This window comes from Equus asinus, unplaced genomic scaffold, assembly GCF_041296235.1.
Source record: "Equus asinus isolate D_3611 breed Donkey unplaced genomic scaffold, EquAss-T2T_v2 contig_196, whole genome shotgun sequence".
NCBI classification, from domain to species: Eukaryota; Metazoa; Chordata; class Mammalia; order Perissodactyla; family Equidae; genus Equus; species Equus asinus.
In genome coordinates this window covers 295206-367294 of record NW_027224845.1, presented here as the reverse complement: position 1 = coordinate 367294, position 72089 = coordinate 295206, and the positions used below count along the sequence as shown (strand labels likewise).

General features: G+C 44.9%; 1 long non-coding RNA gene across 4 annotated transcripts; it reads left to right on the top strand.

The window, feature by feature from the left end:
* Positions 1-42479: 42479 nt before the first annotated feature.
* LOC139043277 (uncharacterized) lies at positions 42480-61452 on the top strand. Of its 4 annotated transcripts, XR_011500335.1 has the most exons (7): positions 42480-42813; positions 43226-43370; positions 45163-45245; positions 50999-51210; positions 51377-51567; positions 59322-59401; positions 61192-61452. It is a non-coding gene; the product is annotated as an uncharacterized lncRNA (long non-coding RNA). The 4 variants fall into 4 exon arrangements; XR_011500333.1 differs by lacking the exon at positions 43226-43370; XR_011500334.1 differs by lacking the exons at positions 43226-43370; positions 45163-45245.
* Positions 61453-72089: the final 10637 nt, after the last annotated feature.

The following is a 72089-nucleotide window of genomic DNA, read 5'->3' as shown; positions in this document are numbered from 1 at the left end:
CATCTTGCTTCCAGCTCTGTGGGAAGCTAAAGCAACTGGCTCTCCTCAGTGCTCTCACAGCCTACCGGGAACATCTCTTACCAAGGCCTGTGAAACGCAGTTTCTTGGCAGGCCTGATCTGGCTGAAGTAGAACTCCTGCTCTGGGCATGCTACTTTGGCCTAGAGCTGCCAGGCCCAAAGGGCCGCCTTGTTTCCAAAGGGGCTGAGAGTCCCCAAAGTATCTTGCTTCCAAATCTTTGGGAAGCTAAGAAACAACTGGCTCTGCACAGTGCTCTCACAGCCTACCGGCAACGTGACAGAGAAAGGCCTGTGAGACGCAGTTTCTTGGAAGGCCTGATCTGGCTGAGGTAGAACTTCTGCTCTGGGTGTACTCCATTGGCCTAGGGCTGCCAGGCCCAAAGGGCTGCCTTTATTTCCAAAGTGTGAGAGAGGCCCCAAAGCATCTTGCTTCCTGCTCTCTGGGAAGCTAAAACAACTGGCTCTGCACAGTGCTCTCAAAGCCAACCGGGAACGTCACATACAAAGGCCTGTGAAACGCAGCTTCTTGACAGGCCTTATCTGGCTGAGGTAGAACTTGTGCTCTGGGTGTGCTACTTTGGCCTAGAGCTGCCAGGCACAAAGGCTGCTTTGTTTCCAAAGGGGGAGAGAGGCCCCAAATCATGTTGCTTCCAGCTGTTTTTGAAGCTAAGAAACAACTCGCTCTGCCAGGTACTCTTACAGCCTTCCGGGAACACCTCTTACGAAGGCCTGTGAAAAGCAGTTTCTTGGCAGGCCTGATCTGGCTGAGGTAGAACTTCTGCTCTGGGTGTGCTCCATTGGCCTAGAGCTGCAGGCCCAACGTGCTGCCTTGTTTCCAAAGGGGCAGAGAGGCCCCAAAGCGTCTTGCTTCCAGCTGTTTGGGAAACAAGGAAACAACTGGCTCTGCACCGTGCTCTCACAGCCTACCGGGAACGTCACATACAAAGGCCTCTGAAACGCAGTTCCTTAGCAGGCCTGATCTGGCTGAAGTAGGACTTCTGCTCTGGGTGTGCTCCATTGGCCTAGAGCTGAAAGGCCCAAAGGGATGCCTTGTTTGCAAAGGGGCAGAGAGGCCCCAAAGCATCTTGCTTCCAGCTCTTTACGAAGCTAAGAAACAACTGTCTCTGCCCAGTGCTCTGACAGAATACCGGGAACATCTCTTACCAAAGCCTTTGAAACGCAGTTTCTTGGCAGGCCTTATCTGGCTGAGGTAGAACTTCTGCTGTGGGTGTGCTACTTTGGCCTACAGCTGAAAGGCCCAAAGGTCGGCCTTGTTGGCAAAGGGGCAGGGAGCCCCCAAAGCATCTTGCTTCCAGCTCTTTGGGAAGCTAAGAAACAACTGGCTCTGCCCAGTGCTCTTACAGCCTAAGAGAAAATCTCTTACCAAGGCCTGTGAAACGCACTTTGTTGGTGGCCTGATCTAGCTGAAGTAGAACTTCTGCTCTGGGTGTGCTCCATTGGCCTAGAGCTGCCTGGCCCAAAGGGCCGCCTTGTTTGCAAAGGGGCAGAGAGGCCCCAAAGCATCTTGCTTCCAGCTCTTCGGGAAGCTAAGAAACATCTGGCGTTGCCCAGTGCTCTTACAGCCTACCAGGAACATCTCTTACCAAGGCCTGTGAAACGCAGTTTGTTGGTGGCCTGAACTGGCCGAAGTAGAACTTCTGCTCTGGGTGTGCTCCACTGGCCTAGAGCTACCTGGCGCAAAGGGCTGCCTTGATTCCAAAGTGAGAGAGTGGCACCAAAGCATCTTGCTTCCAGCTCTTCGGGAAGCTAAGAAACATCTGGCGTGGCCCAGTGCTCTTACAGCCTAACGGGAACATCTCTTACCAAGGCCTGTGAAACGCCGTTTCCTGGCAGGCCTGATTTGGCTGAAGTAGAACTTCTGCACTGGGTGTGCTCCATTGCCCTAGAGCTGCCAGGCCCAAGGTGCTGCCTTGTTTCCAAAGGGGCAGAGGGGCCCCAAAGCATCTTGCTTCCAGCTCTCTGGGAAGCTAAGAACCAACTCGCTCTGCCCCGTGCTCTTACAGCCTACCGGGAACATGTCTTTGAAAGGCCTGTGAAACGCAGTTTCTTGGCAGGCCTCATCTGGCTGAAGTAGAACTCCGGCTCTGGGTGTGCTCCATTGCCCTAGAGCTGCCAGGCCCCAAGTGCTGCCCTGTTTCAAAGGGGCAGAGAGGCCCAAAACATCTTGCTTCCCGGTCTTTGCGAAGCTAAGAAACAACAGGCTCTGCCCAGTGCTCTTACACCTACCGGGAACATCTCTTACCAAGGCCTGTCAAACGCTGTTTCTTTGCAGGCCTGATCAGGCTGAAGTAGAACTCCTGCTCTGCGTGTGCTCCATTGGCCTAGAGCTTCCCGACCCAAAAGGCTGCCTTGTTCCCAAACGGGCAGAGGGGTCCCAAGCATCTTGCTTCCAGCTTTTCAGGAGTGTAAGAAACAACTGGCTCTGCCCAGTGCTCTTACAGCCTAACGGGAACATCTCTTACCAAGGCCCCTGAAACGCAGTTTCCTGGCAGGCCTGATCTGGCTGAAGTAGAACTTCTGCTCTGGGTGTGCTCCATTGCCCTAGAGCTGCCAGACCCAACGTGCTGCCTTGTTTCCAAAGGGGCAGAGAGGCCCCAAAGCATCTTGCTTCCAGCTCTCTGGGAAGCTAAGAACCAACTCGCTCTGCCCCGTGCTCTTACAGCCTACCGGGAACATGTCTTTGTAAGGACTGTGAAACGCAGTTCCTTGGCAGGCCTGACCTGGCTGAAATAGAACTTCTGCTCTGGGTGCGCTCCATTGCCCTAGAGCTGCCAGGCCCAAAGGGCTGCCTTGTTTCCAAATACGGAGAGTGGACCCAAAGCATCTTACTCCCAGCTCTTCGGGAAGCTAGGAAACAGCTGGCTCTGCCCAGTGCTCTTACAGCCTAAGAGAACATCTCTTTGAAAGGCCTGTGAAACGCAGTTTGTTGGCAGGCCTGACCTGGCTGAAGTAGAACTTCTGTTCTGGTTGTGCTACATAGGCCTAGAGCTACCAGGACCTAAGGGCTGCCTTGTTTCCAAAGGGGGAGAGAGGCCCCAAAGCATCTTTCCTCCAGAATTTTGGGAAGCTTAAAAACAACTGGCTCTGCCCAGTGCTCTCACAGCCTACCGTGAACATCTCTTACCAAGGGCTATGAAACGCAGTCTCTGGGCAGGACTGGTCTGCCTGAAGTAGAACTTCTGCTGTGGGTGTGCTCCATTGGCTTAGAGCTGCCAGGCCCAAACGGCTGCCTTGTGTCCAAAGGGAGAGAGAGGCCCCAAAGCATCTTGCTTCCAGCTCTGTGTGAAGCTAAAGCAACTGGCTCTCCTCAGTGCTCTCACAGCCTACCGGGAACATCTCTTACCAAGGCCTGTGAAACGCAGTTTCTTGGCAGGCCTGATCTGGCTGAAGTAGAACTCCTGCTCTGGGCATACTACTTTGGCCTAGAGCTGCCAGGCCCAAAGGGCCGCCTTGTTTCCAAAGGGGCTGAGAGTCCCCAAAGTATCTTGCTTCCAAATCTTTGGGAAGCTAAGAAACAACTGGCTCTGCACAGTGCTCTCACAGCCTACCGGCAACGTGACAGAGAAAGGCCTGTGAGACGCAGTTTCTTGGAAGGCCTGATCTGGCTGAGATAGAACTTCTGCTCTGGGTGTACTCCATTGGCCTAGGGCTGCCAGGCCCAAAGGGCTGCCTTTATTTCCAAAGTGTGAGAGAGGCACCAAAGCATCTTGCTTCCTGCTCTCTGGGAAGCTAAAACAACTGGCTCTGCACAGTGCTCTCAAAGCCAACCGGGAACGTCACATACAAAGGCCTGTGAAACGCAGCTTCTTGACAGGCCTTATCTGGCTGAGGTAGAACTTGTGCTCTGGGTGTGCTACTTTGGCCTAGAGCTGCCAGGCACAAAGGCTGCTTTGTTTCCAAAGGGGGAGAGAGGCCCCAAATCATGTTGCTTCCAGCTGTTTTTGAAGCTAAGAAACAACTCGCTCTGCCAGGTACTCTTACAGCCTTCCGGGAACACCTCTTACGAAGGCCTGTGAAAAGCAGTTTCTTGGCAGGCCTGATCTGGCTGAGGTAGAACTTCTGCTCTGGGTGTGCTCCATTGGCCTAGAGCTGCAGGCCCAACGTGCTGCCTTGTTTCCAAAGGGGCAGAGAGGCCCCAAAGCGTCTTGCTTCCAGCTGTTTGGGAAACAAGGAAACAACTGGCTCTGCACCGTGCTCTCACAGCCTACCGGGAACGTCACATACAAAGGCCTCTGAAACACAGTTCCTTGGCAGGCCTGATCTGGCTGAAGTAGAATTTCTGCTCTGGGTGTGCTCCATTGCCCTAGAGCTGCCAGGCCCAAGGTGCAGCCATGTTTCCCAAGAGCAGAGAGGGCCCAAAGTATCTTGCTTCCAGCTCTCTGGGAAGCTAAGAACCAACTCGCTCTGCCCCGTGCTCTTACAGCCTACCAGGAACGTGTCTTTAAAAGGCCTGTGAAACGCAGTTTCTTAGCAGGCCTGATCAGGGTGAAGTAGAACTTCTGCTCTGCGTGTGCTCCATTGGCCTAGAGCTTCCCGACCCAAAAGGCTGCCTTGTTCCCAAACGGGCAGAGGGGTCCCAAGCATCTTGCTTCCAGCTTTTCAGGAATGTAAGAAACAACTGGCTCTGCCCAGTGCTCTTACAGCCTACCGGGAACATCTTTTACAAAGGCCTGTGAAACGCAGTTTCTTGGCAGGCCTGATCTGGCTGAAGTAGAACTTCTGCTCTGGGTGTGCTCCATCGTCCTTGAGCTGCCAGGCCCAAAAGGCCACCTTGTTTGCAAAGGGGCAGAGAGGTCCCAAAGCATCCTGCTTCCAGCTGTTCGGGAAGCTAAGAAACAACTGGCTGTGCCCAGAGCTCTTACAGCCTACCGGGAACATCTCTTACCAAGGCCCGTGATACGCAGTTTCCTAGCAGGCCTGATGGGCTGAAGTAGAAATTCTGCTCTGGGTGTGCTCCATTGGCCTAGATCTGCCGGGCCCAAAGTGCTGCCTTGTTTGGAAAGGGGCAGATAAGCCCCAAAGCATCTTGCTTCCAGCTGTTTGGAAACCTAAGAAACAACAGGCTCTGCCAGGTGCTCTTACAGCCTACCGGGAACATCTCTTTCCAAGGCCTGTGAAACTCAGTTCCTTGGCATGCCTGATCTGGATGAAGTAGAACTTCTGCTCTGGGTATGCTACATTGGCCTAGAGCTACCAGGACCTAAGGGCTGCCTTGTTTCCGAAGGGGGAGAGAGGCCGCAAATCATGTTGCTTCCAGCTATTTTTAAAGCTAAGAAACAACTGTTTCTGATAGGTGCACTTACAGCCTTCCGGGAACACCTCTTACCAAGGCCTGTGAAACGCAGTTTCTGGGCAGGCCTGATCTGGCTGAAGTAGAACTTCTGCTGTGGGTGTGCTTCATGGGCCTAGAGCTGCCAGGCCCAAACGCCTGCCTTGTGTCCAAAGGGCGAGAGAGGCCCCAAAGCATCTTGCTTCCAGCTCTGTGGTAATCTAAAACAACTGGCTCTGCACAGTGCTCTCACAGCCTACCGGCAACGTGACAGAGAAAGGCCTGTGAGACGCAGTTTCTTGGAAGGCCTGATCTGGCTGAGGTAGAACTTCTGCTCTGGGTGTACTCCATTGGCCTAGGGCTGCCAGGCCCAAAGGGCTGCCTTTATTTCCAAAGTGTGAGAGAGGCCCCAAAGCATCTTGCTTCCTGCTCTCTGGGAAGCTAAAACAACTGGCTCTGCACAGTGCTCTCAAAGCCAACCGGGAACGTCACATACAAAGGCCTGTGAAACGCAGCTTCTTGACAGGCCTTATCTGGCTGAGGTAGAACTTGTGCTCTGGGTGTGCTACTTTGGCCTAGAGCTGCCAGGCACAAAGGCTGCTTTGTTTCCAAAGGGGGAGAGAGGCCCCAAATCATGTTGCTTCCAGCTGTTTTTGAAGCTAAGAAACAACTCGCTCTGCCAGGTACTCTTACAGCCTTCCGGGAACACCTCTTACGAAGGCCTGTGAAAAGCAGTTTCTTGGCAGGCCTGATCTGGCTGAGGTAGAACTTCTGCTCTGGGTGTGCTCCATTGGCCTAGAGCTGCAGGCCCAACGTGCTGCCTTGTTTCCAAAGGGGCAGAGAGGCCCCAAAGCGTCTTGCTTCCAGCTGTTTGGGAAACAAGGAAACAACTGGCTCTGCACCGTGCTCTCACAGCCTACCGGGAACGTCACATACAAAGGCCTCTGAAACACAGTTCCTTGGCAGGCCTGATCTGGCTGAAGTAGAATTTCTGCTCTGGGTGTGCTCCATTGCCCTAGAGCTGCCAGGCCCAAGGTGCAGCCATGTTTCCCAAGAGCAGAGAGGGCCCAAAGTATCTTGCTTCCAGCTCTCTGGGAAGCTAAGAACCAACTCGCTCTGCCCCGTGCTCTTACAGCCTACCAGGAACATGTCTTTAAAAGGCCTGTGAAACGCAGTTTCTTAGCAGGCCTGATCAGGGTGAAGTAGAACTTCTGCTCTGCGTGTGCTCCATTGGCCTAGAGCTTCCCGACCCAAAAGGCTGCCTTGTTCCCAAACGGGCAGAGGGGTCCCAAGCATCTTGCTTCCAGCTTTTCAGGAATGTAAGAAACAACTGGCTCTGCCCAGTGCTCTTACAGCCTACCGGGAACATCTTTTACAAAGGCCTGTGAAACGCAGTTTCTTGGCAGGCCTGATCTGGCTGAAGTAGAACTTCTGCTCTGGGTGTGCTCCATCGTCCTTGAGCTGCCAGGCCCAAAAGGCCACCTTGTTTGCAAAGGGGCAGAGAGGTCCCAAAGCATCCTGCTTCCAGCTGTTCGGGAAGCTAAGAAACAACTGGCTGTGCCCAGAGCTCTTACAGCCTACCGGGAACATCTCTTACCAAGGCCCGTGATACGCAGTTTCCTAGCAGGCCTGATGGGCTGAAGTAGAAATTCTGCTCTGGGTGTGCTCCATTGGCCTAGATCTGCCGGGCCCAAAGTGCTGCCTTGTTTGGAAAGGGGCAGATAAGCCCCAAAGCATCTTGCTTCCAGCTGTTTGGAAACCTAAGAAACAACAGGCTCTGCCAGGTGCTCTTACAGCCTACCGGGAACATCTCTTTCCAAGGCCTGTGAAACTCAGTTCCTTGGCATGCCTGATCTGGATGAAGTAGAACTTCTGCTCTGGGTATGCTACATTGGCCTAGAGCTACCAGGACCTAAGGGCTGCCTTGTTTCCGAAGGGGGAGAGAGGCCGCAAATCATGTTGCTTCCAGCTATTTTTAAAGCTAAGAAACAACTGTTTCTGATAGGAGCACTTACAGCCTTCCGGGAACACCTCTTACCAAGGCCTGTGAAACGCAGTTTCTGGGCAGGCCTGATCTGGCTGAAGTAGAACTTCTGCTGTGGGTGTGCTTCATGGGCCTAGAGCTGCCAGGCCCAAACGCCTGCCTTGTGTCCAAAGGGCGAGAGAGGCCCCAAAGCATCTTGCTTCCAGCTCTGTGGTAATCTAAAACAACTGGCTCGGCACAGTGCTCTCACAGCCTACCGGGAACGTCACATACAAAGGCCTGGGAAACGCAGTTCCTTGGCAGGCCTGACCTGGCTGAAGTAGAATTTCTGCTCTGTGTGTGCTCCATTGCCCTAGAGCTGCCAGGCCCAACGTGCTGCCTTGTTTCCAAAGGGGAGGGAGGCCCCAAAGCATCTTGATTCCATCTCTTTGGGAAGCTAAGAAACAACGCGCTCTCCAAGTGCTCTTACAGCCTTTAGAGAAGATCTCTTACCAAGGCCTGTGAAATGCAGTTTCTTGGCAGGCCTGATGTGGCTGAAGTAGAACTTCTGCTCTGGGTGTGCTCCATTGGCCTAGATTTGCCAGGACCAAAGTGCTGCCTTGTTTTGAAAGGGGGAGAGAGGCCCCAAAGCATCTTGCTTCCAGCTCTCTGGGAAGCAAAGAAACAGCAGGCTCTGCCCAGTGCTCTTACTGCCTACCATGAACATCCCTTACCAAGTCCTGTGATACGCAGTTTCCTAGCAAGCCTGATTTGGCTGAAGTAGAAATTCTGCTCTCTGTGTGCTGCATAGGCCTAGAGCTGCAAGGCCACAAGGGCGGCCTTGTTTCCAAAAGGGGAGAGGGTCCCCAAAGAATCTTGCTCCCAGCTCTTCGGGAAACTAAGAAACAGCTGGCTCTGCCCAGTGCTCTTACAGCCTAAGAGAACATCTCTTTGAAAGGCCTGTGAAACGCAGTTTCTTGGCAGGCCTGACCTGGCTGAAGTAGAACTTCTGCTCTGGTTGTGCTACATAGGCCTAGAGCTGCCAGGCCAAAGGACTGCATTGTTTCCAAAGGGGGACAGAGGCCCCAAAGCATGTTGCTTCCAGCTGTTTGGGAACCTAAGAAACAACAGGCTCTGCCAGGTGCTCTTACAGCCTACCGGGAACATCTCTTTCCAAGGCCTGTGAAATGCAGTTCCTTGGCAGGCCTGATCTGGCTGAAGTAGAACTTTTTCTCTGGGTGTGCTACATGGGCCTAGAGCAGCAAGGACCTGAGGGCTTGTTTGTTTGCAAAGGGGCAGAGAGGCCCCAAAGCATCTTGCTTCCAGCTCTCTGGAAAGCTAAGAAACAGCTGGCTCTGCCCAGTGCTGTTACAGCCTACCGGGAACATGTCTTTGAAAGGCCTGTGAAACGCAGTTTCTTGGCAGGCATCATCTGGCTGAAGTAGAACTTCTGCTCTGGGTGTGCTCCATTGCCCTAGAGCTGCCAGGCAAAAGTGCTGCCCTGTTTCCAAGGGGCAGAGAGGCCCAAAGCATCTTGATTCCCGGTCTTTGCGAAGCTAAGAAACAACTGGCTCTGCCCAGTGCTCTTACACCTACCGGGAACATCTCTTACCAAGGCCTGTCCAACGCTGTTTCTTTGCAGGCCTGATCAGGGTGAAGTAGAACTTCTGCTCTGCGTGTGCTCCCTTGGCCTAGAGCTTCCCGACCCAAAAGGCTGCCTTGTTCCCAAACGGGCAGAGGGGTCCCAAGCATCTTGCTTCCAGCTTTTCAGGAATGTAAGAAACAACTGGCTCTGCCCAGTGATCTTACAGCCTACCGGGAACATCTCTTACCAAGGCCCGTGATACGCAGTTTCCTAGCAGGCCTGATGGGCTGAAGTAGAAATTCTGCTCTGGGTGTGCTCCATTGGCCTAGATCTGCCGGGCCCAAAGGGCTGCCTTGTTTGGAAAGGGGCAGAGAGGCCCCAAAGCATCTTCCTTCCAGCTCTTCGGGAAGCTAAGAAACAGCTGGCTCTGCCCAGTGCTCTTACAGCCTACTGCGAACATCTCTTACCAAGGCCTGTGAAACGCAGTTTATGGTCAGGCCTGATCTGGCTCTAGTAGAACTTCTGCCCTGGGTGTGCTACATGGGCCTAGAGCTGCCAGGCCCAAGGGCTGCCTTGTTTCCAAAGGGACAGAGAGACCCCAAAGCATCTTGATTCCAGGTCTTTGGGAACCAAAAATCAACTGGCTCTGCCCAGTGCTCTTAGAGCCTACTGGGAACACCTCTTACCGGGGTCTGTGAAACGCAGTATCTTGGCAGGCCTGATCTGGCTTAAGTACAACTTCTGCTCTGGGTGTGCTACATTTGCCTAGAGCTGTCAGGCCCAGAGTGCTGCCTTGTTTCCAAAGCTGGAGAGAGGTCCCAAAGCATCTTGCTTCCAGCTCTTTCGGAAGGTAAGAAACAAGTGGCTCTGTCCAGTGCTCTCACAGCCTACCGGGAACGTCACAAAGGCCTGTGAAACGCCGTTTCTTGGCAGGCCTGATCTGGCTGAAGTAGAACTACTTCTCTGGGTGTGCTACATTGGCCTAGAGCTGCCAGGCCCAAAGGGCTGCGTTGTTTCCAAAGGGACAGAGAGGCCCCAAAGCATCTTGCTTCCAGCTCTTTGGGAAGAAAAGAAACAACTGGCTCTGCACAGTGCTCTTAGAGCCTACCGGGAACACCTCTTACCTAGGCCTGTGCAACGCAGTTTCTTTCCAGGCCAGATCTGGCTGAGGTAGAACTCCTGCTCTGGGTGTGCTCCATTGGCCTAGAGCTGCCAGGCCAAAGGACTACCTTGTTTCCAAAGGAGCAGAGAGGCCCCAAAGCATCTTGCTTCCAGCTCTGTGGGAAGCTAAGAAACAAGTGGCTCTGCCCTGTGCTCTCACAGCCTACCGGGAACGTCACATACAAAGGCCTGTGAATCGCAGTTCCTTGGCAGGCCTGATCTGCCTGAAGTAGAAATTCTGCTCTGGGTGTGCTCCATTGGCCTAGATTTGCCGGGACCAATGAGCTGCCTTGTTTCAAAAGTGGGAGAGAGGCCACAAAGCATGTTGCTTCCAGCTCTTTGGGAAGTTAAGAAACAACTGGCTCTGCCAGGTGCTCTTACAGCCTACCAGGAACATCTCTAACCAAGGCCTGTGAAATGCAGTTTCTTGGCAGGCCTGATCTGGCGGAAGTAGAACTTCACCTCTGGGTGTGCTACATTGCCCTAGAGCTGCCAGCGCCAAAGGGCTGCCTTGTTTTCTAAGGTTCAGAGAGGCCCCAAGCATCTTACTTGCAGCTCTTTGGGAAGCTAAGAAACAACAGAATCTGCCCAGTGCTCTTACAGCCTACCAGTAACATCTCTTTGACAGGCCTGTGAAACACAGTTTCTTGGCAGGCCTGATCTGGATGATGTGGAACTGCTGCTCTGGGTGTGCTCCATTGGCCTAGAGCTGCCAGGCCCAAAGGGCTGCCCTGTCTCCAAAGGGGCAGAGAGGCCCCAAAGCATCTTGCTTCCAGCTCTTTGGGAAGCTGAGAGACAACTGGCTCTGCCCAGTGCTCTTACAGCCTACCGGGAACATCTCTTACCAAGGCCTGAAAAACGCAGTTTCTTTGCAGGCCTGATCTGGCTAAAGTTGAACTCCTGCTGTGGGTGTGCTTCCTTGCCCTAGAGCTGCCAGGCCCAAAGTGCTGCCTAGTTTCCAACGGGCAGAGAGGCCCCAAAGCATCTTGCTTCCAGCTCTTTGGGAAGCTACAAACAAGTGGCTCTGCCCAGTGCTCATACAGCCTACTGGGAACATCAGTTACCAAGTCTGTGAAATGCAGCTTCTTGGCAGGCATGATCTGGCTGAACTACAACTTCTGCTCTGTGTGTGCTACAGTGGCCTAGAACTGCCAGGCCCAAATTGCTGCCTCGTTTCCAGAGGGGCAGAGAGGCCAGAAAGCATCTTGCTTCTGTCTCTTAGGTAAGCTAAGAAACAAGAGGCTCTGCCCAGTTTTCTTACAGCCTACCAGGAACATCTCTTACCATGGCCTGTGAAACGCAGTTTCTTGGCAGGCCTGGTCTGGCTGAAGTAGAACTTCTGCTCTGTGTGTGCTTCATTGGCGTAAAGCTGCGAGGCCCAGTGGGCTGCCTTGTTTCCAATGGGGCAGACAGACCCCAAAGCATCTTGCTTCCAGGTCTTTGGGAAGCTAAGAAACAACTGGCTCTGCCCAGTGTTCTTACGGCCCACAGGGAACCTCTCGTACTAAGGCCTGTGAAATGCATTTTCTGGAATGCCTGATCTTGGGAAGTAGAACTTCTGCTCTGTGTGTGCCACATTGGCCTAGAGCTGCCAGTCCCAAAGGGCTTCCTTGTTTCCAAAGGGGGAGAGGAACCCCAAAGCGTCTTGCTTCCAGCCCTTTGGGACTCTAAGAAACAACTGGCTCTGCACAGTGCTCTTACAGCCTACCGGGAACATCTCCTACAAAGGCCTGTGAAACGCAGTTTCTTTCCAGCCCTCATCTCGCTGTGTTAGAACTTTTGCTCTGAGCCACGTCTTGGCATATATTCGAAGAGTCTTATTTACTCTCCGTATGGCTGTGGAATAGTCAGCTGTTCTATTAAATGCTAGGGAACAAGCATATTATGAATATGACCCAGTATCAGCCATTTGCAGGCTTAGTGAATAGCCTGTGCCAGAGACCAATGCTGTGTGGAATCACAGTGATCCTAATGATCATGAAGAGGAAGACAACAAGATGAAAAAGCAAGCCACCCTGTTTGGTGTGTCCCTTCAAGTCTGTTCAAGGTAACCTGAGGAAGAGAAGGAGTGAGTGACCTCAGCCTCCAACCAGTGACCAGAATGCCACCAGCAAATTTGGGTGTGTGTACTGCAATCTGGAAGGGCATTGGCAGCAGGACTGTCCCAACCATCACCAGAGAGGGAAGAGATTGAACAGGGTCAAGCCACGGTATCTTCTCTTGACCACAGATGAGATGTCACAGGGCCATGTGGCTCCCCAGTTGGCTCTAGGGGTGACCTTGGCAGTAGGAGGAGAACATGTTAAAATTTTTGGTCAATACTGGAGCCACATTCTCAGTGCTGAATACCTAAAAGAGAAACCTTTCAAATAGTTAAAGATGTAGCCTCAAAGGTGTATCAGGCAAAGGGGAGACCAAAAGTTTTCTGGAGCCCCTTGACCTATGAAACAGGATAAAAAGTACTTAAGCGTTTCTTTCTGTATGTACCAGAATGCCTTGCTCCCCCTCTAGGGAGTGACAGGCTATCTAAGCTAGGGGCCTCAATAAGCTGGGAAAAAGATAAAGTAGAGATCCAAGATCCCAAAAGTTTGGGAATTGGGCTTATGGCCCTATTACAGGATACACCAGCACCTGAGAAGGAAGAGATTCCACTAAATATTTTAAGTTAAGCTAACTCAGAATTATACGCACAAGGACAGGTGGAGTGAGCAGCCAGTGTCAGGTCAGTAAAGGTAAAACTGAAGCAGGTAGTTTGCTGGCCCCGGGTAAGACAATACCCCCCTGAAGCCAGAAGCCATAAAGATGAATCTTTCTTGTAATCAATACGTTTTTAGAACTGGGGAATGTAGGTTTGTTCAAGACCGTAGTGCTGTCAATGCTGTACAGTACTGGATTTATAATAGTAAATATCTTCATTTTGTTTCTGGCACAGAGATCCAAAAACTCTTGTAATTTCCCATATAAGAGCCATAGAGGCATATATTGTTATAATAATTACTTTAGTCCTCAGTTCCTGAAATTACTCCAGAGCAATAAAGGGGAAAGAGGTGTCTTTTGTTATTCCTAACAAGACCCTTTCAACCACATTGAATTTATGTTAATAAGGTGACATTTGGAAAGCCCCTAAGGGTGGAGGCTGGTATGTGGGAAAATAGGGAAAGCTATCTTGTGATTCAGGGTTGGAATTTTCAGCCCCATCCCCCTCTCCATAGGTCCAGGATGAGGAGGGGGCTGAAGATTGAGTTCGATTGTCAAAGGCCAATGACGTAATCAACTGTGCTTGTGTAGGGGGGTCTCCATTAAAATCCAAACGGATGGGCTTCAGAGAGCTTCTGGGTTGGTAAACACCCAGGGAGATTTGGGGAGAGTGGCATGCCCAGAGAGGGTCTGGGAGCTCCACGTCCTTGCCCCACGTATTTTACTCTATGCATCTCTTCCATCTGGCTGCTAAGTAAAAGGTTTTCCTGAGTTCTGTGAGCCGCTGTATCAAAATAATCAAACACAATGAGGGTTGTGGGAACATCTACTCTGTGGCTGGTTGCTCAGAAGCACAGGTGACAACCTGAACTTACAATTGGCATCTAAAATGGGAGGCAAAGGGTAATTTTGTGGGACTGAACTCTTAACCTGTGGTATCTGATTCTATGCCCAGGTAGTGTCAAAACTGAGTTAAAATGTTAAACTTCTTAGCCAGTAAGGGATATAAAGTGTCTAAAGGGAAGGCACAAATATCTAAAGAGACTGTAAAGTACTCGGGGTTCATCATTTCAAGGGGACAACACAGCCTTCCCCTAGAGAGGAAAATGGTAATATGTCAACTTGCTTCACCAAAAACTTACAGGCAGCTCTGAGGATTCTTGGGGATGGCTGGCTTTTGCTGCATTTAGATCCCTAACTTTGGATTAATTGCTAAGCCTCTCTAGATAAGCTGCAGGGGCCAGAAATAGACCCCTTTGAATGGGATAAGCTATGTCACCAAACTTTCAATAAGCTTAAAACTTGCTAATGGAAGCACCTACACTGGCCTTACCAGACCTGAGCAAAACATTTGACCTATTTGCCTGTGACAGACAGGGAGTAGCTACAGGAGTGCTAACCCAAATGCTGAGACCCCCTAAAAGCGTGGTAGCCTATTATTGTGGCAAAAATGATGACTCCCATGCTTGAGAACTGTAGCTGCCACCTTCCTATTAATCAAGAATGCAGAAAAAGTGATGATGGGCCAAACTTTGACTGATGTGGAGCCCCCAGCAAGTCTCTAGCTTACTAGAGACTAAAGGACATCTCCGGCTATCCAAGAATAGAACACTACAATATCAAGCTATGCTGTTAGGGTCCCCTCAGATTTCTTTAAAACCTTGTCATACCTTAAACCAAGTTACCCTGCTCCTTGATTCCAAGGAGCCTATTACCCATGCTTGACCAGAAGTGATTGATCAGGTTTACTCTACCCACAGAGATCTCCAGGGTGAACTATTGCCTAATGCAGAGGAGGTACGATTTGTAGATGGGAGCACCTTTGTGAGTAACAGACAAGGAAGAGCAGATTATGCAGTAGTGTCTCTGCATGAAACTATAGAAGCCAAGGGGCTGACACCAGTCACCTTGACCCAAAAGGCAGAAATAATTGCATCAATCAGAACTTTGGAATTGGGACTAGAAAAAATACTAACAATATACACAGACCTTAAATATGCTTTCTCTGTAATTCATGCTCATGGAGACATTTGCAAAGAAAGAGGACTTTGTAATGGCAGCAGTAAGAGAAATCAAACTTGAGCCAGAGATCCTCTGGTGCACGGCCCCAAGGAACTAGCTGTGGCCATTGTAAAGGCCATCGAAGTGGGGAATCAGAGCATATAAAGGGGAATGATTTGGGACATGCAGCTGCAAAAAGGGCTGCTATATCAGGAGAGCTTCTCCAATTATCATTAATTCCTATTCTACCCGTCTATGTATTAATTCCCCTGATGAAGTCATGGAAACCACTACACAGGGTTATCAGTGGTCTCCAGTAGTCAAGGGCTGGATGATAAACCCATGAGGGAAGATTTGGGTCCCCAAACAGCTTGGGGGCTCCTTAAGAGTGCTCATGATTCTACCCATCATGGAAAAGAAACCTTATATACCTATGGCTGACAAAGGTCATAAGCACCCCAGGTATAAAAGAACTTATTGAAAACAATATCTGGACAGTGAATTTATCACCAGAAGAATAATGCATAAACCAGGCCTCCTGTACCGACCCTGGCCAAAGGAATGCAAATTTGGGAAACTTTAGTGGGGGAAGACTGGCAAGCTGTTTTTACTGTTATGTCCATGGTCTCTGGAGGGTACAAATTCCTCTTGGTGTTTGTGGATAAATTTACTGGATGCATTGAAGCCCTTCCTTGTAGGTCAGAAAGGGCGAATGTGGTAACAAAGTGTTAAAAGAAATAATTGCCCATTTGGGGTTGCCAAGATCAATTCAGAGGGACAACAGGCCAACTTTTATATGAAAAATAACCTCCAAAGTAGCCAGAGTTTTAAAAATTAAACGGAGGGCTACATGCTGCAAAGAGACCACAACTTCTGGAAAAACTGAGTGGGCCAATCAAACTTTAAAGAAAACATTAGCAAAATTGTGCCAAGAGATGCAGGAAAACTGGCTAAATTACTGCTAATAGCCCTCACTCAGATAAGGGTAGTTTCAAAAGGCAAATGAAGCATAGCCCCTTGGAAATCACCCATGGGAGGCTGCTCCCTAAGGACTCAGATTCGCTACAAACCCAGACAAAGAGGTTTCCATGGCAAACACATAATCAATCTGAAGCAGGTGGTAGAAGAACTCAATAAATATGGAAACTTCTGACTTCCCTTGTCCATGTAGGTTAAACTCCACCCATATGAGCCAGGAGATTGGGTCTTCCTTAAAACTTGGAAAAGCGGTTTGTCCCAAGATCTACTATGTCCTATTTGGGTAGGGCCTTGCTTGGTGTTACTAATCACACACTCTTCCCTAAACTAAGGAGTCGCCCCTTCGATCCACCACACAGGAGTTAAAAAGACACCCACGCCTGAACATCAAGAGAGGTCATCACAGACGCTTGATGACTCGGAGTTTTCCTGCAAACCACTCTGTCTTGAAACTCTTGCTTTGGTGACACTATACAGATTACTAATGACTCCCTACTCACCCCAGGCTCTTCCCTGGATCCTAGCCAACCCCACACCAATTAGGGATGGTATGCTTCTAAGGGGGTGGCATGTTCCTGGGCAGCAAGACTAGGTCCATCAGAGAATGATAGACAACTCAGTTTCTAGATTATAAAGAGCTGGTGGAATTGGGGGCAAGTACGCCCAGATCCGAAACATATACTAAACACATTGAGAGTATAAAATTACAGGTGGTTGTTACGAACAACTTGGGGCTATGCCTGTGGTGAGCCACAAACCTATTTGAGAGTAGCTGGAAATTCAGCTCCTCTTCTGGTCCCTATGACAATGCCCAAGCTCAGCAGTCACAGAACATGGACCTTCGACCTGTGCCCCTCAAGAACAAGGCACAGGATAAAACCAGAGGAGGGATTTGTGTCACCAACTAGTTACCCCTAGAAACTCAAGGGTGGGTATGGATATTTTAACTGTTTTTCCAAGTTGTTACTGTTCCTTATGTTAAGGAGATGCAATCACCAAGCTCTCTGGGTCAGACAAAGCCTCATCACAAGATCAATGCCTATGACCTTTGCCTTATTTTTAAGGCTAAGATCTCTCCAGGAGGAGCTTAGGCCTTATTACCATAACCTACAGTGTATGTGGAAGCATGTTTTCAAACTGAGCCTGTGCAAGGAAATACCCACCTTACCCTTTTGAATATTCATTTCTTATCTGAAATAAACGTCCCTTTTTCCCTTTGTTCAGGGAGGCCATGACTTGGGAGATGATTACTCATAGTCTCCTATTTGCTGCAAATATGCCTTACTTTGTGAGATAGCTACTTCTGATGGAGAGCCTGATTTAACTCACCAGGAGCAAACTCACATTGGCTTGGTAAAAAAGGGAATCCTGAGAATAAAATAACAAAGATGGAGGGACCACACTCCCTGATTTCAAAATATACTACAAGGCTATAGTAATCAAAACAGCACTGTAGTGGCACAAAAACACACACACAGATCAATGGAACAGAATTGAGAGCAAGGTAAATAAACCCATATATATATGGACAGCTAATTTTTGACTAGGGAGCAAAGAAAATACACTGGACAAAGTAAAGTCTCTTCAATAAATGGTATGGGGAAAACTGGACAGCTACCTGCAAAAGGATGGAAGACCATTATCTTACATCATACACAAAAATTAACTCAAAGCGGATTAGAGGACTTGAATGTAAGACCTGAAACCATAACACTTCTAGAGGAAAACATAGGCACTATCCTCTTCAACATCGATCATAGCAGTGTATTTTCAAGTACCATGTCTGGCCAGGAAAGGGAAAAAATAAACAAATGAGAGTACATCAAATGAAAAAGCTTCTGTACAGCAAAGGAAACCATCAACAAAACGAAAAGTCAACCTGAAAATTGGGAGAAGATATTTTCAAACTTGTGCTCATCACATGTATGGTATGAGCTGTTAATATCCAAATTACATAAAGAACTCATACATCTCAACAACAAATAAACGAAAAACCCAACTCAAAAATGGGCAAAAGACGTTTCTCCAATGAAGATATACCGATGGCCAGCAAGCACAAGAAAAGATGTTCAACATCACTAATTATCAGGGAAATGCAAATGAACACTATCATGAGATACAAACTTACACCCATCAGAATGGCTATAATTAACAAAAAAAGAAATAAGAAGTATGATTAAGTATAGTAGTTCAGTATGATCCAGCCAGTCCACTGCTGGGTATTTTTGCAAAGAACATGAAAACATGAGTATGTAAAGACATATTCACCCTTATGTTCATGGCAGCTTCATTCAGAGTAGCCAAAACTTGGAAGCATTTAGGTGCCCATTAAGAGATGAATGGGAGCCAGCAGTTAAGTTCACATGTTCTGCTTTGGTGGCCTGCGGTTCACCAGTTAGGATCCCAGGTGGGGACATGGCACTGCTTGGCAAGCCATGCTGTGGTAGGCATCCCACATATAAAGTAGAAGAAGATGGGCATTGACGTTAGCTTAGGGCCAGTCTTCCTCAGCAAAAAGAGGAAGATTGGTGGTAGATGTTAGCTCAGGGCTAATCTCCATCAAACAAAAAAAGAGATGAATGGACAAAGAAGATGTGGTATGTATACACAATGTAATACTACTCCACAATGGAATACTACTCAGCCATGAAAGAGAATGAAATCTGACCATTTGTGACAACATGGATGGAACTTGAGGGTATTATGCTAAGTGAGATAAGTCACAGTGAGAAAGTCAAATACCATATGACCTCATTCCTATATAGAAGATAAAAATGAGAACAAAGACATAGAGACAGAGATTGGATTGGTCGTTACCAGAGGTTAGGAGGGAGGCAGGAGGGTAAACGGGGTAATTACACACTTGGGTATGGTGATTCATTGTAATTAGCCTTTGGGTGGTGAATATGATGTAACACACCAAAATCGAAGGATAATCATGTACACTTGAAATTTATATAATGTTATAAACCAATGTTACTGCAACAAATAAATAAAAAAGGAATGAATATGGTAAAGTTGCAGGATGCAAATCAACATGAAGACATATGTTGGGTTTCTATACAATAACAAGGAATTTGCTGAAAGAGAAATTGCAAATGCAATCCCATTTACAATTGCAGCAAAAGGAATAAGCCACCTGGGAAGAAACTTCTCCAATGAGGTGAAAGAACTTTGCACTCAAAAAGTTAAAACATTGTTGAAAGAAATGGAAGATGCAAAGAAATAGAATGATATTCCACGCTCTTGGATTGGAAGAATTAACATAGTTAAAATGTCCATACATCTTAAAGCAATCTTCAGGCTCAATGCAATCCCTACCAAAGTTCCAATGACATTTGTCACAGAAATAGAACAAAGAATCCTAAAATTTATATGGCACAACAAGAGACCAAAAAGACCCAAAAGAATCTTGAGAAAAAAGAACAAAGTTGGAGATATCACACTCCCTGATTACAAAATATGGTACAGAGCTATAGTAATCAAAACAGTACTGTACGGGCACAAAAACAGACACACAGATCAATGGAGCAGACTCACGAGGGCAGAACTAAACCCACACATCTATGGATATCTAGTTTTTGACAAGGGAGCAAACAACATACAATGGACAAAGGAAAGCCTCTTCAATAAATGGTGTTGGGAAAACTGGAGAGCCACTTGCAAAAGAATGAAAGTAGACCATTGTCTCACACCGTACACAAAAATTAACTCAAAATGGACTATAGATTTGAATGTAAGACCTGAAACCATGAAAATTCTAGAAGAAGATAAAAGTAGTACCATCTTTGACATTGGTCTTAACAGTATATTTTCGAGTACTATGTCTGACCGGGCAAGGGAAACAATAGAAAAAATAAACAGATGGGACTACATCAAACTAAAAAGCTTCTGCAAAGCAAAGGAAACCACCAACAAAACAGAAAGACAACCTAACAATCGCTAGAATATGTTGGCAAACCATATATCTGATAAGAGGTTAATATCCAAAATCTATAAAGAACTCATACATATCAGCTAGAAAAAATGGAAAAGCCCAATCAAAAAATGGGTAAAAGGCATTTCTCCAAAGAAGATATACACATGGCCGACAGGCACATGAAAAGATGTTCAACGTGACTAATTATCAGGGAAATGCAAATGAAAACTATGATGATATATCACCTCATGCCCGTCAAAATGCCTATAATTAGCAAGACAGGAAATAAGTGTTGGAGAAGATGTGGAGAAAAGAGAATTCTCATACACAGCGGGTGGGAGTGCAAACTGGTGCAGCCACGATGGAAAACAGTTTGGAGATTCCTCAAAATAATTGTGAGTAGAACTACCATATGATCCAGCTATTCCAATGAAGGGTATTTACCCAAAGAAGATGAAAACATGAACATGTAAATATGTATGCGCCCCTATGTTCATGGCAGCATCATTCACAGTAGCCAAGACTTTGAAGCAAACAAGGTTTCCATCAAGGGCCAATTGGTAAAGAAGATGTGGTATACAACTAGACGGACACACAACTGAAAATGCACAACTATGTACCTGGGGGCTTTGGGGAGAAAAAGGAAAAATAAAATATTTAAAATAAAAAAAAGGAGATGTGGTAAATATACACAATGGAATATTGTTCACCATAAAAAAGGATGAAATCTGGTCATTTGTGACAACATGGATGGAACTTGAGGGTCCACTGTGCTAAGTGGAATAAGTCATAGTATGGAAGTCAAATGTTGCATGATCTCATTCATAAATAAAAACAATAAACAAGGGGCTGGCCCCGTGGCCGAGTGGTTAAGTTCACGCGCTCTGCTGCAGGCGGCCCAGTGTTTCGTTGGTTCGAATCCTGGGCGCGGACATGGCACTGCTCATCAAACGACGCTGAGGCAGCGTCCCACATGCCACAACTAGAAGGACCTACAATGAAGAATATACAACTATGTACCAGTGGGCTTTGGGGAGAAAAACGAAAAATAAGATCTTTAAAAAAAACAACAAAGAAACACATAGAGACAGAGATTGGATTTGTGGTCACTAGAGGGTAAGGAGGGAGGGAGGATGGTGAAAGGAGTGATGAGGCACATGTGTATGGTGATGGATTGTGATTGGGCTTTGGGTGGTGAGCATGATACACTCTACACACAAATCGAAATGTACTGATTTACACCTCAAATTTACGTAATGGTGTAAACCAACGTTACCACAATAATGAATGAATGAATGAATGAAATAAGAAATGAATATGGTAAAGTTGTAGAATACAAAATTAACATGCAGAAATCAGTTGCTTTTTTATACACTAAAAAGGAAGTAGCAGAAAGAGAAATTAAGAAATAAATCCCATTTACAATTGAAGCAGAAAGAATAAAATACCTTGGAAGAAAGTGAACCAAAGAGGTAAAAGGCTTTTATACTGAAAATGATAAAACATTGTTCAGAGAAATAGAAGGAGACACAAAGAAATGGAATGGTATTCCATGCTCTTGGATTGGGATAATTAACACAGCTAGAATGTCCATACTCCCTAAAGCAATCTACAGATTCAATGCCGTCTCCATCATAGTTCCAATGACACTTGTCACAGAAATAGAACAAACAATCCTAAAATTTATATGGCACAACAAGATTCCAAACAGCCAAGGGAATCCTGAGAACAAAGAGCAAAGCTGGAAGTATCACACTCCCTGACTTGATGTAAGTTGAAGAGATTGGAAACTTTGGCTGAGCCAGTGGCTGGTGTCTCTGATGAGCTCCTGTGGCTCATCCTTGATCTGGAAGTCACTGACATGCTTCCCATTCTCCCCTACATCCCTAATCCTGCCGTCTCCTTCCATAGGTCTCAGGGGTGGGAAAAGCATTAAGCCCCAACATCCACCTCCTTCAACTCTTCCTGGAACTTTTGGCAAATATCAGCCCAATAACGACATTGACCATGGCCAAGCTCCCTGCTGAGCACTTTCATTCATGATCACCTCATTTAAATCCCGTAGAAGCCTCCATGAGGTGGATAAAATGAACATTCCTGTTGTTCAGATGGGGCCACTGAGCCTCAGAGAAGTGAAGCAAACGGGCCAAGAAGTGCACATGGGTTTGAATCCAGGTCTCTCAGGGATGGGTGGAGAAACTAGGACATCCACACAGGGGAAGAGGGGGATCATGGGACACAGTGCTATCTTTGAATCTTTCTAAACTTCAGTTCCTTTGTCTTTAACATGGGGATAATTATAATAATACTTTCCACCACAGTAATGGTGAGGGAATGTGTAAGTCACGTCTCAGAAGTGCTCAGTAGGTGTTCATTATTGTCACTGTTACTGCTTCTATTCCCAACTCCAGGAAGCCTTTTCTTTCTGGTCAGGGTCTCTTTCCCAGCCTGGGAGAAGAGACAGCCAGATAACCCCGCACTGCTTGTCCCTAGGTCTCTGACTGTGTAAAGCAGGACCTCAGGAGTTCCCTTGGTCTCTGTCTCTAGTTTGGACTACATGTTGGCCACCATCCAGGCACTGTTCTCCTCCAATCTGGACCACTTCATGGTGAAGCAAGTGCTTTTAGACAACATCCTGAATGTCTCATCCCACTGCCTGGGTGCATCTTAATTGGTGGTTGATGTGCATGTGACAGGTGCAAGATGGAGTCTGGTTTCGTGGCTTGAAGAGATGGGGCTGTGAGGAAGGATGGGTTTTCTCAGTAGCAATGTAATGGATGGAGGCTCTGGAGGTGAAAGGGGGTCTATCTAGATACCCATGGAAGTGTCCCATCCAACAGGAGGCAGGGAGACGACATCAAGCAACTGCACCCAAGGGAATGGTTATTATTACACATCAATTTTTCCAACTCAAAACGTGAAGGATCCTGAGTTGACTTCTTAGGCCCCTTAGTTATGAGTCATGCATTGTTTCATTCGCATTCATTTATTCAACAAATACTTAAAGGGAGTAAATAGGCACTGATGGTACATTTTGATGGTTGCTATAATCAGAGAATTTCAAGAGCCTGTGGGAACCTCAAGGAGGGACACACAGCCATGTCTTGAAAAGTTTTCTGAGGAAGTGATGAGGAAACAGAGATGTGACGGGGAACAGGACCTAGAAAGGGGGAAGAGATGGGGAGTGGTGCTGCATGTGTCTATCACCTAGAGAGAAAGATCAGGGCATATTTGGGGAAGCTGTTAGAAGTTTAGTGAGGCTGAACCATACAGTTTGACACAGGAGAGGTGACTGTTGAGGCTAAAGATGTGGGCAGGGTCTTTGGGCACTGGAATGGTTCATGGGGGGACACTACACATTCAGAGTCCTGCTTTAGAAAACTCATCTTCTAGGTGATGTTTGGAGAATGGATTGGGACGGGGAAGACGACCAGCGGCAGAAAGCCCCATTAGGAACCTAGGTCAGAAAAGGTATGTGACAGATGCCCACTGGGGTGACAAGCACCTTCACTTGCTGACTATGCCCCCCAAGAGGCCCAATCTCCTCTTCCCCCATCCTAGTGAACTCTCATAATTCTTGGTTGGGTGTTGGACAGGTAGACATATGAATGGATTCGATGTGGACAGGGAGGTGAAGGGCCTTCTGCAGCCCACCTTTAAAAACCCAGCTCAGGGGCCAGCCCGGTGGCCGAGTGGTTGGGTTCGCATGCTCTGATTTGGGGGCCAGGGATTTCACCAGTTCAGGTCGTGGGCGCAGGCATGGCACTGCTCGTCAGGCCATGCTGGGGAGGCATCCCACCTGCCACAGCTAGAAGAACCCACAACTAAAAATACACAACTATGTACTGGGGGGCTTTGGGAGAAAGAGGAAAAATAAAATCTTCTTTAAAAAAAAATAAACCCAGCTCAGGTCATGTTGCCAGAAATAAGTGGACCTGGCTGGAATGACGTCTTTGTTAAAATCTTCTCCTGATCCAGGAATTTTATACTTTCTGTTTATTCTAGGAGTGGAGGCACCATTTCATCTGCTGACAGACAAGCCAAGAAGCGATCCCAGTCCCCAGCGTTTCCAGCAGAATTTCACTGTCACCAACCTACTCTATTCCCAGGACATAACCCAGCCAAGCACCAGCAAACACCAATAGAACAAGAGAAGTATGGAGGGTGCGGTGAGAATGGAGATGCTTGTCCACTCTGTTCTCATGTAAGGACTGACCTATGGACACTGGGTGGTCAGAGTTTGACTTTTCTTAACAATTCATGGAGACAGGTTCTTATTCCTGTTTTACAAATTAAGAAATAGGCACTGAGAGTTTCCATAGCTGGCCCAGGGTCACATAGCTAAGTCATAGCCTGGGACAAGACATCCTTTGGTACACATACCTGGTCTAGTGCTCATTGAGACAAGAAAAAATAAATGGGGAAGTTCATTCAGTAGCTGAAAACTCTCAGAGGCCACAGAGCCTGGGATTCTGACCTCGGAAATATTGCCGTGTCTTTCAGCTCAACCAGCTCTTCTGAAATAGCAGTGGCAGGAGTTATTTTCCTGACTGTCAAGTTTTAGCATTCAGTCGAGTTTCAACTCAGGACCTAATGACTCTGGAAAGTTCTCCTTCTGTAAAAGAATTCCCATTTCATAGTCTCTCAGTTCCAGCTGTTATGGAAGAGAATCCTTGGAATATAGAATTGTTACCTAAAATCCAGCTTCTTCCTAAACCAGTGAGCCCAACAGGTTTAGAACCCCAAGGAAGCCTGTGTAAACTCAGAAGTCATGGAGGTACCTAGTGCTTGGAGCCATGGAATATAGTGTGTAGGAATCATGCCTTAGTCAAGATTCATGGAAGATGGGGGCCTAGAACCAGTTGACTTAGGATCCAGCAGTCTAACTGTGCTGTTCAGGAGTGTATCCACTAACCACATGAGGCAATTTAAGTTTTTAATACACCTGTTGGGATAGGGTTCACATACCGTGTGTTCATCTGCTTATCTCTTAGGATTTTATATATATGATATGTCATCTGCAAAAGGAAATAGTTTTACACCTTCCTTTCCAACCTGGATGCCTTTTATTTCTTTTTCTTACCTAACTGCCCTCATTAGAACCTCTAGTACAATGTGGTTGCCACATGAGATGAGGGCAGACATTGCTCTCTTGTCCCTGGTCTTAGGGGGAAATTTTCAGTCTTTCACCATTGAGTATGTTGTTAGCTGTGGGTTTTTCAAGGATGATATTTATCAGGTTGACAAAATTTCTTTCTATTCCTAATGTGTTGAGCGATTTCTTTTTTAATCCTGAAGGATTTGTATTTTGTGAAACCTATATTCCATGTGTGTATTGAGATTATGTGGTATTTGTCCTTTACTCTGTTAATACAGCATATTATGTTAATCAGCTTTTCAGATAAACCAAACCTTCAGCTAAAGGTGAGAGATTAAGACCTTCTCAAGTCTTTCCTGGTTATGCACAGAGCCCTGCACACTTACAGCCTTCTAGATAACCACAAATCCACTGGAGCTTTCCAAAGCTCCCTATGGACATTTCATTCCCACAAGTTTTCTTTTATGCTTCTGCTCACCTCTTGCCTGCCTCAACTGGCATAGCTCACTCAGGCCTCTGAAATGTAAAACACTTACCACTGATGTTTTTTCTTCAAGTGCTCTGGGGAAAAGCTTTCCTCACTAAGCAAGCTCTGAGTCAACTACAGAGAAGCCCTGAGAGTGAGGCTTTTTCAAGGAGCTGCCACACAGGCCAAATAGTGACAGTTCAGTGGGGATGGGTCTTTTGGGAGCTCCAAATCCATTATGGCTGCTAAGATCTTGGTTTTCAGAGCTATCATGGTTCTGAGACTGATGGTTTTCAAAGTTATTGAGAATATTGTGAGGGCAGGATGGGAATAGTGCACGTTATAATGCCACAGAGCTTACTCACTTCACCAAGAATCAAGTTTTTCTTAACCAAACAGTCCTCAGATTGCTCTAAGACTTTGGTTCATTTCTAGACTTCTGAAAATATTGATTTTGACCATTTTGACCAGTCTTCTCATTTGTTTTGTATTTTCAGAAATCCTTTCTCCAACATTTCCCTGTGACTAATCATTTATAAATCAATTACATTAAATTAAAATATATGAGAAATTTAGCTCCTTGTCCATGCCCAGTAGGCACATTTTAACTGCTCAGTAACAACATAGGACTAATGATGACTGTATTGGGTAGGGCAGACAGATGTTCACATCCTTACAGAAAGTTCTCTTGAACAGGACCTAGAATCAGGGTAGAATTCCAGACACCCTTGTGCATCCCTTGTGCCCTTCTAGCTCTGTCCCCACAGTAACCACACTGGGGGACCATCTGTGTAACTTCTCACCATTGATGTGGAGACTGGACAGAGTTGCCATCTGTGAGGAATTCCTGTGACTGACGCAGAATGGTACCCAGCTACAGAGCCTTACCCTGGACAAGATCAGTGTCTTTGTGGATGGGAAGGCTCCCTGGTCACTGGGACAGGAGTAGGTTTCCAACTTCTACACCTGGGGTTGTTCCTGGGAATCGGGAGGACTGGAGCTGAGAGAGCATGGAAACTTCTCAGGCTAGTGGGAGGTGGCATAGTTCCCCAGGCTTTACCCACCATTGCGGGAGAGAAAAGGAGACCCAGTGGAATATAAGAGGCCTTCTCCTAGACAGCTCTGTGAGCTCAGGCTGGTCACTTCCCCTCTCTGGACTCTGTTTCCTTATCTCTGCACTGAAAGCCACTTGGCCAGATGGTCAGTGAGGGCCTCTAGCTGTGTGTGAACCAGCATTGACAAGTGTGGCAAGGTGGACCTGTTTCCACATCCATAGGCTGTATAAAAATAGGAACGAGCCTGACTTGGCCCACAGGCTGTAGTTTGCCAAGTCCTTCTCTAGATCAGCACCATGCACTAGAGCTTTCTGCAAAGATGGAAGTGTTCTAGATCTGTGCTGTCCAGTGCATAACTACCTGTGGCTATCGAGTACTTGAAGTTACATTATTGTGACTAGGATTTATGGTTACCGATTTCTAACGGTACTGAAGTACCAGATTTTTAATTTTACTTAATTAAAATTAATTTTAATTTAAAAAGGCACTTGTTGCAACTCCACATTGGACAACACATCTATAAGAATTTGGCTGGAGAGAGGTTGCACAAGTACAGGGACCTGAAACCCTACCCACATGCACAACAGGTGCTGTGTGTCCAAACTCTCCTGGAGTTTATCTTGTAGTTGGTAACAACAATGATAGATGATTGAAAATTATAAATTATGTGACGTGAACCAATCCATGATTGGGAGTGGTAATCTGAGATGGCTACTTGGAGGAAATTACGTTATAAGAGAATCCTTAAAAATGAGTATAAAACAACTCAGTAAAGGAGAAGCGGATGAATACTTTTCTAGGCAGAGAAGAAAGCGTTTGAGTGAGAATTTACAAATTTAGAGAGATCCCATGGGCTTGCCAGGTATGATGATCCATTCTGCCCTCGACCATCATAAGATGACTCAGCCCAATTTCAGTTCTCCGTGCCCAGAGGTATAAGTTCGATTTAATTTGTTACTCTCTTGTCGTGCGATAATGACCTTGAATATGTAGCAAAATTCCCTGATTTTCAGAGGTGCAAAATGGGGGTGAAACATCACGATGACTTTAATATTTTAATTTTAATTTTAATATTAATATCCATTTTCAAAGAAGCAAGGGTGGCAAGTGTTAATAATTTACACATTGGAAGAAATATTGTTTTACTTGGCTAAAATATACATTGTAAAATCTAGGTGATGGATGTTTCTGATATTGTTCTACTTTTCTGTGTTTGAAATGTTTTATTTAAAAAAGTAAAACACACATGCATTCTCCATTCCATTCACTTCCAGGGTATTCTCCCAACAGAAATGGTGCCTTGACTGAGAATTCTGGTCAACCTCAAGGAAACCTCAGCCCAGGGTGGGGAGGGAATATCTTGATGCTCTGACCCATAAAAGATAACCATGAAAACAGGGTCTTGGGTGATGATGAAAGTTGGCCAACCCATGTCAAGGAGTGTTGCAACACAGTGAGGGGACAGCAGCAGCCCTGGGAGAATTACCAGAGGTGGCTCACAGGAACAATTGTCTGCCCATATCTCCCCTTCTAGACCATCATTCTCATTTGCTTGGCAGGATTCATGGTGCTCATCACTCGCTGGATCTGCTGTCTCCTGGCAAGCAGGGAAGTGTTGCTTGTCTTCTTACTATTGGGTTGTAAGAGCTCTTTGTATATTATAAATACATGTGCTTTGCTAGGGATATGTTTTGCAAATGTTTTCTCCCAATGACCGCTTGGTATGCAGAGCTCCTTTAGAGCTTAAATTAATAGTGAAATTATCTACATGACTCTTAGTGACTCACTCCCACATCCCAGATATTTCCGTCAACCCAAATGGTCTTGTGCAATAATAAATAACTCAGAAAACATATCCACCCACAACCAATTCCTGATTTCCAGTTTTTACTCAAATGCTCATACAATAGATACTCGTTCCTCAAGATTGGAAATAATGCCAGATCACCACATCCTCACCTTCATTTCTCTTCTCCTCTTCATTCTCTTCTCCTATCATCCCAGGATTCCATGGGCTATGATCTCAATAATTCCCTTGGAATGATCCAAACTTTCTTACTGCTGATATCTGTCTTGTAAAACTTCAAACCCAGAAGATCCTGGTTATCTGCCATGCCTTACCTGCTGCTGGTTTTATGTTAACTGCTAAGAAAAGCACATAACATATGTTGGTACCACTGTACATCCAACATTATCTACCTCAACTGGGAAACATCCATAAAGCCTGGAAATTTTACTTGCTTTTTATGTGTCAGTAATTTTGAGCCTGTTTTTAATATTCTCCACTTTCCTTATTCCTTCCAACATATTCAAAGTCACTTAACTTTCCTCACATTTCACAGAGAAATTGCTGTCTATAACTCCTTTTCTGTAGTGGTGAACCATTGCGAAAAGATCATCTATATTATGTGTCTCTGTCCCACCACCTCCTCAGATCCTCCACACTCCATCTGCCCTCAGTATTCTATGAGTGATTCCCTTGGTAAGGCCGCACTGACTCCTTTCTTACTAGACCCAAGGGAAACTTTTCATTATTCATCCTAAGTGATCCTTAAATGGAAATCTTTTAAGCATGTTTGCAACAACTTAGAGATGTGAATCTTATGTTACAACTGTCAACGTTATAATATAATGTATATACGAAAAAATTCAAGTTACGAATGCAGATTATGCTACAGCTGAAAGGCACAAACTGGATTTGTGGAACCAATAAAAAAAAAACCCAGAATGTAAACTCTCTCATTATTAATTTTTATATAGATTGCATGCATGAATGATAATATCATGGTTATAATGGGTTAAAATATACTATTAAAATTAGGTTCAGAGTTTGTTTTTACTTTCTTAAAGGTGGCCACTAGAAAGTTTTGATTTCATGTTATAGAGTGTTAATGCTACTATTGGACAGCACCAGTCAAGGCAGGAGTGAAAATAAAGCACAGAGAAAGTGGTTAGGGGGGCCCGCTGGGTGGTGCAGCGGTTAAGTTTGCCCATTCTGCTTCTTGGCAGCCTGGGGTTCACCGGTTCGGAACCCGGGTGTGGACATGGCACCGATCTGCAAAAGCCATGCTGCGGTAGTCATCCAACCTATAAAGTAGAGGAAGATGGGCATGGATGTTAGCTCAGGGCCACTCTTCCTCAGTGAAAAGAGAAGGATTGGCAGTAGTTAGCTCAGGGCTAATCTTCCTCAAAAAAAAAAAAGTGGTTAGGGAACATTTTTCCCAAGAAAAGGAGTGTACTCTGCCCCACACTGCAAGAGGCAGTAAACACTCTCATTCACACACACAGACACACAAAATGAAACAAATGTCATCCTAGGGTCCCACCGCTACTTCTCAACTGGCATGAAGTTGCACTCCTACATAGTGCTAAATGGACTAATCTCAAGAAAGTAATCAGAAATCAAGATAATTTACCATTAGGAAGATCTAAAACCAGAGACTAAGGGTCAAAATTTTTCTTGTGAATTTTCCATCAATGGCTTCTGTTATTAATTCAATATGGGAGGGAGACTCTTTGAAGGAGAGTTCTTTTAAAACTCACTTTTTCTTTACTATGTAAATGTATACAAGATATGTAAAGAATAATTGAATTATACCAGCCAATCAATGAAAAGGAGATGATAGAATACAAATATCACTACTATAAATCACTATTGGATTAGCGAGTTGGTCAGGGAACAGATGACATTGGATTAATTTGGACCTCATTAGGATGATTCTGACTTCATGAACCATTATATTGCAGGTATTATGCTAGGACCTATGAAATAGCCATCCCCTCCCCACACACAGTTTAACTATCAAGGCCCACCAGCAGAACAGGTCCTTGCTGACAACTCCCCTGACTCCACCCCTCTGACAACACCTGGAGAGTTTTACACAAATCCCACCCTGTCACTGCATGCTTCTACCTGCCACAGACCAGGAAACGTTTCTACAAGGCTCATGTTCTGTGCATGCCCAGATCTGGGGATGACACTTCTCCTTAGTGTGAAGAAAAGGATCAGAGTGCAGACCCTGTGAGCTGAAGCAATTAGGACAAGGACTGGGGTTTGTGACAGAGAGAAGAGAACCTTTAGAGGGAATCTTCACTAGGGTCCAAGAAGCCCCAGTGATTCCTGGATAGAATCAAAGAAGACGCTTAAGGACAGAACACATAGGTTTGGGTGTGATTCTGCTTGGGAATGCCTGTAGGATGACATATGTGACAGTGGTAAAGCATTCAACAGTGTTGTTCATTCTTTTATTCATTGTATGTCATGGAGTGCTTTCTACACACATCCGGGCACTAGCCTCACCCTCTGGAGCTTATGAACAGGGTCAGAAGATTTTTTAAATTTTATTTATAATGCATAGATACAGTGCTTATGATATGCTAGGTGTTCCAAGCATTTTACAGACATTAACTCCTTTAATACTGTCCATGACTTTACAAAGTGGCTATGCTTATCATTATTGCATGATGACATTATTGACAGATGAAGAAACTGAGGCACCAATGACATAGTAATTTGCCCAATACACATATCTAGTAAGTGACTGTGCTAGAATTTGAGCATGAGATGTTTGCTCCATTTTCTATGCTCCTAATAGTGATATTTGCTCTCTAAAGACTTCACACATTGAAAAAAATTGATCAACTTATCCCTTTTCTTGGTGTATTCAATAGCCTATCTTATCTGTTTGAAAAATATAATACCTGCATAGAAACTATTGCACATACACACCCAAAAACATTTACTATGTATCAGGGGACTTTTGGAGAATAAGCAAAAAAAAAAAAAAAAAGAAAAAGATGGGCAACAGATGTTAGCTCAGGTGCCAATCTTAAAAAAACATAAAACTTAGACATGATCCCATCGCCTTGGCTGTATTAAGTTGTTCAGAAGCCAGTAACTAACCACATCGTGGTTACATGAGGATATGCACACCAGGAGGCAGGGAGTATTGGGAGCCATTGTGAAGAACCCATAGGCCAACATGAGGCACTTGGGTCCATAAAACAGGAGACCCTGGAAGGTTTAATGCCAGTGGATGACATTAGATGAATATCTGAATTTCATTTAATTTCAACCCTTTAAAGATGCAGGCCTGACTATGAGGCCTGGTGGGGCAGTGAATTTCCCAAGATCACAAAGCTGAAACCCAGGCCAGCTTTGAGAGATAGTCCATGGTATATCCCACGCTTTCCTGTAATTATTTCATCTGTAAGTTTGTGCATCAGAGACATGTGACACTAGCCCACAGGTGTTATAGATGTCATCTCATATACACCTGACCATGTGCCTAGGTAGTAGTTTTGAGCATCATCACCATTGTGCAGGTTGGGAGAGTGGGGAAGCCCTGAGAGGCACAACGGCTTTTCCAGGACACAGGACTGGTAGAAAAAAAGAGGTCTGAATTCAGTTCTGCCTCCTCAAAGCTGGAGCCCTGGCTTCATCCCCAAGGATCTCTGGGCAGGGTTGTGATGGATATTTGTGTACAGTTATGGAGATGACATGAGCAAGGAGGATGAGCAGTCAAGAGCCCTGAAGGCTCAATGCCTCAGCACAATGCCTTGGGAGCACAACACAATGTCTGCCTGTTTAGCACTCAGCAGAGTGCTGTCCATTTGAGCATTCAGCACAGTGGTTGGTGAGCACTCAGCATAATGCCTGCATGTTGAGTACTCAGCACTGTGCCTTCCTGTGACAAATAGAAACGACAAGCAATAGGATATATTGGAGAATATGAGGAAGCCACTTGGTGTAAACCTAATTTGGCCTGACTTTGTTTTTTTCCAAAAGGGTCTGAGCACAGCCATTGAGCACGCATTGTATATCTGCTTTAAAACATTTACTATGGCAAGAACAAATGGCCTTAATTAAGATAAAGGTGCAACTTCCCCCCACATTGGCATTTCCTTAGGGATAAGCATCTTTCCTTAGGCTAGGAACTGATTGCTGTGCTCACCTTTGACCACCCGGCTCACCTGTGACCACCCAGCTCGAGACAGCAGACCTGCCACCCTGCTGTGTTCACTGAGACAGCAGACCTACCTGCTGTTTCCATCAATCACCGTGCCGACAGAGCAGTCTCATGACTGTTGTAAAAGGACATTTCAATCCTGTGTGAAACATCCTGTTTGGGGGTATATAACCACTCTGCGCACCCCACTTCTTTGGTGCCCTTTCTTCCTTTGGGAAGAAAGGGCCCAGGCCATGGTCCTCACATTTTAGCTCAGAATAAGCTCACCCAAATTTTCACTTATAGATTGGTTATGGATTATTTTCATTGACACCTGTGAGAACTCAGCACTGTGCATGGTGCTCACTCAGCTGAGTGCCTTCCTGGTGAGCTCTCAGCACAGTGCCTGGTGAACATTCACAAAGCTCATGCCAGGTGAGTGATAAGCACAGTGTCTGCCTGGTGAGCATTCAGCACAGTGACAGCCAGGTGAGTACTCAGCATAGTACCTACACTGTGAGCATTGTGCAAAGAGGCTGGTGAGCAGTCAGTACAGTTCCTATCTGGTGAGGACTCAGGATATTGCCTGTCAGGTGAGCACTCAGCAAAGTACCTGGTCAGCATTCAGCAGACTACCTGGCTGTGGAGCACTCAGCAAAGTGCTAGGGGAGCACTAAACACAGTGCTTCATGAACATGCAGCACTTCCCATATTTGCATTCTTAGCCCTGGCACCTCCATTCCCAGGTCTCTTTCTCTGAGGCCACCAACAGGATTCTTCCTCAGGCACCTCTGCTACACATTTCCTATGAAGGGAAGAGGAAAAACCTGAAGACACTTTTTCCCTCTCTGACTCAGTAACCCACTCTTCTCCACTCCTACCTCATCCCTCCTAGCCCCCAGCATCCAGAGAAAAAAATGAAATCTTTTGTCTGGGGCTCTCCAAACAGTGAGATGACCCCCATATCTGTGCTGATCCACATGACCCTCAACCAGTGAGCCATCCCATGGGAGATAATTAAATAGGGGGAGACTAAAATTCCAGTTCTAGTTTCTTGCTTATACCATCACAGTAAGTGATTAAAGGCTTAACTCCTTCATTTTGGGTTTGTTTTTTTAATCAGTCACTCTGACACCTGGCAGTTCAGCTGTCTCTCTCTCAGCCCAGCTGATCTCCTGACACTATCTTTATATAATTGTGTTACAAGATTCAGGAGGATAAAAGACAAGTTTAAATATTCTGTTGGAGGGGCTGGCCCCGTGGCCGAGTGGTTAAGTTCACATGCTCTGCTGCAGGTGGCCCAGTGTTTCGTTGGTGTGAATCCTGGGCTCGGACATGGCACTGGTCATCAAACCATGCTGAGGCAGCATCCCACATGTCACAACCAGAAGGCCTCACAACAAATAATATACAACTATGTACCGGGGGGCTTTGGGGAGAAAAAGGAAAAAAATAAAATCTTAAAACAAAAATTCTGGTGGAGAAGTGGAACATAAACTTTAAAAAAGACAAAGTAAATTTGGAGAAAGGAAAATAAAAATTCTAAAACTGACAAGTAAAATAATATTAAGAACTCAACTGGTGTGTTTGAAAGTGCACATCTTAGAAACAGCTAAGGAAAAATTAAGAAGCAGGATAGATTGTTGGAAAGAAATCCAGAATAAAGTCCAAAGAGGCAAAATTTTGAAGAAGAGAGAGAGAGACCATGAGAATGAAATAGAAATAATACTAAAATGCATTCAGCTATTACCACAGGTTAAAGGGACACATGGGCAGCAGCAATATTGAACTGAAAATGACTAAGCATTTTTAAACTGGTGAATGACTACTCCATAGAAAAAATAAGCTCAGTGGATCACAAGCACAACACAAAACAAATTCCACATCTACAGTGAGTATAATAAAATCACAAAAAGAGTGGAATGAAAAGACAAAGAGAAAACCTGAAAGCAGTCAGGAGGGGGCAAAAACAGGAAGGAGAGGAGGAAATAAGGAAAGAGAGAAAGAATAAATTCAACCAATATCTCATTTTTCAACAGCAAAAATGGAAGCTGGATCACAGTGGGAAAAAAATATCTTTAATGTGCTGAAACAATACAATGGCAAACACAAGAACTGTAAAGAAAACAAAAATATCTTTTGGAAAATAGCAGAAAATGAAAACATTTCTAGAAAAACAAAAACTGAAATTTATCATGAATGTGTTGGGAAGCAGAATTTGCTACCTCAAAATGTGTATTTTTGGCTTGATTATTTTTTAAACGTTTTTTAATTTTTTTCCTTTTTCTCCCCAAAGCCCCTGGTACATAGTGGTATATTCTTCATTGTGGGTCCTTCTAGTTGTGGCATGTGGGATGCTGCCTCAGCGTGGTTTGATGACCAGTGTCATGTCCATGGCCAGGATTCAAACCAATGAAACACTGAGCCGCCTGCAGTGGAGCATGTGAACTTAACCACTTGACCACGGGGCCAGCCCCTTGGCTTGATTATTTTTAAGAACAAAAGACCAAGAAGATCCTTTGACTTTCCTCCTAACCTCCTAAAGGAATTTAAGATAGAAGGCCTGTTCCAGGAAGGAGCTCTCACCATAGATAACTATAGTGTAATATGTATTATGTGTGGCAGACAGGGAGGAGCCTAGCAAGGCCCATTTCATCAAAACCCTCCTCATGTCCCACACTCTCTGCCAAACATGGCAAACATTTGTTGACCAAACACTTACTTTTCCTTCTCTTAGTGAATTGCCTCCCTCCTCTTTGAAGTCTCAAGCCACTACCCTCAAAACCCTCTTTTGTCTTCAGCTGAAGTATTTAAGGTATTTCAGGTGGTGGCTCCAGCCATTTTGGGGAATTACTCAGTTTTCCTGGGCTTCTCCCATGTATACACGTTCTTACCTTTCTTTGATTTTCTCCTGTTATTCTTTCTCATGTCAATTTAATTCTTAGACCAGCCAGAAGAACCAAGGGGAATGAGGAAAATTTCTTGCTCCCCTAAAATATCAAACTGAAGGATAATAGTGAAGGATATTTTTTGAGAGAAAGGGAGGAAATCTCATGATGGAGAAGTAGGAACAACTTAAGAACAGCAAAATTAATAAATATGTGGGTAGCTCCAAATAAATAATCTATAAAACAAAGATAATATGTGATAGGCTTCAAATATATATTTTCATAGATTACATTTATAGTTTTATAGTTATATGATAATTGAAGAACACAATAATAATCTAGAAGTCAGAAAGGGGTAAATGGGATTCTTGCACTCTCTTGGAAGAAGGTATACATACTAATTAATGTTAGACCTTGATAAAGTAGGGTAGCCACTAAGATAATAGGAAAAATATTTACTCCTCTGAGAAGAGAGAGCACACAGGAATGAGAAGGGAGTATTACTAGACATGTGGTGGAGGAGAAGGAGCAGGAGGAGGGAGAGATAGGGGGAGGGAATTCAGGAGAAAAGGGGTGTCTGTAAATCCAGAGGAAAGTGTTTCAAGAAGGAGGAGTGTTCAATTGTATAATATGTGTCAAATGCAGCTGAAAGGTTGAGTGAGATGAGAGCAAAAACTTAACCTTGAATTTAGCAAAATGGAAATCATTGGTGACCTGGAAAAAGCCATTTCGGTGAAGTGATGTGGAGAAAACTCCTGAATTGGTTCAGGAGAGAACCTGAGGGGAGGCAGCTTGAATGGAGCAGAGAAACAGAATGGGAAATGGAGAGGAATCTGGGGTCAAAGGAGGTCTGCCTGTTTAACACATATTAGGGCATGTTTGTACATGGATGTTGGCAAGGAATCATCCCAGATACAGGACTACAGTACTCTGAGATGCAGCCTGAAAGGACTTCCAAGCCCAATTTTACTCAAAGTTACCACTTTAGGTCAAGATGGTGGCATAGGCAGACTCTGAACTCACCTCCTCCCGTGGACACAACAAATCTACAACTACCCTTGGAAAAATTAACCCTAAGAGAGAACTGAAAACTGGATTAAAAGAACCCCCACGAAAAGGGACAGGGCTGACTGAAGTGGAAGAGGCAGAAACTCCTTTCTGGAGAGAAAAAGACCACCTTCTAGCAGAGATGCTTCACGGCCAGCAGGGAGTAACCTTAAGCCTAGCCTCCCCAGGCACCTGCAGCAAGAGCAACATGAACAGAAGGGCACATATAGTGCACACAGGGGACACTCCTGGAACATTTGGAACTGGTGATGAGAGGGAAGCAAACTGCTGGACCTCATAAGGCATCTCTTATATATGCCCACCTCTCCAAGATCAGGAGATGTAGCTGGCATACATGATACATAGATATAAGCACAGAGAAAGAGGCAAAATGAGGAGATAAAGGAATACATTCCAAGTAAGGAAAGAGGATAAAACCCCAGAAAAAGTACTAAATGAAACAGAAATAAACTACCTATGTGACAAAGAGTTCGAACAAAGAGTCATAAGGATGCTTGTTGATCTTGGGAGAAGAACTCAGTGAGAACATCAACAAAGAATTGGAAAATATGAAAAATAACCAGTCGGGGGCTGGCCCCGTGGCCGAGTGGTTGAGTTAGCATGCTCCACTTCAGGCGGCCCAGTGTTTCATTGGTTCAAATCCTGGGTGTGGACATGGCACTGCTCATCAAACCACGCTGAGGCAGCGTCCCCCATGCCACAACTAGAAGGACCCACATTGAAGGATATACAACTATGTACCAGGGGGCTTTGGGGAGAAAAAGCAAAAAAAAATCTTTAAAAAAAGTAATTTAATTTAAAAAAGAATCAATCTGAAATGAAGAATACAATACTAGAAATGAAACCTTCACTAGAGGGACTCAATAGCAGAGTAGATACAGAAGAATGGATCAGCAAGATGGATGAAAGACTAGAGGAAATCAAACAAGCTGAACAGATAAAAGAAAAAAAATTTAAAAGAGTGAGGGCAGTCTAAGGGACCTCTGGGACAACATCTAGCATACTAATATCTGTGTTATAGGTGTCCCAGGAGGAGAAGAGAGAGACAAAGGTGCAGAGAATCTATTTGAAGAAATCATAGCTGAAAACTTTCCTAACCTAAGGAAGGAAACAGACATCCAAGTACAGGAAGCATAGAGAGCACCAAATAGGAGAAACCCAAGGAGGCCCACACCAAGACACATTATCATTGAAAGGTCAAGAATTAAAGATGAGCGAGAATCCTAAAAGGCACAAGAGAAGGGCAACAAGTTATATACAGAGGAAACCCCATAATGCTATCTGCTGACTTAGCAGAAACTTTACAGGCTAGAAGGGAGTGGCACGATATATTTAAAGTGCTGAAAGGAAAAACCTACAGCCAAGAATACTCTACCCAGCAAGTTTATCACTCAGAATGGAAGGAAAGATAGTTTCCCAGACAAGCAAAAACTAAAGGAGTTTATCACCAAGAAACTAGCTTTACAAGAAATGCTAAAGGGACTTGCTTGAGTGGAAAAGATAAGACCACAAATAAGAATAAGAAAATTACTTTTTAAAAACCAATAAAATCACTGGTAAAGGCAAATATACAATAAATGTAGCAGCTGATATGAAGGTCAAAAGACAAAAGTATTAAAATTATCTCTTTCCATGATAAGAGGGTAATGGATACACATGCAGAAAAAAGAGGTTAGATATGATATCAAAAACAGAAAATGTGGGATGAGGGGAGTAAAAGAGTAGAGCTTTTAGGGCCAGCCCAGTGGTGCAGTGGTTAAGTTCACATGTTCTGCTTCAGCGGCCCGGGGTTTGCCAGTTCAGATCCCAAGTGTGGACCAATGCACCACTTGTCAAGCCATGTTGTGGCAGGCGTCCCACATATAAAGTAGAGGAAGATGGGCATGGATGTTAGCTCAGGGCCAGACTTCCTCAGAAAAAGAGAGGAGGATTGACGGCAGATGTTAGCTCAGGGCTAATCTTCCTCACAACCACACACAAAAGAGTAGAGCTTTCAGTAAGAGGTCAAACTAAAGAGACCAGCAACTCAATATTGACCATGATACATGTAGACTATAATATACGAACCTCGTGCTAATGTCAAACCAGAAACCTATAATACACGAATAATTAATAGAAAGGAACCCAAACATAATACTAAAGAAAGCCATCAAACTATAAGGGAAGAGAGCAAGAGAAGAAAGGAACTGAGAAGAATTACTAAAACACCCAGAAAAAAAAGCAACGAAATGGCAATAAGTACATTCTTATCAATAGCTACTTTAAATGTCAATGGACTAAATGCTCCAATCGAAAGGCATAGGGTGGCTGATTGGATAAAAAAAGTCAGTGGATACAGAGGAAATTATTAATAAATGCTATTTTGTATCAAGAAAGAAAAAGTACCAGCTCTAAAAGAGAACACGAACACCTTCCCCATTAGCTCTTTCAAGAACGCACTTAAGGTTAAAGCAGTGCCCATGCCCACAAGTCCCTTTAGCTCATTATCAGAACACTGCACACTATTTGTTGACCTTCACTGGAAGAATGGCTGCAGTGGACTTGCCGGGATGAGTTCTCTTACATATGAAGGGGGATCAGAATAAATAGTCTTAGTTGCAAAATGATATATTCTCCTGGTAAGAAAATAGATTCTTCATCATAGTAAGTGTGGTGGCCACAAGATCATACCAGCTACAGGGAGCAGAACTGACCAATGGCCCCAGCTGCTGCTCTGAAATCCATCACTTCTTTGTGCTGAGGCCACGCCTCCCACAAGCTCTTCCCAGCCCATTACTGAGCTCAGCAGGGATAGCTTGGCTGCCCTCTCCCTGAAAGTGAGCTGCAGGATTCCTCTATTGGTTGACTTTGGTTCAAGGTTGTCCCCTCTTGAAAAACTTTCCTTTCCTCAAGTCAGACCTCCATCAGAGTCTGACAGCCCTGCCAGCTTCTCTAACTTCCACCACAATTTCTCACTGAAATATTTCCCCGCCAAATGCTTGTCATCTCTTGGAGGATACAGATTAACGTTGTAAGCAAAACAAGAAAATACTCAGTTTCCAAAAAATTTTTGCATCTATAATAACATCTATTCCTTATAAATATCCAATACATTACACAAAAGGGAAATTGTAACCCCCACACTTTGGATGAGGAAACGAATTAAGTGATTTAGCCAAGGTCAATTACCTTATTTTTGTTCAGTAGCTTCTCCATTTCCTAGTCTTCCATGATCAGTGTTCAGAAAAGAACTTTGAGTCTGCTTTCCCTTTTGATTATTACTTCCCTACTATGGACAACAATAACACCTATAGTTTACTAAGCAGGCACTGTGTAAGCACTTTGCATATATTCAATTTTTCATTTAATCCTCACAACTCAGGGAGGTAGATACATCCTCCTTTATATATATGTGAGGAAATAGCTCCCAGGAATCAAGTGACCTGCTCAGGTCACTCACCTACTAAGCAGAAGGCCTAGGACCAGCCCCTGACTCTAAATCTAGTGCCATTAGCACTTATCATAACACATCAAATCTGTCAGCATTTTACTAAGCACACCTACATTCATTAGGAAGTGGGATGGGCACCCACCAGCAACTCCCCCTGCAGAGGTCTGGAGATGACAAGAGCCAGGGAAAGGAGGAGGTGGTGATAGGAGGTGACAAGGTACAGGCAAAGGTGAAGATGAGTAACCTTCTCCCAACTGCTCCATCTCAGGTTGCAGAAGAGTTCCTCATGGTCACCTGTACTCCAAGGGGTCTTATTTCAAAGAAAGTATGGGGGGAAGTAAGCTTTTATTTAAGAGGTTGCAGCAATTATTTTCGCAAATAATTCTCATAAAAATGTTAGGAGATGGGACCCAGCTTCCTCCCACCTGCCAGCCATGGAATAGGGAAGAAAGTATTAGACACTCAAGCTTCTCCATGGTCCAATCTTTAGCCTCCTCTCCAGCTTCATCTACCCTCATACTCTGTTTTACTTGATGCTTCAATACAGCAGCATCCTTACCGTGCTGTCACATATCACTGTACATTCAGTCATGTAGCTCACTGTCTAGTTCAACCTTCCTTCCCTTCCCTTGGCGAACTCTCACTCATTTCTCCACATTTCAGCTCAGCCACCATATACTTCAGGAAGTCTTGCTCAACAACCGAATTGAGAACTCCCAGAGGACACCTCCTCTGTGTTCCCCTATCCTACCCTCAGTGCTTACCTCGCCTCAACATTTCCCTTATTACGTGAGATTATCTCACACCAGAGATACAAGCAATATTATCTCCTTAAAACCTCACTCATACCACATCACTCTGGCCCATAAAGTGCTTCAAGAGGAATCCTATGGAAGGTAAGAGAACATATAGGCCCCATGCTCTGGCCTTTAAGGCCCTAAATGGCCTGGTCCCTGACCTTCTCTCCAAACTCCTCCTTTGTCCTTGCTTACTGTCATGCCACTGTCTGTTTTCAGATCCATCACCCTGCCAAACCCTCTCATGCCTTAAGACTTATTTCCTCAGCTCTTAGCACAGTTGTTCCTTTTTATTCTCCAGGGCTTTGTTTGAAAGTTGCCTTCTTACAGGCACCTTCCATCTCCACCTCTAGAACTGTCATCCTTTCCCATTGTTCCCTATTTCTTTTCTTCACTGCAACCACGGAATTTTATAATTAAGATATTTATTGACTTATTCATTTATTGTTTTCTTGTTATTTAATTCTCTAATTTAGTGGAAAACACACCCTCAACTCTTCATGCTCCTGGAAAGCGCAATCCAGACTTTTTAATCTGTATCCTTCCAGAGTGTTTGGTGCACTGTTACATCCTCAAATGTGCCAAGTAAATGAATGAGCAAGCAAAGTTCAGGAATGACACGAAGAGAGGGAATTACAAAATAGCAGAGATGTAAAGAAATTAAATATTAGTGTTAGTTTCCATAATAACTTGCATTGAGGGAACTCTGAGTGCTTTAAAAATATTAATTTACACTCTGTTCACAGGAAGAACTCATTATCTCTAACTTACGAGCAAAGAAAGTCAGCCAAATGAAGCGACTTTTCCAAAAGGAATATAATGCATTAAATAGGGAGCTTGGTCTAAACTCTGAATAGCTTTATTTTATACCCTGTCTTGTTCCCAAAGGATTTTCGATGGCTTTGAAAGACACAGACAGTTACACAATTTAGAGTGTTCACAAAAACAAAACAAGCCAGTTGCTCAGGAGAAGCACGATTATTCCTGGTACAAGGTCTGAAAGAAACTTCTTTCTTGGGTCCACACAAAGGGCATCAAACCACATCCTCAATCACATCCTCCAGGCAAGGAAGCAGTGGGGCTCACGGGGTTGTTTGCGGCACTCCTCAGTGTGGGCCGATGGCGCGGGGCCAAGGCTCAGATCCACAGAGCAATTCTCCAAGGAACCAGATCAAGACAGCCCAGGTGTGCAATTCTCTGATGGCCTGTCTTAATCCAAAAAGAACATCTGGAGATTCTGGAGGAATCATTTAACAGCACACTCTTCATACGCTGGGCTCCGTGAATTTTAATTTTCACCCAAAAACTTCTAATAAGTACTACCTAACAGTGAAATTGAAAGTGACAAGCATCTGGAACACGGTCAATGTTGTGTAACAATGAAGATTTCCATCTGATTTATCAGTCAGATGACCTGGGGAAGGGTATATTAGCTAAGGTGTAGGTTAAGCTGTTCTAACAAAGAGACCCCAAAATACAGTGAACTAGATAAAACCAAACTAACATTTTGGGCAAAAGCACTGGGAACTTCTGGTCCTGTTGCCTGTGTTAACTAGGCCAAGAGGCCCATGGTGGGTAAGGAGGTCCTGTGGACCCACTGAGTGGGGCCTCAGAGAAGGGGCTTAGGGGGTCACTTACCGGGCTTCTGCATTTCCTGTCTATAGTGTAGGAATTAGCTGTCTGCTGTGATGTTTCCTCCTTTTAATACTATGGCTGGGGCTGTTCTTCTATGAGGCATGACCAAAGTGTAGACTCCTCAGCCGGGAGTTCTCCACTGTGAGGGTTCCAGCAGCCCGACCAGATGGAGGGGATGGAGGAAAGGTGGCTTTGAAAATGCAAGTTCCACCTACCCGGGTCCCAGTATTTCCATTTTAGCCACTGAGATTTTATCAACCAGGGAGATTTTGCTGGGTTTCAAGCTGCCTCAGGAGCCCTCAGGAGCCGGCCTCAGGCGCCATTAATTAAACCCGCTTTAGCCCGGCAGCATGGCTGCAGGGTCAGAGTGTGGAGGACGCCGGGAGGAAGGGGAGGGTCATGAAGGAGGAAGGGGAGGGCCGTGAAGGAGCGCAGAGCGTGGTGGGCGTGGGGAGGGGCGGGGGAGGGGCGTGAGGGGAGGGGCTTGAAGGAGCGCAGAGCGTGATGTGATATGCGTGGCGACTGGCATGATGGAGGAAACGGTGGATACACCGGTGCTTTCCTAAGCGCTATAAGCAGCAGTGACTGTGACTCCTTTCAGCCCTCAGGCCATGGAGCATCCGGTCTGCTGCTGCAATTTGCGCTTGCCCTGAATCTTTGGGGTGGGGCTTTCAGCCTGGGTGAGGCGTGAAGGGGGCGTTCCTGACGCCACAGGCGTCCAAGTCTTATGGCAGGCACCACTGTCACGCTCAGACTTCTCAGGCTTCGTCTCAGGTTCGCCTGCTGTCTCTATGGGGCGGCTGTGGACTCTTCAGGTGGGTCGGACTCACTTTGGGGGGGTCAGAGCTGGGGTGGGGTGAGCACAGCTCAGCAGGCAGGGGATGAGGGGCAGGGTGGGGGATGGGGTAGAGGGTTCTGTGGCCATTTGGGGTCTCCTGGAGTGACCATATACAATTGAGAGGCTTCTGTTACCTGTTATCAGATGCATAGGACTAAACTAAATGATAACAGATGCTTGGAGGTCCCAGAGAAAATTGACAATGGAAGCCTCACTGTAGGTGGGGCAGGCTAGGGCCATCCTTCTGTATAAAAGTATCAGGGAACGTTGGGTTGTGTTTCTGGACCATCTGTCCTTCTACCTTGTAGTGAACACAGGGAATGTGTACAGATAAGAGACAGAGGCTGCACCTGCCGATCCGTGTTCTCTAAATCTGTTCCATTCTGCAGAATGGTCAGCATGGCTTCATTCAACTAACATACTTCTTACTTATGTGTATTGAGTGTTTGATGCAAAAGAAGTGCTTTGCAAATTAGCTCATTGGATCCGTCAACATTTGTAAGAGGTTGTTAAACCATTTCACAAAGGAGAAAGGTAAGGTTCCTATAGGGGAAATGTTTACACATAATCACAGTTATATGTCACAGGCAATTGATATTGCCTGCTATGTGATGAGTCTGTGATTCACTTTAAATTGGTGAGGAGAATCTAGTTATGTGTTCTTAAGTTGACAACCAATAAACTGTAGTAAACGCGCCAGTCTGTAAATGAGATTTACCATATTTTGGGGAAATGTCCAGTTTATTTCACATTGCACATCATGTGATATTCCTTTATAATGAAGCTAGTATGTATTAAGGCTGTGTACAGACTGTATATACGTTTGCGGTTATGCAAGAATAACACATGCCAGATCAGCACAGGGAAGCATTTGGCTAGAACCCCAAAGGACTTGAGCTTTCTATACCTACAGCCTCATTTCCCCAACTCTATCATGTCAACTTTCTGCCCCTGGACTCTGGTAGAGATGTCCCTGTCTGAACCAGAATGTCCACAATGTTTTAGGAATCAGCGACCTTCATGGATATGGTTCTGGGTTTCACCCAGGAAGAATAGGCCTTGGTGGGCGCATCCTGGCAAAAGCTACACAGAGATGTGATGCTGGAGAACATCATTCATCTTCTCTCTGTTGTTGAGTCTGTCAATAAGGATTTATTTACTCAACAAGTATCCAGAGAAGTTTCCACATATCATGCTCCCCTCAGCTCTCATTTTTATTCTTTCATAACACAACTACGAGTGGGTAATTCTGTTTATTGATTTAATGACATGTAGTTTGCCCCTTCACTAGAATATAGTCTTCTTGACCACAATTTTATGTCTTTGTTGCTGCTCTATTGCCAGCACCCAGAACAGTGCTGAAAACTCAATGGGGTTTTTTTTAATAACTAAAAAATAAGATTAAACAATTCCTAAGTAATTTTTCTGTTCTAAGCAGTAAGCCCAAAGTTTGAGGCCACAGTAGAAAAAAACACCAGGCAACATAAATTTAGGTTATTCTGGATTAACTAGAAACATTTAATTCCTCGTTTGTTGAAAACACTGGGAATCTTTACTCTGTGAGCTTGCTCGTGCACATCCACGAGTTCCTCAGTGCTTTTGGCTTGGTGTCACGGTGTTCCTCCTGCTCTGCTCAAGGACTTCCAAGGTTTTCTTCAATGCTCACTTAGTTGTTCATGCGATCCTGTCCTTGACTTGAGGAATATGTATGGTTCTTAAAACACAGTTCAAAATTCAAGTGGCTTTTTCCCATGAACAGGGTGGCAGCTCTGCAAATAAGACACAATTTCCCATTGGAGCAAGGAGAGGAGTTGTGGAGGGAAGAAAGGGGATTCCCACAAGGCCTGAGGCTGGCTAAGCTCTAGGCATGTGTGTTCACTATGAGGAGAAGCCTAGTCAGTGAGGGATCAGGACCTTGGTAATGCCGACTACAGATTTCCTTAAGTCCATGGTCTTTTCAGGAAAGTATGGGAATCCAGTGGGGGAAAAATCCTCAATGTTGTCAATATTCCTAGCATTTATCAATGTCTTTTATTCATAGTTTATGTCCTCATTGGATTGAAAGTTTCATATTGTGAACTTTGCCCTCATCCCTTCCCCTTGATGATTTCTTCTCTCATAACCTTACCAAAATCTGTCTTAGTTTTCTCTTCAATCTTGAAAACATTTTGTAATTGACAGTGCCCTAAAACATGTTTCTAGACATTAGTGCATTGCTCCATTTCACATTCTTGCCCTGTGTAAGGGTCAATATTTGCCTTGCATGCCGTACAACACTTTGGTTCCCTAATGCCTCTTGAGAAATTTATTTTTTAATTGACTTTAGGCAGGAGAAGTAACCTTTAAAACCAAGAAATGGTACCTATACCAAATATCTGCAGGAAGGAGCCATCTAACTGCACAGTGATGGTAAGTTTCTTGGGTTGAACCCTGGTCCCCTACATTAGAGGCCTGGGAATTGGATGATTACTAGTAAAGCACAATAACGGGACTATAATTTGAGATGGGAGTAAGTGCCATCCCAGCGGAAAGTTTTGCATAATTTTAATTTAGGAAGGATATTGACCTGAGCTCAGAGCTATAACCTGAGTTCTTATAAAAGGACAATTGTATAAACATGGCTCAAATATCTAGTCTATGAAACACAATGAAGTTACAAAATTAACCAACTGTACAGTTGAGGTGTTACAAAGAAGAAATCTCTGGGCTGGTCCAGTGGCACAACAGTTAAGTTCACACGTTCCACTTCAGTGGCCCAGGCTTCACGAGTTTGGATCCCCAGTGCAGACATGGGACCACTTGGCAGGCCATTCTATGGCAGACGTCCCACATACAAAATAGAGGAAGACGGACACAGATATTAGCTCAAGGCCAGTCTTCCTTAGCAAAAAGAGGATTGGCAGCAGATGTTAGCTCAGGGCTAATCTTCCTTAAAAAAAAAAAAAAAGAAGAAATCTCAATGCATGCAAGAGAGTAACACACCGTGCATATGTAACTTACATGAGGAAGGTTTTTAACCAGGAACTATGACTGACTGATTAGCCTAGAATTCATACATAGAGAAAAGAACAAATGAACGTCTGTGGGCAGTCTTTTAAGTGCCTCTTAGCTCCTCCAATAAGCAGAAATCTCACATTGGGGAAGAACCCATTGAACAGAACTAGTGTGAGATGTTTTCACTCACAGGTTCACAGTGACTTAACATATGTGAAGTCACGTGGGCCCAGGAGGCCCACCTCTGTAAGCTGTTGGACCAACTGAGGCAGCAAAGCCATGAGGAAGCACTGAAGTTTCACCTGGAAAATACCCAAGATATTCTCCAGAACATGAAATACTGGTAGGCAGGCCAGATTCAAAAAGACAGAAGGGGATGGCCTGAAATCCATAATTAAGATCAGATGAAGCCTGCTTAGGAGCCCAGGGGTGTGCCCAGGAAGTTCAAGATGAAAATCTTGCCTCTAACTTTGGAGAATGTTGTGGACTTTGCTGTTCTGTTCTCAGCCAACTCAGAAGGTTCCAGGGAGGATTTTGATCAGAATAGCTTATGGAGGGAGGTTTCAAGGTCATGTAATTTAAACAAGTGCAGTCAAAGAGATGGCTGTAAGTGAGGAAAGCAGGGCTCCTGGAGTGGTGAGAGTCACTAGGACAGATGGGAGAGATGGGGGGCTGGGGAGGGTGTGGGTGCACCAATGATGCACTCCTCGGGTCCCCAAGATGCCAGATGTCTGGGAAGCAGCTGCCACCATGGCCTTTACCACTGCCGCCACCGCCAGTGCCGTTTCCCCAACCACCAAGAACACCACCACAGTAGGCTGGACAGGGAAGTAAGAAGTAGGTTCCAAATTCACCACTGTGGTCTCAAATCTGGACCTGGGAATGTTGTGATTGGGTCTGATAGGAGTCGTTGGGCAAGAGGAATTACCCTGAGGCAGGGGCATGAAGATCCCTGAACTCCTCTCCAAGTGTCATTTGTTGTATTTGAATCTGTTGAGCTGAGGTGGATTCCTGCCCCAGAGGTGACCAGAGTCAGCCCAATCCACATGCCACACCACAGGGGGCGCCAACCGACCCAATGCATTCCAGGAGGCTGTGGGACACCACCCCCGCTGCTGGTGCCCTTGCACTGGCTGCTGCCACGTTCATCATCCTCCCTCGGGAGCCCGGCCTGGGCTGGGGGGGGCCCAAATGTGGAAGGGCTGAGACACAGTTTGGGCACACTAGCTTCCTGGAAGCCTCCTGCTCCAACCAGGCTGATGACAACTGCCAGGGTACTTTCAGGTCTCAGGGCCCTTTTCCCCATGCTAGACCCCAGACAGAGACTCATCCCAGGAAGCTGGAATGGCTGGCCTCCTTCAGACAAAGCAGGCTCCTCCAGAGGATACACCTCTCCCTGTGCCCTGCCACAGTGCACCCAGAGAGATGGCCAGGGCAAGGCCTGTCTTGGACCTTAGTCATGGATTTCTCTCAAGAGTAGAGCTCTGGGCAGCAGGAGGGCATGGCTTTAGTGACTCCAGAGTGAAGGGAGGTGCCTGCCCCTGGAAGGGCAGGCCTGCCAATTTCCCCACTATTTCCGCAGGGGGCGTGGCATGCCTAATGTGGCCAAACTCCTTTGGCTAGCATTCCTGAGCCCTGTTGACTTGTCAAACATTTACTGCTCCCTGTGTTGAAAAGCTCCTTCCTGATGGGAGGCCTTGTTCTGTCAAACAATAAAGGAGGCACCGGATGACCAGCATGCAGGAGGGATAGCCTTGCCCTGCCCCCTGGCTCCTGATGGGCAAAGAGGGGCAGAAAGCTATTTTCAAAGGATGGGAGTGGGACCTGAGCAGAAGGGGAGACGGGGATGTGAGACACAGTTGTAGAAGTTGGGAATCCCAGTTCACCAGCAGCTGCACCCGGCCACCACCAGTGGGCTCCCCCACACTTTCAGTGCCACAAGGACCTGTCCCTCAGCAAGCCCAAGGGCCTTTCTGAGGCCAGTCACCTTTGCTGTGCATGCGTAGATAGAAAGAAGGGTTTTCCCTCCATGGAGTGGGGCTTCCAGAGTGCTAACAGTCAATAAGACCCATGGGATTTGTCAGTCAGTTGGGGAGGGGCGGGTGCACCCACCATCCTCTCTTCATTTCCCTGAGATCCTAGATCTGGTGAGAGTCGCTTGAGATTTCCATGAAATTAGTGGAGTTCTCACTGTGTTGTAGGCGATCTTGTTGAGGTAATGGCTGGCCTCTGTGATATCAGGTCTCGGTGAGGTCAGAGGGGGGTCTCTATAATGTCACTAGAGGTCTCTTGGAGGTCATGGGAGTTCTTTGTGTGTTCAGGGAGTTCTCTGTGAAATCAGGAGACCTCAGTTTGAGGGAAGAGGGGTTCACTATGAGGTCAGTGGAGGTCTCTGGGTGGTCAGACAAGTCTCTGTGTGGGCATGGGATGTCTCTGTGTGGTCAAGGGGAGTGTCTAAAGTGTCAGGGGATGTCTCTGTTAGGTCAGCTGAGATCTCTGTCTGTCAGTGAGGACAGAAGGGGCCTCTATGACGTCAGAGGTGGTCTCTGTGAGGTCACGGTGTTACCAAAATCAAAGTGGTTTGAATGCTTGCGAGTTAAGTTGGCATGAGCACACTAAAGCTATTTGGGAACATAAACCTTCCCTCATTTGTTTGTCTTCCACCCCTTGACTATTGGGGACCACTGAGAACGCTGTGTAGTAGCTTCCCTCACTTCATCTGTAGTAAGTTCACAGAAGGTGTCAGTTCACACGAGAGCAGTGTGGAAATTAATGGTAACTAGAGAAGCTCTCCTGATGGAGTGGCCATTTTTGCAGCTGCAGCTGCCACGTTATGTCCTTTGAAGGGCTTTACCATGGATCCCAGCTACTTTCTTGGAGACCTGTACCACTTCTAACAGTTTAAGCATCTCTGGCCCATGTTTAACGTCCATGATTCACTCTGGAGACCTCTGTGGCTGGAGGTCACTTCTGGGCAAGCATGGCTTAAAGACCCATTGGAATCAAGGAGAAGGGCAGCAGAGTTTAAGATATGACAGGATATTAAAGAAATCTGAAGGGAATCTGGCATCATATCTTGATAATGAAGTATTCTATTTCGGGATAGCCAGAGGCCTCATCAGTCACTGGTAGACTAGAGAATTGATGTAGGAGTCCAAACCCTCATAGGTAGGTCCATAGCCAATTTTTTTGCTTTCTTGAATAACAAGCAGATGGCAGCTACTGCTCTGAAGCTTGGGGGCTAAACTTTAACCAGTGTGTCCATCTTGCCCCATTCAAAAGCGTCTGTTTATGATCGCAAGTTTATCAGAGAGGCTGATAGCCATGCATCCAATGTAAAGAATCCAAAGAAGAAAGAACAGAGCCATTCCTTTAGACACATCGTATTCCTTCCTGGTCAAGAAGCTGAACATACTTAACTCACGTCTGACTCTATCCTCCTGGGGATAGAATCACACCCCGCAGGATTACCCTTCTCCCCGCCCCCATTTTCCATGCCAATTGCAAGTTCGGGTCGTGACCTGTGCTCCTGACAAAGTGGCCGCGAGACCGCAGGTTCCCACCACCCCCTCCTTGGGTTTGAGGGCTCTGATAGAGCGGCTCACACAACTCGGGAGAACCTCTCCCTTCTGAACAGCCACAGGGAAGAGGGGCATAGAGCAAAACATGTGTGGCAGGGAGGAGGAGCTCCCGGGGCCTCTCTGGGTGTGCCACTCTCCCCGAACCTCCACGTGTTCGCCAACGCAGCAGCTGTCTGAGCACCGTTCTTTCGCAGTCTGACGGAGACTCCATCGCCTGGGCATAGTCGATTGCGGTCATTGGCCGTTGGCTACTCAGCGCAACCTTCAACCCCTCTTGCCCCCCCCCCCGTCCCCAGGGGTGGGGACGGGGACAGGGACGGGGACGGGCCTGAAACTTCCAAGGCAAGAATCGAATCACACAGTTGGTTTCCCTGGCACCCAGCCCCCACGCTTAGGGCTTCTCCAACACTCACCTCGTTAACACCAGTTCAGGTGGCGTTGAAAGGGGCTTGTTAGGCATAACACCAGACAAACCACTTCGCCTTTCTGGCTCTGGACTCGTTTCAGGAACTGAGCCCTAAAGTAATTCTCCTAACCAAAGATGCGCCATGTGGCTCTCGTATGGGCAATCCCAGGACTTTTAGGCGCTCGCTGCCAGAAACCAAGGGAAGACATTTACTGTTATAGCCCCAGGAGCGCACAGCATTGAGAGCACTAAGGTCTCGAGCAAAGCTAGATTCCCCTGTTCTGAAAACTTCCTGATTCCGGGAAAGCTTCCTCTTTCTGGCTTCTGGCTTCAAGGGGCATATGTTTCACCCGGGGCCAGCCACCTACCTGCTTCCGTTTTACCTTTCCTGGCGTGGCACCGGCTGCTCACTCCACCTGTCCTTGGGCCCATAGTTCCGAGTTAGCCCTGCTTGAATCATGTAGGGGAATCTCTCGCTTCTCAGGGGCTGCTGTATCCTGCAAGAGGGCCATCAGCTCACCTCCCCCACTTTTTGGTGCTTGGAGCTTGGTTTTCTCCTGTTCCCAGCCTGTGGAGGCCCCTAACTCACAGAGCTCGTCCCTCCCTAGAAGGGGGTGGGGAACGGGGCATTCTGGTACACACAGTGAGGAATCCTTCAGCAGTTTGGACCCTGTTTCACAGGTCCAGGGCTCCAGAAATCTTCTGGTCTCTCCCTTTCCTGAGACCTCCTTCAGTTCACACTTTCCTTCAGAAAGCTTTCCCTTGTGGGCATTCCACACCAAGAACACGGCTCCACTAGGGAGCAAAGATTCAGCCTGCTCTCCTCCTTCCTGCCGAGGTCACCGGGCCCTCCCGGAGCCAACAGGGGGAGGGGGCTGTCCTTCAGCCCCATCACGTCTCATCTGTGGTCAAGGGAAACTGCCACGGCTCGGTCTTCTTCGATCCCTTCCCTCCCTGGTGACGGTTCGGACAATCCTGCCACCAACGCCCTTCCTCTTGGCAGTCCGCACACCGATTAGCCCCCGACATTGCAGGTGGCCTCCTGGCCCCTCGGTGGGGGCTGGGGTTACTCACCCATGGCATATGTCCCCTCTCCCTCAGGTTACCTTGAGGAGACTGGCGGGCCACAGCGAGCAAGGCAGCCTGCCTTTTCCTCTTCTTGTCTTCCTTTGCATCCTCAGCTTCAAGCCGGTTATGGAGCACCCTCCGTGCAGCCACTCGTAGCTGTGCAGGACTGGTAGCAGGATGGATCGCCAACTTTTGGAGTTTCCCACGGGTGTCTGGAGCACTTCTGAGATCTGAAATACGGATTCGGGATCACTGTACTGCCCCGGGCCTCCAGGTCCCAGTTTGTGTATCACCTGAGGCAGTCCTGCGGCCTCTGGAACAAAATGTGTGTGTGTGTGGCGGGGAGGGGGGGCGGGGAGGGGCGGTGTGGCTTTCCCCAGGGCCCCATTGGACCTGTCTGAATTTAGGCCATTTAATGGGTGGCCGGCTTACTCTTTTCATGGCTTTCAGAAGCAGACCCCGAAAATATCCTCCCTTTCCTCCATCCCCAGGATCATTGGGATTCCACCCTGCCTCGCTCTCTGGCACAGCCTGTCCACCATGCCTGTGGATGTCCGATCCTGGGTCATCTGCCTTACCCGCTTGTTCCCTGGCTTTGAACGGAACGGACGACTTTGCCTCAGGCATGCTAACCTTCTCCTACAGAAGCCCACAATTCGTATGGGGCAAGAATTCATATGGAGTGAGTATAATAATATTGCTAATAAAGTTATTTTTATTATTAATAGCTAACAATTATATAGTGCTTCCTATATTCCAGGCAATCTTCTAAGTGCACTCTAAATATTAACTCTTTGAATCCTTGCAAATCCCCCATGAGGTAGGTATTATTTCTTTCAAATGAGGAAACTGAGGCACCAGAGAGAGGCTAAAACCAATATGTAACTGATAAATGAATTCATCGATAAGGCTGAGTAAAATGCAGGCTCTCTGTCTTCGGAGTCTTGGCTCTTGATACTCTATACCTGTGCTCCTGCAAGTCCTATGAAACTCAGAAGCTTGTACGATGGTGGTGAGGCACAGAGGCTTTAAGCAAACTGCTGAGTTCCACAGCTGACTCCACCCTTGGCTTGGTACTGAAAACAGTCCTGGATTTGAGAAGCTCAGTATCTACTGCCCTCTCCTCTAGGACCCAGTAGAGGTGGGGGATACAGATGCAAATATGGGGAGGCTTTTAAGTTCTAGGGGCAGGTTGTATCCAAAGAAGCTCAGGGCCTGCAGGTAACTTCTCCTCTCCAGTTTAGCACCTCCCCTACCCCTTCAGCCCCCGTCCATGCAGAAAGGCAGCATGAGCCTGGAATCACACAGGCCTCGATGGAAATCCTGGCTCTGAAATGCACTGGCTTTGGGTAACAACTTAGGCTTCATGATCAAGAAGGTAAAATCAGAGGAAGATGGTGCTGTTGAATGAGCATCCCAGCAGCTGAGTTAAACGGTAACCAAAATGACTGCCTGACTCAGGGGCATAAGGCTTTAATGCACACACACTTCACATGTCCCAGGCACAGGCTAGACATTCTACACGGCTCATCCCTTTTCATACTCCCAATAGCCCCGGGAGTTGTGTTGTTCTATACCCACGTCACAGGTGAATAAACTGAGGTTCAGAGACCTTAAGTAAGTTGTCCCAAAAGTTGGGCTGCTTTGAATCCTTGTTACCATTACGGGCTTAATTGTATCCTCCCAAAATTTATATGTTGAAGCCCTAACACTTAGCACCTCGGAAGGTGATTGTATTTGGAGACAAGGACTTTAATGTGGTGATTAAGTTACATGAGGCCATTAAGGTGGAGCCCTAATCCTGTCTGACTGGGGTTCTTGTAAGAGGAGGAAATTTGGAATCACAGGGAGACATCAGGAATGCGCTCACACAGAGGGAAGAACATGTTAGCACAGTGAGAAAGTGGCCATCCACAGGTCCCCTACTATCAGCACATAATCAGGAAGGGCAAAGAGGTTTTCTGGTGCCATTTTGTCCCGAGGCTTTATCTCATATTTCGTAACTCCTAGCAGCTCTGAAAAATAAATGTTATGAATGTGGAAATATCAATGGATCTGGGACTTTGTTGTTGCATTATTGTCATTTCTTGGAGGATCAGAAGATGTCATAAGCATAAGCCTGTCTCTCCTAAGAAGGCCTGGAAAGAAATTACAGAAAGTGTAGAAGGCAGGAGCTACTTCTACTATAGCTCATTTCCAGATTCGGGCTAATATCAGATCTTCATTGGATTATTAATGTTTCTTGAGAGTGCTGCTTCATCAAATTTCTCTTCCCTGCCTGGGCCTTCAGCAGCTGATACGGTCATCAGCTGTCTAGCTTGTGGCCCTGCATATCTATGCCTTACCTATTCATATGTCCAAAGTGACATGAAGCTCAGGAGGCCGTATTTTCTGATTTATGGTATGATTTTTGGAAAAGTTTTATGAGGTATAAACAAAGCAAACTAGTTAAAAATCTAACACTCATTTTTATTTGAAGAGAATAAAATCATATGCCATTAGAACTCCTCTGGAAAACCCAGGGCATATATCTCACAACTTGCTTGACTTTTTTTTTTTAAAGATTTTATTTTTTCCTTGTCTCCCCAAAGCCCCCCGGTACATATTCTTAGTTGTGGGTCCTTCCAGTTGTGGCATGTGGGATGCCGCCTCAATGTGGCTGGATGAGCGGCGCCATGTCCACGCCCAGGATCCAAACTGATGAACCACTGGGCCACTTGCAGCGGAGCATGCTAACTTAACCACTCAGCCACGGGGCTGGCCCCCTTGCTTGACTTTTGATAGGCAAGAAGGAGATAGAAATTCTTACCAGTGGCTATCTGGTTGCTAGAAACAGAAACTTCCTTTTGTTAACATAAGCAAAACAAATATCTTTAAAGGCTATGGAATGACATATAAAATTGAGGGAAAATAGAACTTCAGGAAGCACCAGAACCAAAGAATAATGAGAGATACAGAGACGGAGACAGAGAGTGGGGGGGAAGGGAAGAAGGGAGGGAAGGATGGGTGGAGAAAGTGATAGAGTTAATTAAACAAGGTGGCCACAGCATAGGCTAAGGGAGGGGATGGGAGATTGACAGTAGTCCGTGATCCCAGAGAAGAATGTATTTATATACAAATGGAGGAAGGATACTGGACAAGCAAGTATAAGTGATTTTCACTAACAAAGCATTCCTAAAGTACTCATAAGCATTACATGACTCCCTGATTGTCTCATGCACAAGTATTGCTCAGTGAAATTCCTGCTTGGGGACTTCACCAAATGTCATCTATTTACACTCAACACCCATTTCCATCCCCTTGTACATTCTTTCTTGTGTTTCAGTACTTCCCATATTTGAGAGGGCTAAAAAGAACGTTTCCAAAACTCCCTTGATGCCACGGTTCTAGAATTGATTTAAGTTCCATCAATGTAATGCAGTTGCATGAGATTTGAAAGGCAGAAGGGGTAGTGAAGGGCAGCAGGGACATTTCGTGTATTTATTTTCCTGCATTAGTAGCAACTCCAGGCCCTGGCAGGCATCAGTTTTTCCCGTGGCCAAAAGGCACTTTGCACTGCCTACTCACCAACCTCATGGTCAGGGGCATGGAGACATCAGTCAGAATTTCCTGCAGTTCCCCCATCCCTGGTCTACATCTGCTGAGGCCTGACCCTGAGCCTGAGTCTAGCAGCAGACACCAAACTCCATTCTACTAGCCCTTGAAATAATTCTGTGGACGTCTAATTTCCTATAGTAAAGCCCTTTCTAGTGGAGATACTTAAAGTAGTTTCTGTTTCCTGCATTCACCCTGAATGATACAAGTATCAAAAAGCTCCTTCAGTATCAATTTAATTTCCAGCTTTATTGCACATTCTTTCAGTGCAATGATATGGTTCACCCATCTTATGGCTCCTTTCCTTGCACAGATGACAGAGTTTTCTTGAGTAATTGAGCAGAGCTTCCTCTGACTTGCCTACAGGTGAGTTCAGTTATTTTGTTCCTTGAGACCACTCCCATTTCCCAGAACTATTGTGGACTATGCTGCTTAGCTTCAGTGGTTTCCTTGTTGTGTTTCATCTCATTACTCCCAGAAATGTACACTAGGAGTGATGATTGCCTTGATGGCTGTTCTTTTAGGCAAGTTGGATCATAAAAGGCATACTTCTCCAAATATTATTATATCATGAAGCATTCTCTGGTGATAGCCCTTTGATAGGTACACTTATAGAAGAAGTTAGAGTTGGTATTATGCATTAGAATTTCAGTCACATAGTCCCTTGGATCTAGGAATCCCAAAGCTAGGGACTTATGTTACTGATATCTCACAAAAAATCCTCTCAGATTTACATATAAGTTTAGTGCAGGAATTGTTTTTGGTAAGTGTTTTTAAAAACGAAAACAGCAAAACGATCCTTCAGGGACCATTTAATTGAATTACAGTATATTCAATTGATAAAAGTATTCAGCTGTAAAATAACATGGTTGGCCCAATACAGGAAGATTTCCAAGATGTAATATTGAGTGAAATGGTAAGGATGAATTGCGCAAAATATTTAGCATTTAGCAAGTTTTAAGTATGACAGGTGAGAAAATATGCATTGGTGTCAACTACACATGAACTGTTCACTAATTCCCCTTGGGATCAAAATACAAGGTTCTGAGAGTTTAGAGTGGCGGGGTGGTATATCATTTTGTGTTTCAGTGGAGAAAGAGAAACATTACCAGGTATTTCAAACAGAGGGAATTTACAACAGGGGATTGTTGGTTGGCTTTGCCAGGATTGGACGACTGAGAATGAGGGTATTCATTTCCTAAGGCTGCTGTAGCAAATTACCACAAACTTGGAGACTTAAAATAATAAGCATGAATGAAAAAAGAGAATGAAATATACAAAAAGAAGTGTATATGAGACATATAGGAAATGCTGACAATACCCAGTACACATGTAATCAACGTTTCAGAAGGACAGGAGGAAGAGAATGGAGCTAAAGCAATATCTGAAACAATTATGGCTGAGAAATTTCCAAAAGTCATAGAAGACTTCAAGCCACAGATCCAAGAAATGCTATGAATTCTCATGAAGACAAATACAAAACATTTAGATCCCACCAAACATGGTATGGTCTAAGGTCTAAAGGGGTATTTCACAATAAGGAAGTGTGGGCCCAACTTTGCATCTCTTCATTGTGGGGCCTGTGAGTGAGGGAGAGGAAGAAGCAGCAATCATGGAGCAGGGCTATAGCGTGGCTGCTGATGGGGGATAATTAGGAGGGAATGAAGGTAGCCTCAGAGGCTCATTGATCCCCTCAAACATTGCTTGAAGACCTGTAACTCAAGATTTGGCAGAAAAATGGCTAAGAGTTTGCCTTCCCTTTTATCAAGGAAAAAAATACCTATAGTAAGTCTTACTTACAACTACTTATACAAAGGGACAGAAAACCCAACTCAGTGGGTATAGACAATGAAGATATTTTGTTTTATGTAAGTGCAAAGTCTGGCAGCAGCAAGCCTTACAGGTGTGGGTTTATCTAACCATTCAGGTGTCAAAATCAAGGATCTGCTTTCATTCTGGCTCTCTGTTCTGCTTTACTTGGTGTTGGCATAATCTCTAGGCTCTACGTGGTAGTCCTCCAACTTCTCCAGGTGGGCACTCCTCTGCAATAGCAAAATAGCCATGGCAGCTATGTCATCATATCTGTACAGCTCCCTCTTTTGGTAGGTCCTTCTAGGAAGGAGAGAACCTTACTAGCTAAGAAATTATAGCAGATGTCTCCTCTCACCTCTGAGGCTCAGATTGAGTCTTATGCCCATCTTTGAACCAAGATCGTGATTGAGATACCACGTTAGTCTTCAACTAAGCAGAGACCAGGTTTAGAGTTGGAATTGGGGGTTAATACTACCAAACCACAGCACTGGCATGGGGGAAGAGTGGTCTCCACAAAGAAAAATATAGTTTCTAACAGTAGAAGTGGGTAATCACCAGAGGAGGAACAAATGCTGGAAGCCAAAACAAACAAACAAACAAACAAAAAATCAACTCAAATCACATGGCATGACACTTGACCCACTTCTCTTCCCTTTCCCTCCTGGGTTAGCTCGGCTCTCTTCTCAGCTGTTGCTTGAATGCACCAAACACCCCGCCCTTGAGGCCTTTGCTCTCCCCAGAGCTTTATCCTGGTATGCTCTTTCCTCAGACATTTGCTTGGCTTTCTCCCTTGTTTTTCTATTCACGGCTCTATTTAAATGTCGCCTCAGAGAGGCCTTTGGTGAATTCCCTATCAAAAATAGCAACTGCATTTCTATCTACCCCCATAATTGGCTTTGGTTGTGTTTATAGCATTTATCACTATTTGACATTATTTTATGTCTCTCTTTGCCCTCACCACTGGAACACACTCTCCCTGAGAATATTCCCTCGTGCTCATTGTTGTATCATGGTGCCTAAAACAGTGCCCAGCATGTAGTAAGCATTAAACAAATGTTTGTTGAATGAATGAATGAGTTAGAATCCAAGACCTAACCCCACTTCTGTAATCTTAAGCAGGGAACTGAAGCCTTTACTGCCTCTGTTACCTTATCTGTCAAATGGAGATGCTTTCTACCACAGAGCATTATTCTTCAAGTAAGAAAATGTGTGGGAAATGTCTGGCATGTACAGATCTTTGATATATATTATTCTCACACACACACACACACACACATATATATATATTCTCACAAAGCTTCATTCAGTGGACCCAATGAGGCCAGAATCCTTTATTTAAATCAGTTGTTATCGACCCTGGTGTCACTTTAGGATTACCGAGGGAATTCTTCACAAGTGCTGAGCTTGGTTCTCACCCTGAGTCTCTTATTTAATTGGCCTGGTGTGATGCCCAATCATTGGCAATTTTTAAAGCTCCCCAGCGGGGTCTAATATGCAGCCAGTGCTCAAGACCACTAGTTTCTAGTCATTGGTGGGCTGATGGCAGGGCTGGATGTGTAACCATCAGACTCATGGAAGCATTGTAAAACCTGGCCCTTCCAACACCTGGAAATCTCTAGAAGCCAGCTTGGCTTATTTTCTCCAGTACAAACCTTCAACTGGCAGACTACACAGATGATCCTTCCCACTGTGTTAGAAAGAAAAAACACCAGCTCTGCCTCAGATTTCTCAAATGATTTTTACATGTGCAAACCATGACCCGTTTCCACGCTTGTAGATGTTAGGGGGGAGAAAGGGAAGCTTAAAGGAGACCAGGGAGACTAGTGTGTATTTTCTCCTAAAGAAACTTTTAAAAGTGCAGAGGAACTGGCCTGGGACAGGGTCTAGGATCTAGATCTTATACTAACAGGGATGATGCATGTGAACAGTGCCCAGGACAATTCCTGGCCCATCGTAATTAGTGTTCAATTAAGCAAACTAGACTTGCCTAAGGTGTTATGATAATAACGACACAACGACAAACAATGAATCCTTTTTCTGAGCATCTTCCCTGTGTTAAGTATTTTAGGTAGGTAATTTTTTATCTCTACAACATTACGGTAAATCACTGGTTTTCTCCCCTTTCACAACTGGCAAAATTAGGATCTGAAAGCTTGCAGCTGGGAGAGGGAAGACTCAAGATTAGCATTCAGGGCTGACACCAAAGTTCATCTTCCTGCCTGTATACTCTATACTGTTTCTAGAATCCCCTTAACTCTCAAACTCTATGACTCGGAGCAAGTTGGACCTTTTTCACCTGCAGTAAACAGAAGGCTTTTCCTTCACTTAAAATAATGTAAGTAGTGATAAATGCTAGGAATACAACCGAAGCCAATTGTGGGGGTACTGGGTTAGAGATGCTGTTCAAACCTCATCCCATTCAGACCCTCTGACTATTGATAGGAGAGGGAAAGTGGAAGAGAGAGGTTTTGCCTGATCTTTGAGGCATACACCTGTGTGGAGAGAGGGGGCAGAAATGCCTGGTTTTCTGTTAAGAGGTAGGGCCATGGGAGGAAGCTGCTGCCCACTCCTCAAACTGTACAAGTCCTCCTGATTCAGGGCAGTTCTACAGGCTCTTGTCTCTGCTTATCTGGAACTCTCTGCTCCTTGTGAACACCCACCATCACCTTTGCCTGGAAATTCCTATTCACCCTTTGGATCCACAGTTTAAGCGTCACTTCCTCCAAGAAGCCTCCTCTGGTTCTCCACCACTCCCACCCCTACAGTAAAACAAAATATTTTCACATCTTCTTTTGTTGTGTTTATGGCAGTTTGTAATTACATAATAATTTTGAGTAATTGTTTAGCGCCTACCTCCCCTTTGTCAGCTCCATCAGGGCAGGAACCAGATCTTTCTGATCTACCTCCATATCCCCATCGCCTAACACAGTGCCAAACACATAGAAGGGCCTCAACATTTTATTTGCCTGGCTGTAAGTGTTACAATGAAGAGACCAAACTTAACCCTTCCATTTTTTCTTTCTTTCTCAGGAAACAGAGGAAAGGGAACCTCTGCCACTCCACTTCAGCCTGACACTCCTGAGATGCCTCAAGGCACAACTAAACAAATGGTATGCACCTGGGTATGTGGAGCTTGAGGAAGAGCTTCACTTATCTTTCACCTTCTATTCTCTGATGCTGGGTAGGGTCCTCCTTTCTGGTTTTTTTTTTTTCTGGTGTTGTTCATTTATTTTTTTAATGATTGGCCCTGAGCTAATATCTGTTGCCAATTTTTTGTTCTTCTTCTCCCAAAATTCCCCTAGCACATGGTTTTATATTCTAGTTGTAGGTCCTTCTGCTTCTGCTATGTGGATGCTGCTTCAGCATGGCTTGATGACATCCATTCCCAGGATCTGAACTGGTGAAGCCCTGGGCTGCTGAAGCAGAGCATGTGAACTTAACAATTCGGCCACGGGGCTAACCCCCCCTTCTTGGTTTTTGGTTTCCACCCACCACCGTGATGTCAGACTCTCTTTGACTTTGAGAGTCTCCTCTGGCAGAGAAGGGAGGTAGAAACCTCTTCAAGTGTGGGGTGGTTCCTGCCTTAGCTGATATCGCTGCAGAAACCTCTCTCCACAACCTGGTCATGGGCTTGGCACCTGCCGCAAGAAATTGGACCTGTAGCATGTGCAACGGTTCTGAAGCCTGTGACCAATCCTCCCACTGCCATCAAAATAAAGGGTGGTTCTGAGACCTATTTCAACATTTTTTTTTAAAGATTTTATTTTTTTCCTTTTTCTCCCCAAAGCCCCCCGGTACATAGTTGTATATTTTACTCGTGAGTCCTTCTAGATGTGGCATGTGGGATGCTGCCTCAGCAAGGTTTGTTGAGCAGTGCCATGTCTGCACCCAGGATTCAAACCAACGAAACACTGGGCCACCTGCAGCGGAGCGCACGAACTTAACCACTTGACCACAGGGCCAGCCCCCTATTTCAACATCTTAAATTCAGCTTCCAGAGACTGAGGGCGACCTTTCCCCAGACACCACATTTTAAAATGTAGTGGGCTCTTTGATTTTGCAAACAAAATCTGGTAAGCAGTTAAATTACATTTTAATATTCCCAGCACTTAGCCAGGAAAAGATGCACACAGAATTGAAAAGCATCCTGAGTTTTTCTGTCATTTTTATTTAAATGCCCAGATTAGACCATAATTCATCTCAAAATGGCAGGAGGCCTCTTCATGCACTTCACACTTCAAAATGTCTTAGAAAATCATGTCAATTTTGGCAAGCCTCTTGCCATGCCAGAAACAACAGCAAATGCTTTTCTCCTTGAGTACCATCTATTGTGAATCAGATTATAAAAAAAATACACCTTGCTCTTTTATTTTGACTCTGTTTTGAGGATTTTATGGCATCTCTGCAGTAATTGATTTGTGTCACATTCCTGCATAAGTAGCATTCATTGTCCCACTTTTTAGAAGGGGGAATTGAAGCAGAGGTGTGGTAAAGCAACTTTCTTATGATCCTGGAGAAACTCACTCATTCATTCACTTTTTCTTTCAGTAACCATGTCTTGAGAACCAGCTATGCCCTGGTCACTAACCAGACCTTGAGGATACATAAGTGACTATCTCACAGGCCAGTCTCCAGATCTCTGGTAGAAGAGAGAGTCATTCTAATAAATGATTACAACATTCCACAATAAGTGCTGAGGTGGATAAAGGGGCCACAAAGAATCGCCCCTCAGCCAGCTTGTCTGTAAGAGAAGGCTTCCCACAAGAAGTGAAATATGAGTCAAATCTTGAAGGATGAGTAGGACCCCAACCATCCAAGGCCTGAGTGGCAAGAAGGGCTTTTACAGCAGAGGGAGCAGCATGCACAAGGCACAAAACAGCTTCGTGTTTTCTGGTTTTAGGTGGTTGGAGAAAAAGATGTATATGTGGGATTGAAAGAAGATAGACAAGAACGAGAACGAGAACAGTCTTACATGCCAATCACGGGACGTGGACTTCCTCCTGACACAGTGGGACGAAAACAGTATAGAGTGTGTTAGTTAGTACTCACTCACTTACTTAGTTCAGCCTAATTCAGGTTCATACAAATTCCCCCTTTCCCTGTCTTTAGTGGTCAAAGAGAGTGTTGATCTATCTGAAGAAATATAAAATTATTAAAATCACTTTTTCAGATCCAAGGACCTCTTTGAACTGTCTAAAGTCATCCTGCATGCAAATGTGCATTTGCCTGGGTAGATTATCTAAAGCCTTCGTTGGATTTCTCAAGTGATCTAAAGCTCTAAAAAGTATAAGAATCACTACTCTGTTTATTTTATGAAAACTTTCAGCCCTTCCCAAAGTTGATTTTATCCAAGTAGAATTCTTTTATATTAATCTCTTGAAATTTACTGGTTGCTTGTTATCCATGTGGGTACCATATCATGTACCATTCTATTATTTCAAACAAAACAATTCTTCACATTTCCCAGCAGCAGGTTAATCCATGTTTGTTAACCAACTAAAACTGGACTTCTAATCTCAATTACTATTCTTTAGACCTATGGGATTTTCATACTTTCTATGTGAGAAGTTTGAGACAGAGGTACTATATTGGAGAAATACAGGTATTTGAATGTTGGGGGAAGCACAGATGATTTTCAAAAGTTAGAGTCATAATTCTATGGTGAGTTAGTTAAGATTATTTGGATTGAAATTAAGAGAAGAAACTCTACTAAATTTATTGGAAGGAGCGAGAAGCGTATTATGCTACCTAAGGTTAGAAAGGTAACAAGTAACAGTGAAGTAAAATCCGGGAACTTGAGCTTCATCATGACTTCCTGTATCTTTTCCCTTCTCTCTGCTGTTAGCTTCATACTCTCTCTCTCTGTCCGTCTCTATCTTTCTGGACAGATCAGCCTTTTCTCATTTCCAGTACACAGTGTGTAAAACCTGTGAGAGTTCCCACCTCTCACACAGAATGATCTCTGTTTGTATATCCCTCTGTCTTCATCTCTCACAAATCGTTCCAAAATCACTGAACAATGAGTGCATTGGTCCCTTTGCATTAGATACCCAGTCCTGCACTGTACACTTAGATATGGCTGTTCTCTCCCTAACCATATGGCTCGGCAGGAGGGAAAATTCCTGGAAAAGTGAAGTTGTGAAGATCAAACAATGGATGCCACTCTGTACATGGTAGGTGACAGAATGCCTGTCATGGCTGCCGGGACTAGGTTGTCCATTATTCTAAAAACATCTCTATTTTGCAGTAGACATGAGATTAGGATACCAAACTGAGCTAGACATAACCTCTACATCTCCTTATAGTTCTGTGTCTACCATTCACTGCCTGATCTCAGTAAGTCACTTCCACTCTCTGGGCCTCGTCTCCCTTAGTTAAATCAACAGGACAGACAGAACTAGAAGTTCTTTATGGTCCATTACAAGGAGCCCATGAGCCTAAGACAATGTCACGATTCTTCCAGTCATTCTTTGTGAAGAACCTCAGGCTCATTGTCCAGAGGTTTTTCCGTGGAGAAGTTATAAGCAATTCCTGAAGACCCTCCTCCATGAATCCCACTAGTATAGAACATCAAGAAAAGTCTCAACCAGTTAAAAAAAACCTTTTCTTTGTGCAAATCAGAAATGCAAACTGATTAAAGTCATGATTTCACCCTTCTCTTAAAAAAATAGAAAGCGTTCAACACAGTAATTTACATCCTGGAAGGCTTCACAGATGTAGTCCTATAGCACTCAGGACTTGAAACCCATCCTCCAAGCTTTACAAAGCCAGACATTACAGTAAATCTCGCTAGCTGTATGGCCTCATCTTTGGCCAAGAGACTGGAGAAGATCTAGGTGGTGAATGTGTTGCCAGTGAGATAGTTGTGTTGTTTTGGTAGAAAACTCTAGAAGAGGATCTGCAGCCAGAAAACCCTACTGCTGAGACTTCAGCCCCCAAAGATCCCCGAAGCTCTTTGAAAATCAGGCCAGTCTCACAGCCTTTCCTGAACCCAGTGATGAAGAACGAGTCTGAAGAATCGGAGACATGGATCAAAAGGTTCAGGAAGCTAGAAGATGCCCTATACTTCTGTGATCTGAATAATGCAGGTGAAGTGCGAAGCTTAAAGCTAATATACTTCTGTTTGTGTTTTAGTCTGAAAGTGGAGATCTCATTTTCTTTCACTTGTTAACAAATACAATTTGCATATAACCCACGTGCCTGGCACTGTGCTGGGCGCAGTCAGGGAATACAAAGATGGATCAGATGTGTAACCTCCACCAGGTTGCTTAAAGTTTCTCTGTGTCTCTGGAGGAATCTACTTCCCCACCCAGGTCTAACCCACAGTCCAATCTTGCAATTCCCTTGATTGACATTTTCAGCATGCTTGCTAACAGACTGAACTCCAAACTTCTTAGCAAAGCAAAACCTGATCCTTGTCTACCTGACCAGTGTCTTCTCCTTCAGTTGCTATTCTCTCAGCATACCCTATCCTGTCAGAGTCAGCAACGTGCCTTCCTCAAATGTGATTTCTCCTGTGGCCATGCCCTCCATCTGAGCTGTCTGCCTCTCCTTTACCTACCTCACCCCCTCCCAACTCCCCGTCTTGTCCAACTGGCTAATTAATGCCTAAACATATTTTACGTTGGAACTCCACTCCACTCCTCTGAGACTCCACAGACAGATCTAGGCCAACCTTTATCTGACCACTTAGAGTTCATTAACATCCAGTATCATATTTAATATATTGTATTTTGTCAATCGAGGGCTTGTTACTATCTCACCAGTAGACTATATTCCCTTTTTATCCCCAGCATCTTGTGCAATTCTGTTCAACACTTTTTTTGAGGCAATAAGTAAATAAATAAATGTACATAAATAACTAAATCCAAGATGGGAGGTGATAAATGCCATTAGGGTGTGCTACGTGGGCATTCAGAGAAAGGAGGATCCTTCCCATAAGGTGATCAGGAAGTCTCTGGTAATATGGGACTGATCATTAGAGATCAAGCGCAGTTTGTATACAAAGGGATGAAATAGAGCGCCCTCTCTGGCAAAGGTGCAGGTTAGCCAAGCAAAGTGTTATGTATGAAGCTCAAGGCAAGGAGTTTGCTTTGTATAAAATGTAAGGACTATTAAGAAGAATATCAAACGATAGAAGATGGGACCAGATCCAGGAGGATCTTAGATGCCAGACCTGGAGATGAAGATTTCATTCAAAGATAGTGAGTAGTAGTGAGGGTTTCTAAGCAGGGGAGCGGTATGATCAAGTTGTACTCCAGAAAGTTGGTGTTTCTGTGCAGAATGAAGGAGAAATTGAAAGCAGGAAAAGGAGGAAGGAGGCTATCGGAGTGTCCAACTGAGAGAGAATGTAATCCAGAACCAGGTCAGAGGCCTGCAGAAGGGAGGAGCACATACAAAAGCACATGGGCTGAAATTGTTGTACTTAATCACACGCTGTGTTTTGTGAAGACTTAGTGTCCCCTATGTGGCTCTGGAAACACGAAACTTGTAGAAACAGAGATAAGAGTGGTGGTTTTCAGGGGACTGGGAGAGATGTTTAAAGGGTACAAACTTTCAGTTTTCAGATGAATAAGTTCTGAGGATCTAGTGTACAGCATGGTGAGGCTAGTTAATGTAGGGGAGGAAGACACTTCCTCTTCCCAAATGTGGGTTCGTCTGGCCGGAGAACGAATTAAGTTCACCTGAGACAGAATAGCAAGAGAAAATTAAACAAAGATTTATGAGGAGCCATGGCCCGGGGCCTGTCTTCCCGAAGGAAGAAAGGGCACCGAAGAAGTGGGGTGCACAGAGTGGTTATATATCCCCAAACAGGGTGTTTCACGTATGATTGAAATGTCCCTTTTACAACAGTCACGAGCCTGCTCTGTCAGCACAGCGCTTGATGGAGGCAGATATTTCTGCTGTCTCAGTGAATGCCGTGGGGTGGCAGGTGTGTTGTCTCGGGCTGGGGGATCACAGATGAGCGCAGCAATCGGTTCCTTGCCTACAGAGAGGGAGGCACCTTTACAGATAGAGATTTACCTTACAGATGTAAATGTGTCCTAACAAAGGGCAAATTCCATTCCTCAGAGCCTCCTTCCCTGTCCCATTTTATCAAAAGCAATCAGCCTCAAATAATCCTGATGCCAAAGAGACATATCTGGGGGTGGCCAATTTCAGGTCCCTACAGTCTCGCCTTTGAAACTAAAAGTTTCACAATCCAGAAGCTGAGTGGTAGATTGTTTCATCTCACTGAACACATTTCTTAGTCCTGGTAATAGATCAGTCTAGTTAAATTCATTTTAGAAGGTGGCGACGCAGGTGGGCTCCCAAAGTTAGGCCTTTATTTTGGAAGCAAGCAATCAGGTGTTTAAGAAGTATTTCTATGGAAATAAAAAGAAAAACAAGGTTAATGGTTGGAGCAAATTATAAACTAGTTCCTGAGTCCAGGAGGCAGCCAGTCAAGAAGACTTCTGGATGTCAGAGTGAAGCATCTTTAGCAGCTTGAAATGTCTCTGATGATGTCGTCAGGCATTCAGATATCTTTCTGAGTGGCTTACAGCTTACACAGCAGCAGACAGGAATCTCTCAAGTTTTTATCAAGTCGTTCAGCTTTAGTTTGCAAGGCTTCAGGAAAAAGAGCAGGTTCAAATCTCAATGATTCCAAATGAAAATGAGGAAAAGATTGAAAACATTAGTTTGGAGATTTGTAAGCAGATATTGCAGCAGAAGAATTCAGGATCCAGTCCAGTTCACAGGTGGAAAAAAACCCTCAAAGACAGTTAACAAAACTAGGATCTAACATCCACAAATGTGTCTTATAGCTTTTCACTGAAACATAGTTCTTCTCTCTAAAATCACCCTCATTTTTACCAAAGATAGCCAAATTAAGACTAATTCGTTTGCAAAATAAGTTTAGTTTCAAGAAACTTGGCCCAATTATTTACATAAGTGCAGCACGAATAGCAGTTGATCACATAGGCTCTTAAATCTGCTTTGCTGAAGTTTTTTCTGAGGAATCTCAGATTGAACTTTAAAGACCTCTCGAGGCCAGGAAAGCCACGCCAAGGACTTGCTGTCAGATTTTGCCTGCAGTACCTACAGATTTGGGTGGACTCCTCTCTTCTTGAGGTCCCCCAAAATATTCCAAGTTTCCTTACATCTGCCAGATAAGCAAGCTTCCTTACTTACCGGGTAAGAGTGCCAGAATCTCTGTAAACAAGACACCAGGCCCATATTTCCAAGTGGCTTTATTTCCAGAAAGTCAACCCTCTTCCTCAAAGGCAGTATTGTCATATCCGAGTCTGTATGTTTCTCTCAAATATGACATTCCAGTCAAAGCCTTGGTAATACAACCAATGTCCTGTTATAAGGAGAACAGATTCCTATTGAACTTATGCAAATACCTGTATTGCCATGAAATAACCATACTCACAAAGGGTTTCCCAATTCTGGAGGGATCAGGTAGGGAGAAAAAGATAAATGTTTCAGTTTTGCTCACAAAGGTATAATTTCACCAAATTGGTAAGTCATAGTTAGCATAAGAGAAAAAGAGAGAAAGATCTCCTTGAATCTGAGAAAACAAAGCAACACATCAAAAGCAATATTCCAAACAAAAGTCGTAAAAAAATTATAATCATCCTCAGTTCATTCAGTCCTATACATCATTTCTTGATCTTAATCTTCTGTTAGCAGTTTTATGGGGTCTTCAGTTTCTCCACTAGATTTCTGTACTTTCTTACCCAGTTCAGTTCTATGATCTGAAAGTTTGTCAGAAACCTGTATTCCAGAGTATGTGTCAGAGTCCTTTTTATGAATCCCTCTGAAGATGAGACATATTTGTAAAAGCAAAAGGCATCAGAGTAAAACAACTGACTGTAAATAACAAAAGACTTAAAAATGACAATTGACAGAGAAACTTATTATCTCTGATATACAACACCTTAAAATAATATTTAGAATTATGGCTGATAGCCAGGACAGATCAGAATTTAGGAATGTTATGTAATTTTCAAAACACTTATGTCAATAACATTTACCCACATAATACTAGCTAAGAAAGATTGTCATCACTTATATGACAATGCTTCCAATGTAATTTAACAGACCAATAAGCCTAATTAGTTTAGAATCTTCCACCTTACAGGAAGAGAGAGCAAATTTCTCTGTGAAGTCCCCGTAGCCCTCTGAAAATCCCCAGAGAAATCCTCTTCCTTCATCCAGGTCAAAAGAAAGCCTTTATTCAGGACTTGAATATTTTTGAGGAAGAAGCTTGTCAAACATATCAAAGGTTTTAAAACATTTGTGAAACAATGCTCAGGTATCAACAGCAAAAAAAATAAATAAATAAATAAACCTTAATAGAGAGACCTCTGTCTTTTTGCATAGGAGATTATCTTAACCAAACATAGATCTTCTTCTGGAAACTTACTCAGAAGGAAAAACCTTTTATAATTCCTTTATCAAGAGCAGACTAAGAGTTTAAGAAAATTATCCTTTTTAGAGAGAAAGTCAAATTCTAATTCTTGTACAAGTTTACTTTTTCATATTAAAACCCATTTACCTAATTAGATTCATTTCAATCTTAACCAACTTGACCAGGTACAAAACCCTTTTCAGAATTTCTATAACTTTGTTTTATATTCAGAATTTGTCCCATGCTTTCTTTCTTACTTTCTAGTACTTTAGGACAAATTTATCTTTCTTAATCCAACAAAATATTTCCATTCTTTATACCGTCTTTACTAAAAACACACATTTTACTTTCCTTGAATACAGAGCATTTTCCTTATTAATTTCCAGTAGCTTTAATTACATGTGTTAATTAGACTTTTAATCCTTACAGACCATAGTAAAAAGCTAAAAACTAAGCAATTAAGAATTGTCTTTTATACCAGCATTCTAAACTCTTCATAATTTCTAGAAACATGCCACTTCACAATAAAACACAAGGCATACTTTCTAATAGACCCAAATGTTTTTAGCCTCTTTGCAATAAGAAGCCAAAAGTAGATAAACTTACATTTAATAATTAATGTCTAATATCTTATTTGGAAATGATCTAGTTACTCAACGAATTTTATCATTTAAATTAACCTAGCAAAACGTCAAAATTTCGTTACCAAAGATTTTGGAAGTTATTTTAAATACACATACCATAAACTACAATTATTGCTAAAAAAAAGTTATCTATAAACTCTTATTTCATTTATATCTAAACCATTTGTTCCCAACAATTATGTTTAGATTACCCACAAAAACTTTGAGACATTAGACAAACGGCTATCATTTAAAGTTATTATGCTGACAAATTTCTAACAGAAAACATGAATTTTTTGACTAGTGAACCCAGGCTGCATGTTTGCATCACATCCAAATACTGACAGCTCTTTAGGACACGCCTTTTCAATCAAACCAACAAACTTAAACTTTCATTAACCAAAGATTAATCCATATCATCTTAATTTAAAAGACATTGGGTTAATTTCCATTGTATTTAGAATTTATGTAAGCGCTGACTTTAATCCAATTAAACAGAGCTCTTAGTTTAGGCCATATCACCCGGGGTAAAAATATCACACACACATAGACACACACAGACACAGTGCTTCCACAGCCATTGTTTTAAAAATCACTCCATGAATCTGGTACAATACAAAACTCCCTAGTTATGAATCCGAATTTTGTTCTGAGCCTTTTTACTAATATTTCTGGAGAAGACACTCAAGACGCTAGATTGTTTTCCTCAGCAAGGGCACACTTATGACCTTTCCCCTCTTTTTATTTTTTCCTTCATTCTTAGGATTAGTGATGGTCTAGATAGTAGTTCCTGGAGAGGGGAGATGATAATCCTTTTGAGATAAAGGAACTGGGTGGAATCTGAACTGCCTCTAGAGCTGTATGTCCAGTCTTGCAAGGATTTTCCAAGGACAGTTGGAAGTTACTGGGCTTAACTTAATGACATTCTAGATTGACCTGCCTGTCCAACTACAGGCAGTCACAAAGGGACAGAGAAACTCCTCAAGTTTTCTCCAAGCTGGAGTTTCTGGGGCATAAGCCATCCAACTGAAAGCGTTTCCAACTTTAAAATGCACCCAGGGGGTAAGTCTCTTAGGATGTTTGAGGCATTCCTCATGGTGGTAAAGCTGGTGTCCAATTGACAAGGCCAGAGAAAGGGTGCAAAGGCGCCTGACTGCAGGCATCAACATAGTTATAAGATCTAGTCAAATCCCACTTAGCCCAGGGCACTTAGTCCCTGAGGCAGCACAGGTGAGCCAGGCAGGGAAGCAGGAGGCAAAGGCCTGGAGAACAATGGAAAAGAGATCAGGCCTCACCCTCATGGCCTCTTCCCCAAGGGTTATCGAGATAGAGGTCACACAGCAGTTCCCATGCTGGGGCACACAGCACCATCAGGACAGTTGACAGAATAAACCACAGGTCTCCTATTGTCATAACCAATTCAGTAGGCACCTAAAATGCTTAACAAGTCAATCGCCAAGAGAGGGCACCCCACGTGGTTGCCGGGGTGATCAGGCCCAGAAACCAGAGTGGGGGCTCCCAGAGGTGGAGCCTTTCACACTTTAAAGATTTCTTTGTTTCTCAATTGCAAAGCTCAAAAGGAGCCCAAAAATGGTCACTGTCACTTTAAGAGAGAGGAAAGAAATGGGTCCATTACCTTGAAAATCTCCCGAACCTAGGGCAGCATCCTACTTGTTCTGCCTGTGGGGTTCCTATAGCAAGGGACGATGGGGCGCATCCCTCTGCATTGCATCCCTTGTACACCTTCCCTATTATGCCTGGCAGTCATTAAGTGCCAGGTGAGTTGTCCCCAGGATCAAAGAACAGAGAAAAACAGTGAAGAATTTTTCCTCCGGTCTGGGGGACATTCTACCCAATTGCGTCCTGGAGCCGTTCTCCCAAGAAGGGGTTCCCATACTCAACCAAAGGTTAGAGTTTGGTACTTGCCTTGAACCGGAGTCCCGATTGGGACTTGCAGTTCAGAGAGAGATCAGGTGCCAGAGGAAGGGATCCCAATCCAGCCTTAGGAAAAGAAACCTTCCACGGGAGTCTTGGAGATTGGCGGCCGTCCTAATGACTTAAGTGGCCGACCCGTGCCCATGTAAAATTTGTCTATTACAGATAGAGTCAGGAAGGAATGGATTAATTCATTGTCCATCACCCTCAGGCTTAAGGTACTGATTCTCTTCAGGCTGAATGCCACAATTTGCCCCATAGAGTAGCCATGGGCAAGCAAACATGGATTCATACAGCTATCCCAGAAAGTTCCCGATGGAGCAGTGAATTTAGATCCATCCTTGAAAAAGAGAAAGGCACAAGGAAAACTAGAACTTCAGCTCCCAAGCTGGTGAAGCAAGCTGGCTCAGCAGCCAAAGAGTCAAAAGAAAGACTTCCTAGGCTCAAGGCCTGGAAGTAGCACTCCTCTATTCAAATAGCGTGGGGACAGGGCCTATGGGCAGTGAAGAGCTGCAGCATGACAGCAGGACCCATGGCCAGGACTTAACAGGTCTTAGTCTTATAATATTGCATAAGGAAGCATTCCCAGAAAGACGTTTTAAAACATACTCAAGCAAAGTTGGTATAACCTCTCCATAAAAAGATAATCAGCTCAAGCATTCCAACCTTTATAATCTTAACACATAGACCTTTATATTTCACCAGTTCAATTATAACCTGAGTCAGGGTTTAAACCTAGTTGCCATTTTCTTGTGTTTCCTTTTCAATTTGGCTTTTTTTTTACAGATACCAATTAAGAATTATGATGAGAGCTCTCACAATTTTTTTCCCCAATTTAGAAGTTTTCCGAATTTAAATGATCCATCGTCTGGCTGATTTGACGAGTAGGATCTTAACAGCGACTCAACCAAAGCTTAACCAAGGACAAAGAGGCACCCCCAAAAGAGATCCAGAAAGTTTACTCCCAAAAATAGCCTAAGAAAGTAAAGGCAAACAACAAATGTTGAGACGACAAAGGCCCCTTATGAAAGCAGTTGGGACCTCTTATGACAAACTTCCCTGAGAGCTTACACAGCCAGACAAAGAGAGCCAAGCTCTCAAGATAAACTTTCCCAGAGCCCCAGTCTATGTGACTGGCTGCCAAGATGCGTGCCGGTACATGCATCCTCCAATGGCAGAGACCAGAAAGGTCACAAAGCCAAGCTCTCAAGACATAGAACAAGACAAAAAACCCAGACAACAGTCTTATAGAGATGCCTGTGTTGTATGACAAACAAAAAGACAGAGACAAGGAAAAGTCTATCTCTGGGAGGAAAAGGATCTACAACCAGTGAGTGCTCAAATCCTAGAGTCGCTGAATCCGAGAAGCTAGCCCCACCAACATTTTCTCCTGTTAATCTAAATTTAGAAGAGCAAAAACCTCACCACTCTTGCTTCCTTTGGACTCTGCAGGCAGAGATCTGGGAGACTGATGTGGTAAGAACTCTTACCTCTTGCCGGCTCTCATCAGGGGTCCGGGATCTCTCAGCTACAGCAGTCCAGGAGCAAGCAGTGTCCAGCCAGGGAAATTTCAGCCTGCTGACTATGCCAAAACTGTAGGGGAGGAGGACATCACCTCTCCACAAATGGGGGTTCGTCTGGCTGGAGAACGAATTAAATTCACATGAGACAGAATAGCAAGAGAAAATTAAACAAAGCTTTATGAGGAACCATGGCCTGGGGCCTTTATTCCCGAAGGAAGAAAGGGCACCCAAGTAGTGGGGTGCCAGAGTGGTTATATACCCCCAAACGGGGTGTTTCACATGTGATTGAAATGTCCCTCCCACAATAGTCACAAGATTG